The sequence below is a fragment of the Mytilus galloprovincialis genome, chromosome 6 (genome assembly GCF_965363235.1).
Source record: "Mytilus galloprovincialis chromosome 6, xbMytGall1.hap1.1, whole genome shotgun sequence".
Lineage (NCBI taxonomy): Eukaryota > Metazoa > Mollusca > Bivalvia > Mytilida > Mytilidae > Mytilus > Mytilus galloprovincialis.
Genome location: NC_134843.1, coordinates 96,334,353 through 96,406,441, shown reverse-complemented (window position 1 = coordinate 96,406,441; position 72,089 = coordinate 96,334,353). Strand labels below are relative to the sequence as shown.

Sequence of the window (72,089 nt, the reverse complement as noted above, 5' to 3'; positions counted from 1 at the left end):
ACATTTTGTTCCTCTTGTAATCAACTTTTCAATAAGGTAGAAGGTTTATCTATAATCAGGAGCTAAAGGGTCGCCGCAGTCCATTCCATTATTCAAAATATCCATTTCATTATTCAATATTGGCTATTTCTTCATTTTCACGCGTATTTTGGCATTTAGGTCTTTTAATATTCGTTCCGGAACATATTGACTACATACATTTTGTTCCTCTTGTAATAAGCTTTCGAATGAGATATAAAGTTTATCTATAATTAGGGGCTAAAGGGTCGCAGCAGTCCATTCCATTATTCAAAATATCCATTTCATTATTCAAAATTGGCTATTTCTTAATTTTCACGCGTATTTCGATATTTAAGTCCTTCGTTACTCCTCTAATATGCGTTGCGGAACATGTTGACTATATACATTTTGTTCCTCTTGTAATAAGCTTTCGAATGAGGTATAAAGTTTATCTATAATTAGGGGCTAAAGGGTCGCACCAGTCCATTCCATTATTCAAAATATCCATTTCATTATTCAAAATTGGCTATTTCTTAATTTTCACGCGTATTTCGATATTTAAGTCCTTCTTTACTCCTCTAATATGCGTTGCGGAACATGTTGACTATATACATTTTGTTCCTCTTGTAATAAGCTTTCGAATGAGGTATAAAGTTTATCTATAATTAAGGGTTAAAGGGTCGCAGCAGTCCATTCCATTATTCAAAATATCCATTTCATTATTCAAAATTGGCTATTTCTTAGTTTTCACGCGTATTTTGGCATTTAGGTCTTTTAATATTCGTTGGAGAACATATTGACTACATACATTTTGTTCCTCTTGTAATCAGCTTTCAAATGAGGTATAAGGTTTATCTATAATTAGGAGCTAAAGGGTTGCCGCAGGCCATTCCATTATTCAAAATATCCATTTCATTATTCAAAATTGGCTATTTCTTCATTTTCACGCGTATTTTGGCATTTAGGTCTTCTAATATTCGTTGCGGAACATATTGACTATATACATTTTGTTCCTCTTGTAATCAGCTTTCGAATGAGGCATAAGGTTTATCTATAATTAGGGACTAAAGGGTCGCTGCAGTCCATTCCATTATTCAAAATATCCATTTCATTATTCAAAATTGGCTATTTCTTCATTTTCACGCGTATTTTGGCATTTAGGTCTTCTAATATTCGTTGCGGAACATATTGACAATATACATTTTGTTCCTCTTGTAATAAGCTTTCGAATGAGGTATACGGTTTATATATAATTAGGGGCTAAAGGGTCGCAGCAGTCCATTCCATTATTCAAAATATCCATTTCATTATTCAAAATTGGCTATTTCTTAATTTTCACGCGTATTTTGGCATTTAGGTCTTCTAATATTCGTTGCGGAACATATTGACTATATACATTTTGTTCCTCTTGTAATCAGCTTTCGAATGAGGTATAAGGTTTATATATAATTAGGGGCTAAAGGGTCGCAGCAGTCCATTCCATTATTCAAAATATCCATTTCATTATTCAAAATTGGCTATTTCTCAATGTTCACGCGTAATTCGATATTTAAGTCATTCGTTACTCCTCTAATATGCGTTGCGGAACATATTGACTATATAACTTTTGTTCTTCGCTTAATAAGCTTTCGATCGATGCATAATATATATCTGTAATAAGAGGCTGAAGGGTCCTTCCAGTCCATTCCATTATTCAAAATATCCATTTCATTATTCAAAATTGGCTATTTCTCAATGTTCAGACGTATTTCGATATTTAAGTCATTCGTTACTCCTCTAATATGCGTTGCGGAACATATTGACTATATAACTTTTGTTCTTCTCTTAACAAGCTTTCGATCGATGTATAATATATATCTGTAATAAGAGGCTGAAGGGTCCTGCCAGTCCATTCCATTATTCAAAATATCCATTTCATTATTCAAAATTGGCTAACATGTTTAACCCCGCCATATTATTTATGTATGTGTCTGTCCCAAGTCAGGAGCCTGTAATTTAGTGGTTGTAGTTTGTTTATGTTGTTTATGTGCTAGATATTTGTTTGTCGTTCATTTTTTACATAAATAAGGCCGTTAGCTTTCTTGTTTGAATTGTTTTACATTGTCTTATTGTGGCCTTTTATATAGCTGACTATATGCGTTATGGGCTTTGCTCATTGTTGAAGGCCGTACGGTGACCTATAGTTGTTAATGTCTGTGTCATTTTGGTCTTTTGTGGGTAGTTGTTTCATTGGCAATCATACCACATCTTCTTTTTTATATTTCCTTACTTTTACGCATGTTGTGGCATTAAGGTCCTCCGTAAACTCTCTTATGGTCATTGTGAATCAAAATATAGCTTTAGTGTCAACAGTCAATTTTTTTTATATTAATTTCACTATTCACCGCTTCAATTCGAATAATGAAACATAAACTATTTCATTATTCATTATTCATTTTTTAATATTGAATAATGAATAGTGAACTATTTCATTATTCATTATTGAATAATGAATAATGAACTATGAATAATGGACGTACTTCAGCGCGGTCTAACATTCTCCTTTTCAGTTCGGATTGGAAAAGAAGAATGACTTGTTCCTGTCTATTTCGAAAGTCAGATGTCATATATATGTCATATTTAGGTTGTACTTATAAGGTGAAATCGGTGTTTTCAAAGGGTTGCATTTGTTTCAAACAAAATCTATCATGTACAGATTTATGCCCATGTCAGGCAAATGACATATGTCAAAATGTAAATACTCGTCTGGTTGCAGTTAAAAAATTGATGACGACGAAGATGACGATACATATATGATTTATTTTTCTGTTTGTGCCTAATGAATCAATGTTAGCTATCGAATGAAAATTTAGCAGTCCATAATATTTTCTAAACAATAAATAAAACATATACTCAATTTTGAAATCGTGGGAATATAGTAATAATCTATCTAGTGAGGACAAAAAACCCCAAAAATCCCTGCCATATGGTCTCTGACCTTGGCCTTGACGTGGTTGGTGGGCTTAAACTACAGGAGACCATAGAACGAAATAGATAATACTAGCTTCGATCATAATTTTCTATTTGCATTTGTTCTTTTTTTCCGTGTTTTTGCCATGCTGTTATCTGCTTGTCTTCATTTTATAAGTTTTTAATGTCCCTTTGGTTTCTCACGCCTTTTTTGTTTGCAATTGTTTGTAAAATAAATCGTTGCTGTACACAACCCTCTCCCTTATTATATTTTTTTGAATACTTGTAAACATTATAGCCAATTGCTGCTCATGTCCTCATCTGTATATGTAGGATGGGGTGTTTTGTCTGTTTCTAATAGAATAAGACGTTTTGTTTTTTTAATCTTTAACCCCCTTTTTTCTCCGTTTGCAGTAATTTTTACTTCTACACGGAGTTTTAGTTTATACTCAACCAAGTTTGACGTTAATGTTGCACAAATTTCGAAACAAATCATTTATATATACTATTGCACACCCAATAACAGAAATTTGATATTTACCTAGAAATTGACGAACACCTTACTATCAAAAGACGTGAAAAGCACATTTTGTTTTCGACAAATTATTAAAGTTAAGATCTAAAAAACATCTTAAGATCTTACTTAAAATTAATTGAATACAAAAATTTCAAATTTAGAAATTGAAATAGGTCAAGGTGACTGTTATTTAACAGCTGTTTGAAAATTTAAAATTTGCACCCTTTTTGCAAAGAAAGTCGATTAAAAGTCATTTTTAGCGATAGAAATATAAAATAAGTTCTAAATGTAAATACAAGAGACATTTTTCTATAAATTAGTTGTTTTTCTTTTGCTCCAAACGCATATAGGTAGGAGAAAACAGCTAGTATCTATTTTATTTGTATAAAAGAGACCCTGATTTAAAAAAAAACGTGGCCACGGCAGACAACGACGACAACGGTATTTCGATGAGGCTTGTTCTCCTCTTTCCAATGATATAAAATAAAGCCGTGTGTTATTCCGTTAAGGCAAATCGATATTATTCGTTGATTGGGCACCCTACTATATAGGGAGACACAAATATAATACTCAAAAGGTGAGAATTTTTCTTGTGCATGATAATCAAGAAAGAGGCACTCAATTTTCCTGTTTTGACTTCTCGTGTGTGTGCTGTGTTTTACACTTTATAAAATGTTATGGATTTGTTTATGTGGACCGTTTTGAAAATCTCCATACGATGTGTTTATAAATTTGTTTGTGACATTTGTTTTTCCAGAAATCAATGCCGGATTCATTGTTCTTAATTTCTATCAATCTTTTCCGTAGAATTTTCTATGTCAGAGGCGAATTTAGGGGGGCGGCAGCGGGACTGGGCCCCCCTTTTCTGGGAAAAATTTGGTTGGTTATATAGGGAATCACTGAAGCATGACGGAAGCGGGCCCCCTCTTAGGCAGTCACTGGGCCCCCTCTTATGAACATTTCTGGATCCGCCACTGTATGTAATGACTACAGATGTTTTAGAAATAGTGTTCCCCACTATATTGCTAAGGTTATTTTCTCTATGGTCAGCCAGAACTATTAGTAGTGTAAAAAGGCCGATTCTGCGGCATTCCTATTTTTAAGGGTAAATTGTGGCTAAAATGTAAAATCGTAAAATTGAAATGTAAACGTACGATGTTCCAATTGATGATTAAGTAAATATAAGAATTATGGCTTTTGAAAACAAAAGTTTTGCAGAGGATTTTTATCAGTGAAGACATCTTCCAGGAAAAGGTACCAGAATCAAGAAGCTCTTAAATGGAAGGACTTGCCCACAGAGATTATTTATAAGATCTTGGAGGTGGTGGAAGTTGATGGTAAGTTTGGTAAGAGTAGAATTCTTACTTTGAAAGACAGGCAAGGAGAAACCACCAGAGTCTGGGCTTGCCCTACGCTTAACAAAGAGAAGGATCCATTGGTAGGAGCATTTGTTCGGAGCACGGGATTTAAGCGGAGCAAGAAGACAAAACAGCAGTATCTCTCCTACGATCTGGTGAGGAAGTACAAAAAAAAATAACCAAGGGCTAGGGGGGTAGGAAAGCAAAAAAAAATAATTTCCAACCTGGCAAAAGAGCTGGGTTGGAAATTTGTTATTTCTTTTTTTTTTTTTGTTACTTAACGCCTTGAACGGAGCGGAGCGCAGCGTAGTGGAGTGGTGAGGCGTTTTTACGGCGCATGCGCAGTGAATTAAAAAACTATTCAATTTTTTTCAATTTAAAAACTTGGATTTTTTTTTATATATAACTTAGGATGTATGTTCCTTAAGGTCCTCACTAAAAGGGATTGAAGGCTTTCGTAACTGATCCTTCTCATCATAATAATTTTTCAAACAAAGTATACGGGAATGGGAGAATCTGAGAGAATCTGGGATTTATAGGTTTTTGCTAAACGCACGGTATTTTGATGCTTTTTTTTTTTTACAACTTGTTGTGAGATCAAGAAGAAAACTAAGGTAGCAGTGCCGCTCAAGCAGGCTAGTGAACCTAAGGGGATGGATGCCACAACACCGACGCCGGTTAAGGCTGAACCCATGGTGCAAGTGGTTAACAACAGACTTCCAACGGAACAAGCACCCAAGGCGACGGAGACGACCTTATCCAACCGATTATAAATTTTCAAGGCATGTTCATACCTCAAGATATCTGCAGAAAGCACCTTCTCCATGTATTCTATGCGATCAGTGTCCAATTCATCAGTCATTTATTTATACCTACAGAAGCATACCTAGCAGGGGAATGTTCTTGAATGGACTGTTAGCTCCCAAAATCAAGCCAGATCCCTGCTGTTGGAATTGCTGACCAAATTTCAAGCAGAGCCCATTACCCTGAGAAATCTTTACGGTTGATGGTTTGAGGTAGAGACCACGGCCACTAGGCCCAACTGTACATACACACCCAACACGTTTCAAGTACAACCCCGAATCAACAGCCTTGGAGCACTTCCCAAACCACTCAAGGCCCCCATACTTAGAGCTGGCAGAATGGTCTTAGTCAACATGGGAAGAGCTCTTGTAGCTAGACCAGCCAGCATGGGTAGAAAACCACCCACCTTTTGCATATTCTCCTTCATTTGGGCTTTACTTAACTCCAAAATTATACCACCAGAACATTTTTGCAGGAGCTTAGCAATCGTTTGAATCTGTCGGTTGGTGAGCATCATCTTGTGTTCACCTCTCAGATTTGCATTGGACAAGCGAATGGAGACTGGACAACCTTTTTTGGCTGCCTGCTGTAGTTTGTCAGCTTGACCTTTCGTCAAGTTTAAACCAAATTCTTGATAAGTCATTTATTTATATCTCGCGAAGATGAATCGTATGGTGAGATGTTCTCCTCGAATGTCAATGGGACGACCATCTTGATCGGTGAGATTGGTTTGCATGCGATTGATGGTTTTTAAGGTCACGGGCAAGTACACCAGGTTTTTTGGGGTTTGAATAATTTTAATGCCTGGATCGACACCAGGAAAGAAACTGTAGATGGTGGATTGCTGGGTACCATTCACATAGCTTCCATGAATAATGTCGCTGTTCACTAGGATGCTGTTGATGGTAATGATGTTTACGATGTGCTCACCTTCTGCATAACCGTTCGTAGCTCTCTGGTAAGTGTAGACCTGGCGCTTAAATCCCAATACTGTGCTTAGACTGTTATCAACATTGAGGTCTACTTGATAGTGTCTGGTTAGTGTCAGTGTTGCTCTCAGTGTTGCGCGGTTGGCTGTTTGTGTTTGCTGATCTGCATCTGTCGCTGAATCTCCTCGCTGATATTATTGCTACCGTACGATCCGGTGCTCAGTGCAATGGGAAACCAATTGGCGCCGTCGTCGGGGGAGTACCTGAAGGAAATATTGCCTGCATGAATGTTGGGGATGTAGCAGTTTGTCTCCAGATTCGTTGTTGAGTTGAGCACCAGCTTGAGGTTCGTATTCATGAACCTGATACTCTTGGAGATTTTCGTCGAAATTCAGTCCTTCGGTGATTGCGAAGATATCAGACATTGTCTATTTATTTATAACGCTGCACGAAATCGTGAATGGAGGGCAATGCCACTCCCTGAGATTAGATTGTTCAGTCGAGTCTGCTGCCCAGGGGTCCTCTTTGGTTTACTGGATGTGATTTTCTTTTTGCGGGTAATTCTCCGGGCGACATGGTCTACAGCTTTAGTAGCACCTTTTTCCATTCCCTTCATAGCTGCATTGGTGGCGGCGTTCATGGCCTTACTCCCCAATGTCTTTGCTGCAGAGGATGTGAACATGCGTCCGGCTAAATTGGTGATGGTGTTAAAGAGTCCTCGTCCTCCGACTGCATATTTTCGGCGATAACCATGTTTGACTATCAATGACATTGTATATTTATTTAAAGGATACGACGATGCAGCTTTTTGTACTCCTCACTGTTGATGTGACTTAATTTTCTCATAGCATCAAGGATGGCAACAATCTCATTATTTCCAGCTTTGTAAGCGGCGGCGCAAAGATCCAGACGATCAAAAAGAGAATTAAAGTCTTTTGGGAGGAACACTGTGCTTAATAGTTCACTGCCATACTTGTTCTGTCGATAGATGTGTGATACAATCTTTTTCCAATTGTAGCTTCGACTGGCCTTAGGAGTCCGTGACAGAACAGAGTTACCTTGGTACATAGCCCCGGATGCTTGAAGGATTTCACCATAAGTCTCCAAGTCTTCGGGTTCGAACGATTCTGGACGCTTTTTCACGATGAGTTCCCATAGTCCAGGAGCACCTTTGTAGCGCACTCCATCGACCAAGATGTCGTTCCCATCAAAAGTAACAGGTGAAGTGCCGATCATGATGGTGTCGTCTTCTACCCGCAGTCCAAATGTGTGGTCGGCTTGAGAGGTCATACTAAGCTGGAGATATTGTTGTGCTCGCGGGCCGAGTGTGGTATGTGTGGCTTGTTCAATAGGGAGTGGTTCAGCAAGCTCAGTGGATGGAGGTAGGGCTGGCAGTGGCGCAGGCAGCTCTTCAATCTTTTCAACGGAGTGATTTTAGAAGCTGCCTCCTTTTGAGCCTCAACTACGGGCTTTAACACCTTAGAGAGGTTTTTAGTCAATCCGATCTTATCAAGCCGATGCTGTAGGTTGCTGGCCTGAATGCTCCTCTTGGGTTCTTGTAATTTTTTCGGATCAGTGATCTTGATAAACGTCATTTATTTATAGCACAGAACGCCCTCCAACGCCCCACAGCGTTTTTTCAAACGCCCCATAGCGTTTTTTCCAACGCCCCATAGCGTTTTTTCCAACGCTCCATAGCGTTTTTTCCAACGCCCTAGAACGTCCCATAGCGTTTGATAGCGTTTGAACGAACGCCCCTAAGTGTTAGGTAAAATGCTCCCAAGCAACGTAGGGAAACCCCAAACGCTTTTCCCAAATGCGAGTGGTATCGTCCAAACAATCCGAGGAGCAGAAAGGTTCATTGAATAGTATACATCTTTGAAGAAGTCATAACCCTCACTCCTGATTTTTACACCCGACCAGAGTTTTACGAATTTGGGCATGTATATATCTACTTTGACACCACACTGGTAACATGTGACAAATTCAGGCATATCTTCTTTGCAAAGGTGTCAACATATCATCACATCCCGGGCGATCCTTCTTAGATTCGAGGTTCAAGTGTCTTTTGCATTTGTTTTCACCTGGTTTGCATGGGTGTGTGCACTGATGGCCTTGAACTGTCTTAACACTACATTGTGGCTGTTTCGGTTTCTGGCGGGAATTATAATTGTAATTCCTTCCTATAAACTCTTCATGGTCGATGGAGCATTTGTCCCTTTCAATACCACAGCCAATGGAACTAGTGGGGATATACACCACCCATTTGTGCTTACATGGACACTTACACTCTCCAAATTCACCCATATGCCGGCGGATGCAGGGTAGACAAATATCACTTTTTTCTATCACTCTCCTGCCATTGTATTTTTTATCGCTACATCCCTTGTCATACGTGTCAGTGTACTGACTAAAATAGTGATCTGCAGAACATCCATCACATCTATCCATCCAGCGTTGGAGATAGGGTGGATAGCCACCTCTGAAGTGCAGTTGCAGGAGGTATTCCTTTTCATTCTTGATGTCAACCAACCTGCCTTTCTCCAGTTCGATTTCAAGCATTAAGAATGCATACCTAAAATCCATCGTTTATATTACACTACATAGAACTCATCTAATTTGCATCGATACTTTCCATTCGCCTTGGTGCTCGTGAGATCAATGGTCACACACCCATGAGGCTCAGACCAGCAGTGGTTACACAGAGCATCAAACTGTTCCTTGGTAATATCGCCGCAGTGATCCCAACGAATATGATCAAGGTTCTTAACATCCTGCTGGAAGAGACATATAAAGTTGGCATTTTCTCGGATCGGTTGGCGGGGCAGCTTGAAGTAATTTTGACACAGGTAGAAACAGTCCACATTGTTGTGACGACCTCGCACATAGTAATCTTCACATTTGTTCTGTTTACTCATCATCAAATCGTCGAACACTATGAGATTTTTGCGGGCAGGATCGAGCTCGCGGGGGTCTGGCACATTATTTCCCTGCTCACAGAAAAAATTGTCGATTCCACTCGGATGTGATGGTGGTTTTAAGGACTCAACCACATCAAGTAGTGAGTATGAGTAATTCTTTTTGATAGAGAGCAATTCCCGAATATCTTCCTTTGAAAATCCCTTCCCAAGTGCTTGCTGCAGCAGCTGGTAGATGGGTTGATGGAGTGACTTTCCAAATACATATAGGCGATCGAAATCTAACCACCTATCCTTCAGAAGGAGATTATTCATCAGCGTTGTCTTGCCACAGTCCGACTTTCCAATGATCAAACCCCTGATCGACCGCTGTGGGAGGAGACTGTGATTGTGCCTGCTCATGGTAGGCTCATTGTAGGAAATGTCTTCAACGTCCATTTATTTAAATTAAATGGCAATGCACTGTTTAAAATGTAGAACCAAAACGGAGACGAATAACCGAGCCGTGATCACAAGCAACAATGCACAACGGCGAAAGGTAGGTACGTGTGCAGTCTGTGGTTCGAGAAAATCTGAGTTCATCAAGACCACAGGCGCTGGAGTCATAAACAAACTGATCAACAATCTTCCAGTCGAAATGCACCTGTCAGGTCACAATTTCACTGGTCCTGGTACCAAACTTAGCAAGCGACTCCATGCATGCTGATGGTACCCCAAAAGCCTGGTCGAAACTGATCAACCGAGTCGACCAAGCAGCCTATCACCATGATCTCTGCTATGCTAAGCACCAGGACACAGCTGCTTGAAATTCCATCTGCGACAAGACTATGCTAACTTCCCTCAATGCCATCCACAACACCACCCCGGCCCACGTGAAATCATGGATCGCAGCATCGTTAAACCTATCATTGGCAGCAAAGCTCGATTTGGACTAGGTGTTGGAAAAAAAAGTTCGTTGGTCGGACCAATTAGCAGAAGAATTACACAAACACGTCCGACGTAAATTCCAAAAGCGTCGAGTGGTGGCGTGGATGAGACTTGGGCAGCTGATTTGGTGGATATGAGTGCCTTCTCTCGTGATAACAAAGGGAATAAATTCATCTTGAGTATCATTGATGTGTTTTCAAAGTATGGCTGGTTGATTCCACTGAAGAATAAGAAAGGAATGACGGTGCGGGTAGTCTTCCAAACAGTGTTCAAGTCACGTATACCTAAAAACTCTGGACAGACAAAGGTCCTGAATTCTGCAACAAGGAGGTGAAGGAGCTCCTCCAAAAGCATGGCATGTCGCTTGTCATCCTTGGCAGAGAGTGCTATTTTGTTGATTTCCTCGGTGTAGATCTGGTGAATGCGGCTGCGGATGATGTTCATCGGCTTACATATTTCCAGCTGAGTGTCTAGGCATTGTTTGTACTCATCAAAGGTGATGTTTTGTTTGATGAAAGACTTTGTTACTACTTTTGCTCTCTTGGTGGTAGTTTGGTCGTTCATCTTGTAGGAGTTTAACTTTGCCCGGAGACCTACAAACTCTGTCATCACTTTACCACCACACTCGTCCTTAAACATTCCAACCACCTTTTTGTTTACACCAGTGGGAATGCCTGAAGGATGTTCGGTAGGGTAGCTGGAGGTAACATTTTTTTCTTGGACGTGTGGTGTAATGTCCTTGTAAAAGTCCTCGGTTTATATCTCATAGGCCAAGCTGTCAGTGTCGATAAAGAGCAGCTGGGCGTTGTCACCGTACATCTTCCTGATGAAACCGTAGTGAAAGTCATACATCAGGGTCTTTGAGATGTCTAAAATGCAGGCTCCCAAATACACAGGCTTATCAAACTTAAGCTTGGTCTTTTTCATGTGGACGGCTGCTAAGTTGTTGGTAAAGACGACCCGACGATCGAAGTTGGGTTGCGCCACAAGCTTAAGTGCCTGCTTCTCACTATTGACCAGTCTGACGTCCACCCTCTTGCGGATGTTCTCCATGATCTTCCCGAAAACTGAGACATTCATAAGTTTGAAAAAGTCTTTCTCAGAATCGGTCTTAGCTTTGGTGCGAAGAGCGGTGTTAAGATCGATGTAGTGTTTGAGCCATTGGGATTGTCTAAACCTGATAATCCGACGTGTTTTGGTGAGTTTCATGCCCATCGTCAGGTACATTTTGAGATTTCCGTAGTGGAGAGTATACTTTTCACGCTTACCTAGGTGAGGCACTAGCTTTCGCACCTTATTTATCTTCAAATTCTCTGGATAGTCATTGTGAGCATCATGAAGCTTTTCGGGGTACTCCAGGTCACACTCCACCATGGCACCATATTCATGGTCATAGGGTACTCTAGGATCTACTCAATCTCCTCTGGCTCTACCCACTCAAAGTCTCCCTTAGGCAGAGATTGTACCATCGCCCATCCGTAGAGGTTGTTGGCGTCAAGATAGGTCAAATACTTAGTTGGCTGGGAGCTATCAAAATTGTTTCATGTAGGGATTTTTAGCCTTGCCATGTCGATGAGAGATCATGGCGACACCTCCTCTGGTTGCATTCTCAAACATCATCAGCATATCAGGGTCTGAGAGGAGTTCTAGTCTCACTCCTGTACATTTTAGCATTGCATCGTAGGATAGTCCTGGAGATGTGAAATAGTGTGCAGGGTCGAGTTTATAGGTAGCCATACATATATTCCTAAAGTCCTCAAAAATATCCTCCAATATGGCTACATCACTTTCCAGGTATAGATTGTGGTAGTCCCGCAAAGTCTTACACCTAAATTCCTTAAACACCTGCTGAGCATGTGCATAGTCCTCGTCGCTGATGTGTGTGCCATAGAGTTTTCTAAAAAATTCCTCATTGGGTGGTAGTTGTGTTTCTTCTTGGCAGGTCCATCAATTTAATCATAGGGATATACTCCCTTCCTAATCATCAGTTCATATCGATCGCCAAAGCACTTTTTATTGCCCCAAATTGTTCCTTTGTAAGATTCCCTACCAAGGTTTCCAGGGAGTTCGGTAGAAACCTGTATGAATCTATGAATCTCATCTCCAATGCTCCATCTACTTCTTTCGAAAAGCTGATGTATTTCTCATCGGTGTTAGGGATGCAATTTATCTTACCTTCTCCAAATCCTAATTCGCTCACAAAAAGATGGGCGTCGTATCCACTCAAGTTGTGGAAAACAATGGGTACATGTCTTGGAAGTTGGAAGTCCAAGTTGCACTGGTTGTGTGCTGCGCCGCGATACTTACCAGTGAGGTGATCGTGGTCGCGAACCTTGTCAACAGCTAATGTGACAGTTTGTGGTTGCTTCAAAAATCTCCTTATCAGCGTCTGTCATCTCTATAGGTTTGGTTTCCTTGTAAAGCTTAGCAATCTCCCTAACTTCCTGCTCCATGCACTGTACAAACTTTTTAGCTGCATCCTCTCCACAGTAAATGACTGAGTCTTTGTAATCACCGTGAGCATATTTCACCCTATAGCAAAAACCTGATGGTCGATGTTGTTGATATGCCTTTGTGTAGGCCTGTGATGGATTTGGCTGGCAAGTGTCAACCTTCTCCGTAAAACACTCAAAATCCGCATAAATGACAAATGGAACCCTCATCAACTTTTTGTGGTTATGAAAGGCTATGTGGGTTCCTTCCTATGGCATCTCGATCCTTACTACAGTTCATGACCATGCTCTGAGATTTGACAGCTCAAAAGTCGAGATAGGCTCTTAATCCAGCAATAGTGCTGATTGCTCTCATTGGTCAGGAACAAAAGATCCACATGCCTCGAACCTGTATTCTTAGATATTCTAAGGGGATATATTTGGAGGTCCTCTTCTTCATCTTCACCCTTTTTAACACCGTCAAAGCCAAAAACGTTAATGTTTAGGTCGGTGTTTTGCCTCTCGAATTTGTCAATGGTTTTTAGCGAGACTGGAAACTCAATGCCATCAAAATTGAACTCATAAGCCCACTTTTTGTACTGACCCACTCGTTTGGTACAGTTTTTGTCAACTTTCTCATGATGTACGGCTGAAAGAATGGCCCAGCGTAAGCATTCCTGATCAGTATTCTGCACATTGATAATAGCTTTCTTTTGAGCAAGCGGTTTTGGCAATGCTATGTAGGAACTGCCCTTGAGAGGTTTAAACTGGTTCAGGTGGATTTCTAGCTTTTCAATATGACTAAATGTCCATCCACTACCTTCACGCATGTATTTAGCCATATTTTCTTTGACCTTCTCGACCATAAATGCTATTTCCAACTCATGCTGATAATAGCTTTCTTTTGAGCAAGCGGTTTTGGCAATGCTATGTAGGAACTGCCCTTGAGAGGTTTAAACTGGTTCAGGTGGATTTCTAGCTTTTCAATATGACCAAATGTCCATCCACTACCTTCACGCATGTATTTAGCCATATTTTCTTTGACCTTCTCGACCATAAATGCTATTTCCAACTCCAGGTCTGTGGATTCGTTGATGGTGGTAAGGGTTAATCTAAAGTGGGGAATGACGTAGATATTTTCTCCGGTCGCTTGGGTTTGTTTTTACCATCTCCACCTGTAGTACTAATTGCACTGTTAGGGCCTTCTTTTTGGTGAGTGCATCCGAAATTGTGCTGGCGATAGTGCTTTGACTTACATCAAAAACGTTTCCATATCATGCTGTTTCAATGGTTCAATGGTGATTGTGTCAAATACGCCTTTCAATGCATCGTGTCGGTCAACAATTTTGATTTCCTCTTTAACGGGGGCATTTTCAATGTTCTTCTTCACCAGTTCGGTCAGGTCAGCTCTCCCTAGTCGGGAATACTTGGTAATCAGTGGCGGATTCAGAACTTTTCCCAAAGGGGGGGGGGGGGGGGCGCTGACTGACCTAAGAGGGGGCCCGCTCCAGTCATGCTTCAATGATTCCCTATATAATCAACCAAATTTTTCCCACGAAAAGGGGTGGGCGGGACCCCCAGGGACAACCCTGGATCCGCCTATGGTAATTCCCCGTCTTTTGGCAATGGTCTTCAGTTCCTTATTGGTTAAACCTCTTCGCGAGTAAATTTGTGGGCAGTATTGGTCTCAATTAACTTTACCAATTCCCCCTTGGGTTTCCTACTGTATCCCTTAAAACCCTCCTTCTTCACAATTTCTCGAGTTCTTTCATGGTGGTTTTCACCACAATATTCCCTACAACTGGGGTATCCTTCTGCTGGCGTGGTTCTTTACTGTGTCTCCAGCAAAGCCCATCTTTCCCTGGTTTACTCTTACAAAACTGACCCTTCTTTCTTTTTAGTGAAGCACCACAAGTTTCAAGTTATTCATTCTCTTTAAACGGATTCATATTTATATCAACACTATTGGATGCCATCTCTTTATTTATTTCAATTTCATCCATTTTACTTTTAGCAACACGGTCCTTTGCCTTTTCCTCAAAAACATTATCGTTGATAAAATCGTTGTCTGTAATTTTTGAACTTTTATGTTCCTCCATCTTTTGTACGGAAGTCATATTTTGTTTCTACCCTAGGATTACATCCCTTTAAGGTGTCTCTACCATTGTTTGCAAATGCCATATTTGTATTTAACCTTAGATTAATTAAAATGCTGGTCCATTTACATTGTAAAAAATCTAAAGTTGGATTTGTGCTAGATTTCCCCTTAAAAATGGAAAGTGCCGCAGAATCGGCCTTTTTACACTACTACTATTTGTCTGTGTATAATTCCCACTCTTTTCTGGCAATGTTTATAAAAAAGGTAAGTATGTTTTTCCCCTCGGTTCTGCTCCTACAAGAGGATAAGCAGTGGTATTTGACGATATGTACCGATATCTTATGTTCAAAATTATAGTAAATAAAAGACCGAACTCAAAGTTAAATAAACAGGTTTTTTTCGTGGAACACTATAATGCATTCATTAAAAATATTTTTAATTTATTTTTGTTAGATATCTAAATATTAATAGGTATAATGATTTCATATTTAAAGTTTCTTGTATTTCTATGACTCTAAATCATCTGTTTGCCCCTCAACTCCTAGCTCTATTCTATATTTACCAATGACTTATATTTTTATCCGTAAAATCTTATTAGTTAGTTTTGATTTCTCAGTACAATGATTTTAACATATTTAACAGTGCAGTTAATGGTAAGACTAAGAGAAGGATAAATTGTACTTTAAAAAAAATCATTCTTATTCAAACAAAAAAATCTGAAGCTAACATTATCGAGATGCTTGTTTTCTTGGATAAAACGTATTTGTTACGTTTTACAGATGACGACAGGTCGTAACTACAATCCAGTCCCCTTTCCGAATTACAATTATCACCAGAATAGTACTTACATTAGCAACTCGACGGGTGCAACATATGGAGCAGGATCTGTTTATCATTCTGGGGCACATGAGATCTCTCCAGGTTTTGGTGGGGTTCGTGTTGCTCAGTCTTTAGTTTTCTTGTGCTTTGTGTACAGTTGTTTGTCTGTTGGTCTTCATTTCTAGCCATGGTGTTTATTTTCAACCTATAAGTTTGAATGTCGCTTTGGTATGTTTCTCCTCTCTTTTATAGAAATTCTTTGATTTGAACTGTTATTTTGCCTTTAATATTAAACAATATGGCAATCCCTTACTAAGAATATGGTTTATATTCATTCTTCACAATTCAGACACTTCTGTTAAAATCTATAATTCCACTGGTTGAGATATTTTTTTATATTCTAATGATACATTTATTCCACATCTAGACGAAATATATCCTAAACGATCAATTAACTAACCATTTCATATCATAAAAAGGGTCTTTACGGACAAAAAAAAATCTATTCTGGAGCAAAAGAAAACACGTTCTTTACCAGAACAGGTGCCTGTTTGAAGATTCCATGTAGACGTAGATGTACCTTCGTTTTTATTTTGTTCTGTCTTTTGTGTTATTAAACGTAGAAGTAATCGAAAATTCACATCAGGGAACAATGGATAGAATTCAGTTATCTCAAAATCTACAAATCATGAAATAAATGCGGAGAAAAAAATCAGTAGACTAGTCAACGAGGCTTGTATCTTTGCAAGTTATAGTGCCATTGGATAGTATGACGTTCATTAACACTGAACTAGTATACATTTTGTTTAGGGGCCAGGTAAAGTACGCCTCCAGATGGGGAGTTTCTTGCTGCATTGAGGACCCATTGGTGGCCTTCGGCTGTTGTTTGTTCTTTTGTCGGGTTGTTGTCTCTTTGACATATTACCCATTTCAAGGCCATTCTCAATTTTATTTGTCTTTATACATAAGACCATTTATCTAAACTAAATCTCTCAGAATGGATATCCTTTAGTGTATACCATAATATTACATATTGACCTACCTCAGGAAGGTGATTGCCCTTTTGGTATCGGGGAAACTTAAAGCATCGACCATGAACTATGGAATTGAGGTAAAGGCTAAAAGATACCTGCCAAGGGAACATAAACTCTTTACAATCACTCCATACACCAAATAAAGTTGACCTTCTGCACACAAGAAAAACAGACAAAACATAGAAACCTAATTTTAACCACGGAGCCGCAAAAACGATGATTTAGGTCAGATGACACCTGCCAGTGGACAAAAGCACCTAACAGTCAACTATGCAGATCTATCGCATATAGTATCTGAGATATGGAATTAACCCCGAAACTTTGACCTTGTTCACTGATCCATGAAATGAGGTCGAGGTCAAGTGAAAAATATCTGACATGCTAGCATACTTGCCAATTTTCAAAATCCCCATGGAGGTTTTCCATGCAAGATGGCTGTCAGAGTCCTAAAAAACCTTCTAGGGGGCCTGCAAATACATTTTAATGTTGTTTTTTTGGCTTCTTCATACTTTTATAAGCCTTAAGTCATTGTAAAACTAATTGTTTTGTTTAAATTGTGGACAAAATTGCTCTTTCAAAATTTCAATTTGGGAGCCTCCATGGGGGAAAGCCCCCGCAAATAGTGACAGTTGGCAAGTATCATATGTGACAGACATGAGGACCTTGCAATGTACCCATATACCAACTATAGTTTTGCAATTACTCATAATAATAGAGAAATAATTATTATACAATAAATAAACCTTTACTATGAAGTAGTCACTGAACCATGAAAATGAAGTCAAGGACAATGAACATATGACAGACATAAATTTCATAACATAAGATATCTTTATACAAATTCTGAAGCATCCCGGTCTTCTACCTTCTAAAGTATTAAGCTTGTAAGAAGTAAGAAAACTAACCACTTTATTTATAACAAACATATTTTGGAACAAAAATTTGACGGGCATGAACCAACGACAATTACTGAGTTACAGTCTTCGGACTTAGGACACTCAAACATACATCATGTATGACATGAGACAATGTTGTACTACGGAAACATCATGCCATAAGAACAACCCGTAAAATCAGTTGAAAATGGATTGACCCAGCAGATTGATACGAAGCACAAACAACAAGAGAGAATTAATAATCGTGATTAAATAATGTGGAAGTTTGTTACATTGAGAATTTACTATAAATTTAAATAAACTTATTATTATCAATGCTCAATATAAATGAGGTTAAGGTCAGGTGAACCCTGTTAAACAACATATACACCTTACAATCATACAATACCAACAAAATATAGTTATATTATTGCTAATGGTCGAGTATTAAAAAAAAACATAAAATAAAGTCAAGGTTAAATGAACCATGCCATACCAAATTACACCATCCAATAATTCCATGAAAATAAAGTTGAGGTCAGATGAATCCAGCTAGACATACCGGTACGTTTACACCTTTCAATCATTACATTTCCAAATATGAAATTTCTATTTTTTATACTAAAGTTAAAATCTGGACGCTGACGACGCGATACCAATATACAACCTTTTTTTTTTTTTTATAAAATTTTTATTTGTGGCCCCCCCATTTCCTAAACTGTTGGTACCATCAGCCAAAAATTAATCCCAACCTTCCTTTTGTGTTAGTAGACCTTCTGGTAAAATTTAATATAGATCCATTAAAATAACATGCTTAAACTAAATTTATTGCCTAGAAACCAAATGTGTATTTAGACGACGATGGCGTGATAGCATTATACGAACACAAAGGAGAAGGTCCGGTAAGGACCGATTTTGGCCTCAAATTTCAGGTTCATCGGACGAAAGATGTTGACCACTTTTTAAACACTTAAGTGTCTATTTTATTCGAATCAATTAATTTATGTGAAAGATTTTAACTAATTTGGTCATTAAAAACGCTCCAATTTAAGCTCAAATATGAAAAATCTACCAAATATGCTGAAAAATGTCACTTTTAAGATGGTTTTTGTCAAAAATGAAAGTGGCCGCATCCGTGTTCATCCTCAACCTTTATATATGTTATGTATTATCATCAAATACAACTTACGTTTAAATATTTTGGATGAACACGAATGCGGCCACTTTCGTTTTACACGGAAACCGTCTAAAGTTTGACCAAAATGCTAGAATTGTGAAGATTTCAGTAATTTAGCATGACTTAATGGTGCTAGTACTCGATATATGTACTTTGTATTGTAAAAAACAGCCCATATTTATGTAGCAGAAGCATTCTACTGTCCAATAAAAAACTGCTATATTTTGGGGCCAAAAAGGGGTCTTACTGGACCTACTCCTTTTTTGTAGTCATATAAAAACCTCCTGCATGTGTTCTTATATTCTCCAGTGAAGCTTTTGTTTTATTGGTTTGTAATAACATGAGCAACATGATGGGTGCCACATGAGGAGCAGGGTCTGCTTACCCTTCTGGAGCACCTGAGATTGACATAAATTTTTGGTGGGGTTCGTATTGCATAGTCTGTAGTTTTCTATATTGTGTCATGTGTACTATTATTTGTCTGTTTGTCTTTATCATTTTTAGCCATGGCATTGTAAGTTTATTTTTTATCTATGAGTTTGACTGTCCCTCTCGTGTCTTTCGTCCACCAACCCCCCCTTTTTATTGATTGACAGGTGTCTGTCCATGTAGATTACAATCAATTGATTGTTATGCAAATTTGAATTCAAATTTTCTGAGAAGTTTAAACCCTGCTCACATAGGTGAAATTCCACTCAAAAGCTTAATTGACAAGGATTGTTAGGTTTCCACTTGTAGCCAAGCCTGGCTGTTTAATCAAAGTACTACAGCTACCTCAAAGAAAATTTGGCTACCATGACATTGCCAAGAGTTCTTAAACTAAAGTGACATTAAACACCAACATTCAATCATTCAAATTATCCTTAGTTCAATCAATCATTAAAATTATCCTTATATAATCAATTATTAAAATTGTTGTTTGATCAATCAATCAATCATTAAAATTGTCTATATATCAATCAATCAATCAATCATTAAAATTGTCTATATATCAATCAATCAATCAATCAATCAATCATTAAAATTGTCTATATATCAATCAATCAATCAATCAATTAAACTATCCTTAGATCTAAAGACTGTTTAAGGTTTGAGGTAAACCTATAAACTTTTTATCAGAAACAAAATATCAATCAATCTATCAAGATTTAATAATTTAACATAACATCAGATTATTTTCTGACATTTTATGTACATTGTCATAATTCTAGGAATTCTTTTTCAATTGCAGCTGCCATTTCATCATCCATAGAACCTATGGATGCATTATCATCAGAGTCCGTATCAGGTGCAAAGGCATCTACTGTCTTCTCAAAATGTTCAAGGTCATTCTCACTTTCAATGTCATGGGGTTCATCCTTTTCAGAGACAACAGGACTGTCACTTGATCCAGATCTATCTTTCTTTTTCCATCCTCTAGGTAAATCAGCGGAGAGACTATCTTGAGATGAAGAATCGTTTTCTCCACTACTAAGTACATGCAGCCTCATTCTAGAATCTCTCTCATCGTCATCTTCAGACGAGTTATTGTCAGGATCGTCATCCATAATTTCCTCAACTTCTTTATCCATACATGCAAGATCATCATCTGAAAATGCCAACAATGGATTATAAGTTTTTGAAAACATAGGGTTTTGATTTTCAGTCATTTCTGTATCCTTACTTCTGTGTTGAGATGTTGAAGCTTCAGTTGATTCTTGATTTTCACCAGTTTTTAGACGTTTCTCTAAATTTGATTTATCAGAAACGTCATCTGGGTCAGATTTCCTCTTTCTACTTTTTTCATACGACACATCAGGACTATCTCTTGATTCCTTAGATGTTTCTTTATCTAATGGGAAAAGTCTTTCATCCACATGTTCGTACCGTTCAGCACAACTCCACAACCAATTTGCATTGACTATTTTCACAGTTTTACATTTGAGAGCCATTCTGACTTTGTTTGTTCCCAGTTTTGCTGCCACTAGATGTGTAGTTGCCACACCTTTTTCAACTCCATCATTAGGAATGATATTTGTATGAATGTTTGCTCCCAATGCTTTGGCTACTAAATAAGCTCTGCTTTTTTCAGGAGGCATATTTGTTGGGAAAACCCCACTGAACACAATATTTACTCCATTGAGAACTTTTATTTTGATGTAACTTATAATGTTTTTGAGATCAGGTACTTCTTCTGTGTTTTTCTTTGACTTTAATTGATCATTAAATTCAAAGAATGTTTTGTGAATTCTGGTCAGTATTTCCTCTAGATATAACAAATAGTCATCCTCATCATCCCATTCAATTTCCACATCTTCTTCCTTTAAATTGTCCACACTTTCATTGTTAGTTTTTGAATCATCTGTATTAGCGCTTTCAGATTTATCTGTATCCATTGATTTCACTGAAGAATTTTTATCATCCATTTGTGTTTTTTCCGGATTTTCAATTCCTTTTTCAATGCCAGATTTTTTATTGTCTATTTCCATGTCCGAATTTGGTGCCTTGAAATCTTGAACTTTAGGATTTGTTTCAATTTCTTTAACAACAGACAAAGATTCTCCTTCTTCACACTTTTCCTTGTTTTCTGTTTGCTTTATATCATTACTGATCTTAGGTTCAGAATTGTCAATTTCAGTTTTTCCTTGTTTGTTTTCTAGATTTTTATTGTTGTTTTCATTGTAACTTCCTGATTTCTTATTTACATCTTTTTGATTAGTTTCTGATGTTTCAGATGGAATGGTTTTATTTTTATCTTTATTTGCACTATCAACGACCTTATTATCCTCCTTAACACATGACTTTTCAATTTCTTCATCCTTTTTTGTTTGTAAATTATCTCCCTTTTTCACTGAATCATCAATCTCAATCTCATCTTCTTTTTCCATGGACTTTGACCTGGAAACTCTTCTGACCCTATGATGAACTGGTTCCTGGTCATGTTCAGTTTTTGTCAGTCCAGGTGGTGCATTTATATCTGCAGTTCCTTGAAAGAATCTGTATGGTTTGACATGGATTAAATTTGGAGCAAAATTCCAAACATCTTCTCTATCATCTATTATAGCAACCATCTTATCACCACATGGAAATAAAGCTCTGTAATGAAATTAAAATTAAAACATTAAAATATAACTACCAACAAAATATGTCCATATGACACTATGGAAACAAAGCTCTGTAATGAAATCAACATTAAACATTAAAATATAACTTACAACAAAATATGCCCATATGATACTATATCTTGCTTGCAGTATCAGATTTCCAAGTTAAGCAAAATGTAGTTTAGTGCGTGTTTGTCTTTGATTTATATGTCTGTCATATTTGTTTTTTTCGTAAATTGTTTTGTTATAAATAAGGCCATAAGTTTTCTCAAATGGTTTGTTTCCTATTTTCATGTCAGAGTTTATGACCCACTACGGAATGAATTTTCTCATTGTTGAAAGCTGTGCTCTTGTCAATAACTGCTTTCATCCACTTCATTTGAACTTTGCTGGATAGTTGTCTCATTGGCAATTATAAAGCATCGCTTCATTTTAAATAGATATAAAAGTCCTCTTTATTTGCTTTTTTTTTTGTCATGTTTGTGCAGTTATCTTGTTATGCATTGATTCACCTTTCTTTTCCAATATTACCCCAATACTAAAAGAGATTATTTATTTTACAAAATACTTATTGAAACTTTTTTTTGACATATTTGATCATAGAAACTTTCTCGAAAATTGTGTATTTACCCAAACAACTACTGGTATATGCACCCCAACTGTTTACCTTATTGAAACATACTTGTACCCAAACAACAATGCACCACAATTTATTACCTAAATGAAGCAAATTTGTACCAAATTGGTACCAAAAAAACCAAAATGCACCGCAACATTACTGAAACAAATATGTACTCAAACAAAAAATGCTCTACAACATACCTAAATAAACAAATTTTCCAAGTTATACAGGGGCATAACCCTGGAACGGTAAGTGAACCACTGCCCAACTTCCACCCTGGAAGTTTTTGTTAAAAGCATTGTCTGTCATATGAAAATGGGACAAAAGAAAGGACAAAAAGGGGTAACATAACCCCTTTGCCTAGCATCAGATACATATAAATAAAAAGAGTAAAGGTATATGACTAAGGATTAATAACACAATGAGTTATTTCATTCAAGAGAAACTTACTTCAAATTAGCAGTTTTAGAATTAGGATTAAAGCATTCATCTCTGGATAGTATTCTGTGAGAGAAGTACTTTTCTTCTGGGTCCAGAAATCTGGCTATGGTGTGCGCATACATTCTTACACCAAAAGTACATATGTGTAACTCATACATCTTAGAAACGGTTTCCAAAAAGTGTTGAGTGCCTGGCCTTATTCTTGTATGATACCACATCTTTCCATAACCATGCCGTAATTGATAATGAAATACTCCCTGAAAGTAAAGCCATGTATATATATATCAATGCTATCAAATATTAAATCAATTTTAAGACACATATATGTCCGATAAAAGTTTTTAAGCTTAACATGTTTAAATGGCAGAAAATGATTATGTCTGTTGATGACCTTGCAATTGGCCAATTACTAAGTTTTAGATAGTAGCAGCTACAGGACCACAATTACTGAGTTTTAGATAGTAGCAGCTACAGGCCCACAATTACTGAGTTTTAGATAGTAGCAGCTACAGGCCCACAATTACTGTGTTTTAGATAGTAGCAGCTACAGGCCCACAATTACTGAGTTTTAGATAGTAGCAGCTACAGGCCCACAATTACTGAGTTTTAGATAGTAGCAGCTACAGGCCCACAATTACTGAGTTTAAGATAGTAGCAGCTACAGGCCCACAATTACTGAGTTTTAGATAGTAGCAGCTACAGGCCCACAATTACTGTGTTTTAGATAGTGGCAGCTACATGCCCCCTTTTGGCTTTTAGGGCTGAACCATTTTTTATAATATAAAGGTTAACAGATTTACAATTGTAATCACTGTTATATATTATATACAAGTAAGTTTGTTCTAACTGGTTCATAAGTTTCAAAAGAAACTATTCTCATATTTTTTTATTTTTTTTTATTATTGACGACATATTTTTCTTAACACATACAGAATTACTCATGCAAGTTTATTTAACATGCAATAATTGTTTTACCTTAAGATTTGCTGGAATGTTGTCATTAGTTGTATGTATCAAGGTTTGATCAAGGTCAACCAAAAGAACCAGTTTCTTTGTTTTTAACAATCTGTTTTCGTCTTCTCTACCAATTTCTTTTGCTTGCTGGAAATGAATTAAATTAAAAAAATTAAAACATGTCACTGTGTTGCAATAAATAAGAAACTTCATTTAGTTGTTTGTAAAATGACAATCTAGAACCTGATAAATTCATGAATATTTAATGTAGATTTTTTAATTTTGACACATCAGATAACTATGATGCATTTTGGTTCTGATTAGTCTAGTAAGATTTGTAGAATATATTTTTGAAAAAGTTCCCATCTGGCAGACCACTGGTGTCAAGTGATAAATATTGTAACCTTGCTAACAAATATATGAATAGCTAAAAAATAGTTAATAGCCATAATCTTGCCGGCGAAATGACGTTTTAAGTCGTCAAAGAATTTTGAAAATCGCTAAAACTCACCGGCTGACTGACTTAATGGCAAAGTCAAATCGCTATCAAAATCAGTAAAAGGGAGACAACTTGAATTCTACAAGTCTCACAGGTAAACAAAAATGGCAGATGACAAGGGTCCCACTAATAAGCGCCAGAGTGAAAAAAAAGTGCCCAGTGAGGGGGGGAGATGGAGAGAAAGAAGCGCCCGGAGAAAATAAATAGAAATTGTATTGGCATGAGACAACTTTGTGTTGATAAAAAATTTTGTACATTGATTTTTTTTTAATGTTAGACCAAGTATTTTGCAAATTCAGATAATAGACATTTGTAATAAAGCACAAAAACAAGTATGAATGTTTCAATTTAAACAATAACATATGAATACTATTTCGAAAGACAGGTAATAATGGATCACAGTTTAACCTGAAGATTTATAAAATTTTAGACATCAAAAGACATGTTTTTCAAAATTGATATCAAAATAAACCAGATGTTCCGCAGTGCGCAGCTTTATTCGACTGCAGAGGTCAAACCCTGAACATATAGGGCAAGTATGGACACAACATTTAAGCTTGATACAGCTCTGAATTTGGATTGTGATTTAGGAGATAACTGTATTGTATTTTAAGCTCCGACGGCATCAATTGGGGATTTGATGGTTGCAAATTAAGTTTACTGGCGAAGCGTTAGCGGAGACAGTAATTGGGTATTTGCGACCATCAAATCCCAAATTGATGCCGTCGGAGCTTAAAATACAATATTGTTATCTCCATTCTAATGAAACTGACAGAAAACAACGTTAAAACATGTATTTAAAATTTGTCATATGCCGTCTGTGCTTGCACGTACGTCCCATAGCATCAATTGTCAATTGATGCCATGTAAGAAAGTGACGTTATCCAATCAAAATAAACGTTACAAACGTTGTTCCATTAAAATAAATAGTTGACACAACATAGGTTTATGACACAGAATGAATGTGGTCTAAGAACTTAAACTTAAAAACTTAAAAATTTTAAATTGGACATTTATCTATTATGGTCCAATATCCAAAATCTACATACATGGTTAGAATCAGCATATCATAGAACCCCAAGAATTCAATTTTTGATAAAATCAAATAACGTTCAATTTTAGACCCTTAAGACCTCAATGTGGACCAATATGATAACTGGGCCCAAATATTAAGAATCTAAATACATGGTTAGATTCAGCATATTGAAGAACCCCATATATTCAATTTTTGTTGAAATCAAACAAAGTTTAATTTTTGACCCTTTGGACCATAATGTAGACCAATCTGAAAACGGGACAATATTGTGCAATTGAATATTTCTTGCTATTGCGCAAAACTGTGCAATTGAAAAGTTCTTGCTATTGCGCAATATTGTGCAATTAGATATTTCTTGCTATTGCACAATCCTGTGCAATTGAAGATTTCTTGCTATTGCACAATACTGTGCAATTGAAGATTTCTTGCTATTGCGCAATACTGTGCAATTGAAAATTTCTTGCTATTGCACAATACTGTGCAATTGAAGATTTCTTGCTATTGCACAATACTGTGCAATTGAAATTTTTTTAGCTATTGCACAATACTTAATATAATAATTTTGGACCCCTATTTGGACCAACTTGAAAACTGGGCCCATAATCAAAAATCTAAGTACATGTTTTGATTCAGCATATTAAACAAGAGGCTCTCAAGAGCCTGAATCGCTCACCTGAATTTTTTTGGTTTAATCTCTCATCAATGATTATTTTGGCTTTTCAATTTATTTAAATGTTCTTTGAATTGTCCTATTTTCTTCAAAAGCAAAAAAAAATAATTTTCTCCTATGTTCTATTTTAGCCATAGGAGCTATGTTTCTTGACATACAAGGAAATGAAATATAAAATTTATACTAGATACTCTGAAACTCTGAAACTCATTTAGCCTAAGTTTGGCTGAAATTGATACAGCAGTTTCAAAAGAGAAGATTTTTTAAAGTAAGTCAACATGATGAACAAATTGTGAAAAAAGTCTTTAAAGGGCAATAACTCCTAAAGAGGTCAATTGACAATTTTGACGGATCAAAAATCAAAGCACACACATTGTGCAGGATAATCTAAGGAACAATCATGCTAAGTTTTAAACAAATCCATTCAGTAGTTTCAGAGGAGAAGATTTTTTAAAGTTAGCAAATATGATGAACAAATTGTGAAAAATTGTCATTAAAGGACAATAACCCCTTAAGGGGTCAATTGACAATTTTGGTCATATTAACTTATTTGTAGATCTTACTTTGCTGATCTTTTTTGCTGTTTACAGTTTATCTTTATCTATAATAATATTCAAGATAATGACCAAAAACTGCAAAATTTCCTTAAAATTACCAATTAAGTGGCAGCAACCCAACAATGGTTTGTTTGATTCATCTGACAATTTCAGGGCTGATAGATCTTGACCTAATGAACATGTTTACCCCTTGTCAGATTTGCTCTAAATGCTTTCGTTTTTGAGATATAAGCCAAAAACTGCATTTGACCCCTATGTTCTATTTTAAGTAACGGCGGCCATGTTTTTTGACGGATCAAAAATCGAAGCGCACATTTTGTGCAGGATATACTAAGGAACAATCATGTTAAGTTTCATTCAAATCCATTCAGTAGTTTCAGAGGAGAAGATGTTTGAAAAATTGTTAACGACGACGACGACGTCGGACGCCAAGTGATGAGAAAAGCTCACATGGCCTTTTAGGCCAGGTGAGCTAAAAACCACAAGAATTCAATTTTTGTTAAAATCAAGCTAAGTTTAATTCTGGACCCTTTTGATCTTAATGTAGACCAATTTGAAAACAGGATAAAAAAAAAAACAATAATTCATTTTTTGATGACATCAAACAAACTTTAATTTTGGACCCTTTTGGCCCCTAATTCATGGGGACCAAAACTCCCAAAATCAATCAAACCTTCCTTTTGTGGTCATAAACCTTGTGTTAAAATTTCATAGATTTCTATTAACTTATACTAAAGTTATTGTGCAAAAACCAAGAAAAATGCTTATTTGGGTCCTGTTTTTGGCACCTAATTCCTAAACTGTTGGGACTTAAACTCCCAAAATCAATCCCAACCTTCCTTTTGTGGTAATAGACCTATGTTAAAATTTCATAGATTTCTGTTTACTTATACTAAAGTTATTGTGAGAAAACCAAGAAAAATGCTTATTTGGGCCCTTCTTGGCTTCTTATTCCTAAACTGTTGGGACCAAAACACCCAAAATCAATCCCAACCTTCCTATTATGGTCATAAACCTTGTGTTTAAATTTCAAAGATTTCTATTCACTTTTACTAAAGTTAGAGTGCGAAAACCAAATGTCTTCGGAAGATGACGACACCAACGTGATACCAATATACGACCAGAAGATTTTCAATTTTTGCGGTTGTATAAAAATGCCAAAACAACTTACACATTATTTAAGAACGATAAAGGTGATACCAACATGTATATCAGCATCAGCAAATTACACAATTATACCATGCATGTTAAAAGCAGGTGTTTGGTATAAAATAAATAACATTAACATTGATTCATCGATAAGCAGCTGCGGTTTTGTTTTGTTTTTATTTATCACAGGCGATCAATTTTACTATTCAATAAGTTAAGGGTGGGAATGAACGGAAGATGTTTTATTTTCTTTGATTAAAAATTAAAAAGCTAGAAAGACATTTCATGAATAAATTTATTGCAAACGTACAACACATGGCCAGCTTGTGATCAGCAGTGGGTTTTCACGACCAATTTGTTAATATGAAGGAGATATCTTTATTAAAAATGATAAAATTAGCTCTTTACCGATTAATTAAAAAGTCATTGATAAATATTTTCATTTATATACAGGTTTTTAATCTTTCACATGATTCTCAACTTACAGCTGCCATGATGTCCTGGACAGTCAATATTTTACAAAATTATGACATGTGATGATGAACATTAAATTGACCAGTCATTAAAAAGTCATCACATAAACTGGGATTCAAATTTTTCTGGACTTTATAACAAAAAATTGAAGCAGATGCACATGGGATTAATGCACGATTTATATATCACTAGGCAAGCAACAATCTTAATAATAATTTCAAGTTGACAGCACAAAAGGTTGAATGAATAAATAACAACTACATTGTCTAAACCTTTTTATTAAGAGTTTTCAAATCATCCATTTTATACAATATCATAATAATAAACTAGAGGCTCTCAAGAGCCTGTGTCGCTCACCTTGGTCTATGTGCATATTAAACAATGGACACAAATAAATTCATGACAAAATTGTGTGTTGGTGATCATGATGTGTTTGTAGATCTTACTTTACTGGACATTCTTCTTGCTACAATTATCTTTATCTATAATGAACTTTGCCCAGTAATTACAGTGGAAAATATATTCTAAAAATTTACAAAAATTTATGAAAATTGTTAAAAAATTATTATAAAGGGCAATAACTCCTTAAGGGGTAAACTGACAATTTTGGTCATGTTTGACTTATTTGTAGATCTTACTTTGCTGAACATTATTGCTGTTTACAGTTTATCTCTATCTATTATAATATTCAAGATAATAACCAAAAACTGCAAAATTTCCTTAAAATTATTAATTCTGGGGCAGCAACCCAACAACAGGTTGTCTGTTTTGTCTGAAAATTTCAGGGCAGATAGATCTTGACCTGATGAACAATTTTACCCTGTCAGATTTGCTCTAAATGCTTTGGTTTCAGAGATATAATCCAAAATCTACATTTTGCCCCTATGTACTATTTTTAGCCATGGCTGCCCTCTTGGTTGGTTGGCAGGGTCAAGCCACACATTTTTAAAACGAGATACCCTTATGATGATTTTGGCCAAGTTTGGTTAAATTTGGCTAGTAGTTTCAGAGGAGAATATTTTTTAAAAGAATACTAAAATTTTAGAAAAATGGTTAAAAATTGACTATAAAGGGCAATAACTCCTTAATGGGTCAACTGACAATTTTGGTCATTTAACTTATTAGTGGATCTTACTTTGCTGAACATTATTGCTGTTTACAGTTTATCTCTATCTATAATAATATTCAAGATGATAAGCAAAAACTGCAAAATTTCCTTAAAATTACTAATTCAGGGGCAACAACCCAACAACGGGTTGTCCAATTTGACTGAAAATTTCAAGGCAGATAGATAAGCCAAAAACTGCATTTTACCCCTATGTTCTATTTTTAGCCATGGCGGCCATCTTGGATGGTTGGTCGGGTCACCGGACACATTTTTTAAACTAGATACCCCAATGATGATTATGGCTTAAGTTTGGTTTAATTTGGCCCAGCAGTTTCAGAGGAGAAGATTTTTGTAAAAGTTAACGACGACGCCGGACGCCAAGTGATGAGAAAAGCTCACTTGGCCTTTTACGCCAGGTGAGCTAAAAAATAATCATCTAACCAAGACCTAGATTTTTAGGAACAAAGCAATTGCACTTCAGGAAAATTTAACTAATTGTAACATGAACACAAAAAAGATATTTTTAAATACCTCTTCACTGATGATCAGCTCTGGTATACTGTGAACCATGGCAACTGTGGCTGTTACTGGTTCCTTTCTTTCTCCTGCCATCCCTGCCTCTCTGTACAAAATAATTATACTGATACATGCATGTATAAGTATTAATATGGAAGTATTGTTTCACTTTTTGAAATCAGTTGTTTCTTTTGCATGCAAAAAACAAAAAAATTGATATTTACCTAAGAAGTCTACCTTTCGAGACTAATATATAAAAACAAAATTATTTATCTGGTTGCATTTTCCAAATTATCAGTTTGCTATTTTGGAACAAATAATATACCAAAAAATTGTAAGGGTTCCGCGGAACCAAGTGTCTCGCCTACTTTTGCTGTAAATCGCAAGCTCAACAAAAATGAGGAAAAAATCAATAAAAATATTCCTCTTGATACTATCTTTTGATTGTGAGAAGCTTCTGTCCAAGTTTGGTAAAAATCCAGAATAGTTTATGAATCTAATAAATGTTTTAAAAACTTTAACTGCAGACTGTATGTAATGTTAACTGGAAGAAAATCTTTAGTCCATTTAAAAGTAAAATACGGAAAAATGGATTTATTTTTTAACAAAATTTACTTATGGATACTATTGTTGAGAATAGTTCGAAGTTATAACGTTACGTTTCCCGTATTTACGTTCACATGTTTGTGACGTTTCTTAGACCTTGTATGGGCTTCGCCATTGTAAATATTATACGCAAAGTAAACACAACGCAAAGTACATATACGACTTATTTAGTTTATTCCACACATTTATGGTGCCGTGACCATTGGATAAGATGGACAGCAAGCCAAAAGCAGTCAGAGCTGGTCACAAAAGTGCAGTAAAGAGACTTTTACGGAAAACAGAAGATGATTCAAACTTGGACAATGAAGAAAGTGCTGAACTTTTAGAAACATTAATTCAAAAACAGAAAATTATTAGTGCATTGGACGAAGATATTATGAATTCTTTAAAGGAGGAGGACATCGAGGAAGAAATTCTAAATGCAGATGAGTACAAATTCTTTTTGAACACCAAAATACGACATTTACGGAAAACATTCGCAAACAAATTATGTACTGATAATGATATCCCACCGCATGATCACGCATTACCTTCTCACACTTTTGAAAACATTAATCAACACAGTTCTGTTCCGTACACAACACAAATGTATCCCGTTCAGCAACCTAACAACCAAAATCACCATTTGCCGAAACTTACACTACCCATGTTTAACGGAGAAATTCTGACTTGGCAAACATTTTGGGACTCTTTTGAATCTTCCATCCATTACAATGTAACACTCACAGACGTACAGAAATTTAGTTATTTAAAATCCCAACTTGTTAATGATGCTGCAAGAACTATTGACGGGTTACCGCTCACAAACTCAAATTACATGGAAGCTATTAAACTTTTAAAGGAGCGTTTCGGACAATCGCATAAGATTACAAATGCTTATATGCAAGCTTTGATCGAACTTAGAGCACCACAAAACAACCTACTCAGCCTACGTGTTTATTACGACAAGTTAGAGGCATATATAAGAGGTCTTGAATCGTTAGGCCGCTCCGGAGAATCGTATGGTGCATTACTTATTCCGATAATACTGAACAAGCTTCCGTCAGAAATACGACAACACTTAGCTCGTGAAAACGGTTCCGATAATTGGGAATTGATTGATTTGAGACGTGGAATTTTGAAAGAAATCACTATAATTGAAGCTGGACAACGTTCGTCGTCGTTTATGGATTCAATGCAGCCTACCGCAATGACCGCATCGTTTTTGACATGCGTTAATAGAAAATGTGAACCGAGTAAAGTAGTTACATTCGATAACCGTGAGAGACAAACACAAAATATTCGACAAAAACCTTGCATATTCTGCCAGAATTTACATGACCCTGCAAAATGCCCAAATGTTACAGATAACGTCACACGCCTATCAATCGTCAAAGAAAAGAAGTTATGTTTTAACTGCTTAGGATCACACCGTTCCGTAGATTGTAAATCGAAATTTCGCTGCCGCCAGTGCCATAAAAAGCACCACACAAGTCTCTGCCATGAAAATACATGTACTAATGATAAGCAAACGTCAGTAAATGCCGTAGTTGATGATAGCGAAAATACATTGATCGCCGCAAGTTTTCATTCGTCTGAAGAAAAATCCCGTTCGAACGTGCTTCTAAAAACAGCCGTTGCACCAGTTGGGGGAAATCGATATGTTGATACGCACATTTTGTTTGATGAAGGAGCACAGCGCTCTTTTGTTACCGAGGACTTAGCGTCGAAAATAGATTTAGAAATACTAGGAACAGAAACCATACATTTATCGGCATTTGAAAGTACCGACAGCAAAGTCCGTCATTTGTCAAGAGCACGCGTATACGTAGAGTCGATAAATAGAACGAAAATTCCAGTTGAGGTTCTAGTAGTACCGAACATCGCCAGCCCGTTAAGCAATTACATCGGTAATGGTATACGAGAATTCAAGTACCTGAAAGGATTACGTTTAGCTCATCCGTTTACAGAAGACAACTCTTCTTTTGAAATATCCTTGCTCATCGGAGCTGATTTCTATTGGGATTTCGTAGAGGATACAATATTAAGAGAAAATGGTCCAACCGCCGTAAAATCCAAACTTGGTTATTTGTTGTCTGGTCCAATTCCGACGTCTTATCGTCAACAGAGTAATGTAGGTATGTACAACATATTGACATCGCACAAACCAGAGGAGTTGAATTTAGAAAGATTTTGGGAATTAGAGTCGTTAGGAGTAGATAGCAATACCACAGATGTTGAAACGGTAGACTATATGGAAACAAATCAAAAGTCAGCAATTGAATTCCGAGAAAACAAGTGCATAGCAAAGTTGTCATGGAAACCAGATCACGAACCCTTGCCTACAAACTTCTTCGTTACGAAACGAAAAACTGAAAACGTCATTCGAAAATTAAGTCAAGATCCCGAAATGCTTAAGGTATATGGACAGATAATCAAGAATCAAGAACGCCGAGGATTTATTGAGAAGGTTAAGGATCCCGATATTAGTAAAGGTATTGTACATTATATCCCGCATCACCCCGTCAAGAAGAAATAAACGAAGTAACACTATCTGATGAATATGTGGAAGAACCAAACAACGAAGAAATACCGACAAGAATATTGACCTTGCGGAAGGCATCAATTCGTGCAAAGGAAAGAATAAAATCATGGACTCGTTAAAGTTTAATTCAAATTCCTATTTTTGTGTTTTGAAGAGACAGTAATTCCTGCAAGTGTAAAAATTTCTTTTTTTCTTTATTGATGAACATTTAAAGTAATATTCTATTGTTTTGTACATAAATACACTTTGCGGGCCCCAGTATGTTGAGAATAGTTCGAAGTTATAACGTTACGTTTCCCGTATTTACGTTCACATGTTTGTGACGTTTCTTAGACCTTGTATGGGCTTCGCCATTGTAAATATTATACGCAAAGTAAACACAACGCAAAGTACATATACGACTTATTTAGTTTATTCCACACAACTATCTTATGATCATAAATAAGCTTCTGTCCAAGTTTGGTACAAACCCAGGATAGTTTAAGAAAGTTATTAAAATTTTAAAAACTGTAACCACAGAGTGAATGTAATGTTTCCACGCAGAAAAACTAAGTCTATTTAAAGTAAAATACGGAAAAAATGGATTTATTTTTTTACAAAATTTACTTTTGGATACTATCTTATGATCATAAACAAGCTTCTGTCCAAGTTTGGTAGAAATCCAGTATAGTTTAAGAAAGTTATTAAAATTTCAAAAACTTTTAACCATAGAGTTAATATATGTGGACGCCGCCGCTGATGGAATGTAGGATCGCTTAGTCTCGCTTTTTCGACTAAAGTCGAAGGCTCGACAAAAATGTAAGAACAGATTGAAATTCCTTTCTAGTTCAGCTTCATAATTAGTTACCAAAGTAATTTACAACATCAAATTGCAGATGCTATACCTTGGTTTTCCCTCAACACTTTTTAAGCAAATTATTTCATAAGGACATCAAAAGAAAACATGGAATTTAAATTACAACGAAAGTTAGAGAACGGAAACCATTTCTTGACAAATGTAAATAAGGGCAGATAGAAATTTGTTATTTGATACCTTGTACTTACTCTCTGAGGTCAGCTCCACATTCTGCACACATATCTTTCATTACTGTAGGATGTCTGCATGGTTCAATCGTCACTAGAACTGACCTTTATTATAGCAAAAAAGAAAAAAAGAATTAATAATAACATTGATTATAAATGATGTTTGAAGTCACTATTTGTACATTTGTACGTGGGGAGAGTTCCAAATTTTTGTTGTGAAGATGAGTGATTCTGAAGGGGCCAAATCAGAAAATCAATCCAGACAAAATCCTGAGAGGGATTATGTATTTATAAAAGTCTTAATATTGGTCCCTTTTTTATGGTTCAAGTTGACCATAGCACAAGTTGTCTTATTGTGAAGTTTACAGTGGTATGAGTTAACTTTCAGTTTCTTTAAAACAAACATGCAGCCATACAACTCACCCCATTGGCAAATTGCAAAAAAAAAACACATTTAACCCTTACCATGATGTGCCAGTCATATGATGGGCGTATCCAAACCACCGTTATTTGGTCTCAATGACGTTTTAGAAGTCAGCTTTATGATACATATTTCGAAAGTTATGCATGTTCCATCAACCTGAGGCTATCTATAGTCATGTTTCGCCTGTATAAATTGCATTTTAAGCACAAATACAGACTAGAAAAATTGAAATCAGATGAAATTTGATTTTCTCGAGGAGTAGGCTTCACAGGAAGTTCAGAGGCCTAAAACTTGCAAAAATAGTGCAAACCCGCAGGCATAAGACTTTTGATCTGACGATGATCGTAATTATTATTGTCATTGAACTACGCATATAGGAAAAGACTACTTCTGGTTTCAGGTCCATTTGAAGTAAAAAATTGAAAAAAATCGTGAAATTCCATATTCTTTAGAATGCTGAACCAAGATCATATTCACTCCCACACTCCCACCTAACAACTGGTCGAGTCAATTTGTAAACTGGGGTCCACTCTATATGCAGGCTACAGCTGGTATCTATACCACAAGCATTCCTTGGTCTTCAGGGTCAAGATAAAGGTAGAAAAATTGTCAAAATTTACGCTTTTTGCACCTGATGACCAAAGATGGTGAAAAAGTTGGGCAATTAGGTGTGGGCGATTTTCCAGTAGGGCACTTTGTAATGGTTTCTGTATATTCGTTCATAGCCTTCCTCTGTTCGGATGAACTTTAAATGACAAATAAACACAAAAATTGATTAATATTCAACTTCCTGTGAGGTACTCTATAAAAAATTTTTTTAGCTTAAGAAAGCAACAAGATTCTAACAGGAAAATGACTTTTATTTTTATTCATTACTAGGTACTCCTGAGTGATACTCAACTGTAATCATTAGATTTTATCAATTTATAAGTGGGTTGGTAAACAAGAGTGAAGCAATGACAGGAGTAAATTGAACAATTTTTGATAGGTGGGGGAGTTGACAGGAGTAAATTAAACACATGTAAACCTTTCGCTAATCCCAGTTGACCTCAGAATCTGTCCCAGTAGAAATATTGATGTCATACAACACTCACTTTTACATTTGCGTCAGATATTTTGTATTATGATGCCAAAATTTTAGAATCCGGGTCCGTTCACCCTGACTCATGTTCGCCCTAGTACCTGTTCGCCTAGGGTCCATTCGCCCTGATACCCGTTTGCCTAGGGTCCATTCGCCCTGATTTTTTTTCCTTTCTAATTGTTGTCTAGTCGCAATATTTATAGTATTTGAACAAAATATGTAAAAGATTGTTGAAAAATTGACAGAATATTTATATTACTGCGATCAATTTATCATTTTCCCTTTGATTTGCAGAGTACAATAGTGGAATACAATGTATTTATCTTTATTGATATTTGTTAACAAAATAATTGTATTTAGTCAATCACGAAAGTATGCTTAGTTTGGGGCCCTTTATAGCTTGTTGTTCGGTGTGAGCCAAGGCTCTGTGTTGAAGGCTGTACATTGACTTATAATGGTTTACTTTTTTAAATTGTTATTTGGATGGAGAGTTGTCTCATTGGCACTCACACCACATCTTCCTATATCTAATTAGAGTATAAATAAATGAACTTAATTGTAAATCCGTTTCATAATTAACAGTTCGTACATCATTGTTTTTATTAATTTCAAGCTGAATATTTTATTAAAACGAAACGATTTTTTATTAATAATCCATCAAAAGACAAGTATCACAATAATCAGTGATCCGAATTTTGTTGTCATTGAACAATTAATGATCCTAAAGAAGGTATAAACTTTTAAATACTTCAAGGTTTCCATAAATTTCAAGAATATACATGATATATACATGCATACCATAGAAATATCTGAACAAGTTTATTCAACTTCAATGCCCTGAATATTAATATTTTAATATGGGGACGAAGTCCCCAATAACAGTAGAAAATTCAATAAAAAAAAAAATTCAGGGAAAATTTCCCGAATTTTTCATTGTACTAATGAACTCAAAATCGTTCAATTTTTTTTATGTCATGTTTTGAGATTTTTGAAATCCCGGACATGCGCAGAAATGTACAATGTACTTTCTTTTTCCGGTCTCGTTTGTATGAAACTTTGAGTAAAATATATATTTATCAGTCTAGTATAAAATAGGAAGGAACGCGCAATACCAATTTCATTTTTAATAATTCCTTGATATGAAAAAACGTTACCTGATGATAGCGTTTCTTTGCTTACATTGCATATGAAGTCATAATCTAAATAACGTCACAACTAAAATCCCTAACAATAGAACCAAAATCGGAAACGTTACGATATTTCCGTTTCTTTTATCAACATGTTTGAATAGGAAAAAAATTAATACAGACTTCGTCCCCATTCACAGGTAATGCCTGCCTCATATTAGTAGGGCAAACGGACTCTATGGGCGAACAAACTCAGAGCAAACAGACCTAGGACGAACATGTTATTAGGCGTTGGAAGGCGTCACAGATTTTTTTAAAAATAGCCTTGCAAGACGTCATAAAATCAAAGAGCTGATAGCTCTGAAGTGGAAGAAGGTGAATAAAAGGTAACTTGAATTACCATAAAAGCAGCCCCACTTACCCAGGCTGCTTTGTTCCATTATCGTTAAAATGTATTTTTTTTCTTCAAACAAGAAAAGGTCATAAGTACATGGATTTCCCATCCGTACAATCATTTTCTATGTTCAGTTGACTATGAAAATTAGGTAAAATCTTTAATTTGGCAGTAATTAAGAAGATCATATCAAGAGGAACACATGTGTACTAAGTTTCAAGTTGATTGGATTTCAACTTCATCAAAAACTACCTCGACCATAAACTTTATAACCAGAAGCAGGACGGACGGACAGACTAGAAAACATATTGCCCATAAATGGAGCATAAAAATAGTAAGACTTGTTACATACCTGCCAACTTTTGAAAGTTCCCATATGGGTTTTTACTGCACAACAATTTTAAAGGTTACAATTTTTAGCGACGTATTTTGCAAGATCTGGATTGTCTAGAAAAAGTGTCATATTTGTATGATGAACTTACATGCCTTTTCCTTAAGTCTGTTTGCATGATTCTAGCTATATATTAAATCGGTAGAAAAAATATACATGAAGCTAGCAGACCAGGGTTTATTTTCCAGATTAAAATATTAGATGCTTGTTGAAATTTCCAATTTTGAATTATGCACAAAGATGGACCTTTAACAGGTTGGGAACAACACTCCAAATGAGGGTAACCTAACTGGAAGATCATCACAACCCACTGTAAAAAATGAACACAAAATAGAATTTTTCACTAAAATGCTGAAAATAGGCTTTAAAGTATAAAAATGCATTGCAAAAAACAAATATTTCATTAAATAAATTTAAGTAGAATATTCCTATGATATTCCTTTTCATATTGGATACAAATTTTATTCAGTCTACTGCAGACACTTTGTAGTCAAAGTGTTTCAACTGAGGTACTACACAGGCGTCAAAAGGCGTCATTATGGAGTAAAGGGGGTGGCGTCAAAAAGCGTCATTATGGAGGAAAGGGTTAAGTACTGAATGGTCAAAACATCATGTTTTTTTATCGACATAAATTTTGTCATAAATGTAACCAAATGATGTAGAAATTGTGTTTTTTCTTCAAATTTCAATCAAATTGTAATGTTTATAGTTCCATTATTGCCTCTCTATTTGAATAAAATAAAATAATAAGAAGAATCTGTTTCTTGTTTTGTTTTGTTTTGTTTTTGACAAATGATTGTTCACTGCTAGCAAATGAATCATTATATTTATATATCTTATCTGTATATATTTTTGTTCATGTCTTCATCCCCTTATCATTTGTAAATGTATAGACAAATAAGAAAGAAATAAGCTCCACATGCATATTTGCAACATCGTAAATTAATTAGAAAAACATTCTGTTGTAAACAAAATTATAATATAAACTTCAATTTAATCCTTGAAAGGAGGTCTAGATTGCTAAAATAATTTATAAATTTTAATTTTTTTATTTGTCCAAAATCATTTAAATTCATTTAATCAACATCCTTTTATGATTATTTGATTAAAATATTAATCATTTATAGTCTTTTTACAATTTACATTTTTAAAAGCAAAATAACTGAAAACAGGATAAAACAAAGGGAAGTAACAAAAAAGTATTTCAATATTCCCAATACACATCGTTTTGATAACACAACGGCAGTTAGCCGGAGGTAAACATCGTTGATTACCAGTATGTTTGACACCCAAGCTGTCAAGTGAAGCCATATAATTATACATCTTCTTTGATGTTCAGGTAAAATTTAACACAGGTGTCAATTACACCCGTACAGTAGTAAGAAATGATCAAATATGGCGTCTGAAAAATTTCATACACGGGAGTTTTTTCTCCTAAACGGGAGGTTCACATGTATGTTACGAAGGGCATCTAATTCACATGACAAAGGAAAACCATGAATAAAGACAACACTTTATATATCCTTTTTATTTATATAAAAACAAAATCTTCTTGTCTGCAGGATTGCAAATTCGTAACTTCAAGGGCGAACTTGTAAACAGGGCGAGTTGTCCCGATACCAAATTCACGCATGCGTAATACAAATATCTACAGTTAAAACATCCTGTTACAAGTAAACAAATAACGTTCATGTGGATGAGATGAAATCTAATAATTTACATAAATAAAAGGGTCATATTTACGATAGTGATTGTTTTACAATCATAATTTACAAATTAAATGATTCAGATGCCTAATCATGTGTAAAAATCGGTGTCAGGAATCTAAGTTGTTTTGAAATTGTAATACACGAAATGAATGCGGCATACGGAGACTCAATGCCAATGGTCAGCCCCTTAAGTCTTCAGAAGACTTGACGTCTTCTTCCACTAAAAAGACATCATTATTTGGACTAAAGTGGGGCGAGTTGGCAGTAGATTTAAATGGATTCAATTCTTATTCATCAGTGGTAGTTGGTTAATTAGTGTTTAGACGATTTTTTCATAAGTGGGGCGATTTGTCTTGCTTCCGTATTTTTCACTATTTCAGTATTTGTTTACCCTGGCGGTTTTCTGTCACCTTCCTGACCCATAATTTCACAGATAGTGCCAACTTCATTGGCTTTTATCTTCAGACCTTTTGCATCATCAGTTTCATAAATGCACAGTATGGCTCCTTGATTGACTTTGTGTCCTGGTTTTACTTTCCATTTTGTGATTCGAATATTTTTATTTGGAGCGCGAACTGACTTCATGGCCGCTTCCATATTGACACCTCGCAGCAAATTTAAGTGCAAAACTTAAAAAAGATAGAGTGTATTCAACAAATATAGGAAAGATTTAAATAAAATTTCATTTTGAAAACAAAATGTATCATTTTAGATACCAAGAGGATATTTAAGTAGGGTATAACGTAAATTTAACCAATCAGAAGTTACTGACACTTATTCTGCCCATGGCGCTTTTTTCGAACGACCAACCGAAGGAATGTCAACAGAATTTATTGATAGATCTTGTATGAGTTTTTAACGTAATCAAAATTGATTTCTAACACACACTAAGTTCATTTAAAACATGTAAAACAAACAGAGCCAGGACTGTAACCAAAAGCCCTTAGACAGAAAATATCCAGGTGTAATGATAAGTCGTTATCCTAAGGCTATTTTTTTCTTATTTTTTCTGTACACTTAGCTTTCATTTTTTATTACCATGCATTGTCAAGCTTGGTAACTCATAATTATTTGTCAGTAACTAAATGTACGATGCTGTCCCATACTGAACCTTCTGACCTTGTTTGTTTACATTTAAATTTCAATGGCGTCAAAATCACGTGATGTCAATTCGTTGTACCCAATCAAATTGCTCTACTGTCAATTAGGGGATTTTCCAGTCTACGGCAATTACGCTATTTCTTTGTGGGATATTGCTTCAAAATAGTTTGCAATAATTTTGGGTTTTATTCAACAGAAAAACTCTTTTTTTGCCATCCCTTTTGACATCAGTGGAATTCTGTATGAATATTTATCTACAGTCATGATGGTCAGAATATCGATCTCTTTAAAATGAATAAAAAGAAAATTCTATGAAAAATAAATGTAAATTATTTTTCATTAACCTACTCTATATTCCTGTACAAAATTATGGCATGGGCATCGTTTTTTCAATTAGTTTTCCTTTCATTTTGGTTGGGCTTTTTTCGCGGGAAAATCGCGAAAGACGTAAGGAGCATGTCATTTTAAAATTCCTAAAAATACGATTTGCTTGACCTGTATTGCCTGCCACAAGATTGATGACGCTGAATGGAATGTACACAAAGCAATGGAGGCCGGAAGTGGGATTTTGTGAAGTTCTAGAATGTTTTTAGACATTCGGAAGTCGGGATTGAAACGGGCATTAGAAATTTGGCATTTTTTAGCAATAATTGAGAACAACAATGAAAACTTACCTTCAGAAATGTTTTTTTATTCAAAAGTTTAGAAAAAACGTATTCTACATTGTTTTTCTACGCCGGAAGTAGCGTAGTGACGTCAATGCGGAGTTTCCCCGTGTGTTAAGTTCAAACACAAATACCTAACGAACCGACAAGATGAACGATTTTAGACTACGGTAGGATATACTTTTTGTTCATTTTTTTTTTATAAAAAGGGGGAGTTGTTTTGATACGAAATTAAATACTTGGGGTCATACTGAACAGAGTCTCCTGTATATTCCTCAGATACACACCATCAGCTTCATATGGTTCGATATGAGGAACTGTTGCATGCACAGAATATGTGATTATGATGGCATAAATATATTTGTACTTCATAACAAATTTTAAAAATGGTGTTATTATGATAAGAGGCAGGCATTACCTGTGAATGGGGACGAAGTCTGTATGAATTATTTTTTTTTGTAACTGAAATATTTGTTAAACAAAAGAAACGGAAATAACATAAGGTTTCCGATTTTGAGTCTGTTGTTAGGGATTTTACTTATAGCATTATTTAAGTTATGACGTCATGTTCAATGAGGGGGGATAGGGAGGGTCCTGATCCCGAAATCCCAGACTTAAAAAAACGAATTCCGATTTTAAATAAAGTAAATCCCGATGTCCCGAAATCCGAAAAAAACTATTCCCAGATCCCGAAAGGGTCAATCCCGAAATCCCGAGCTTAAAAACACCCGATCCCGGAGTCCCGATAAAGGTCCTATCCCCCCTCTTCAATGACAATGTATTAAAAATAAAGAAACCCAATGCATCAGGTAACGTTAATTCATATCATAGGCAAAGATTTCAGGGCCATAACTAGCCTCTTTTAATAGTGAGGCCAAATATATTTGCTGAGCGTAGCAAGGTCAAATTTTTTTTGGCATGGGGTCTGAAGCCAGAATCTTGTGTATGAAATTCAGTGTTTCTCATAAAAAATATAAAAATTATTAAGCTGGGCTTAATATATTGATATTAGTATATAATAATCTCAGAGTTAAGCAACTTTAATCAATAGTTTAAAACAATCCATAAAAAATATAGGGATTTATATACACCAATCAATTAGATGTAACCAAAAGTCTCTTAATGCATGTGGAATGCGTAATTTCCCCCTTTGGGATCAATATTCTTCTGTCAGCTGTTCCATCCGTGTGTCCGTAGTAATTATTGTAAAAGTACGGATTTCGGTCATAGCTGGTCCGGTTGAGATTCGTAGTTTAGAAATCGGTCAATGGCGGAGGAATGAAAGAAAATTTACAAAAATAAACGATGTTTGACAAGTTATTTGGAAAGGAATATGACGTTTTTAATGCAATAAATGGATTAACATTTACCGGAGGCAAACTTTATCACGTTTAAATGAAGTAACAAACTTATTTTGCTACCGAAATTTAGGTTGATGAACGTTTTCGAGTAACAAGCACCGGAACTTGCGGAAATGCACGAAGTGATAAAAAGTTGTATTTTTATCAAATAACCTGCTACATACTGCAAAGACAATGCTTCAACCTCTTTTCTAAAGATAATGAATCGTTTGTGTCTGAATTTCTTTAATTATCAATAAAAAATTGATGTTTCATCAACTTGGTAAAAATTGAAAATGTCCGATGACGAAAGCGACTGAAAGCGAGTATCGTCAAGAACAGGGAGACTTGTTTTCGCTTTTGGGGGTTGGGGAAAGCGATGTGACGGTCGGAAAGGCGACTTCTTCGCCCAAGTCGCCTGGTAGCGTGAGCCCTGCCTTTTATACTATAATAAAATCTAGACATTGTAGCGCACCATGCGAATGAGCACTTCTCTTTAAAATCTGAAGTAGTGTGAGCCCTGGCTAGACTACTCAAAGTCTCCTGACAACAAGACCGGAAGAAGGAAGTATATTTCTGCGTTCTGCACAAATGTGGGAATTAAAAAACATGATGAAAAAAAATTTGAATAAGCTGCTTTTTTTTTTAATTGGTTAAGCTCTAGATCTCAAATAAGACTTTAAAATTGGCATTTGCTGCTTCTCTGCAGTGTATGTCTCTGTCAATTATGGCTAAATTATGCGAATTATAGTCATGAAAAATACCAATCAACATAATTGTTTTATATAGCATTTATCATCTGTAAACTAAATGTTTAAATATTTGTTACGTCAAAGGCACATTTTTTTACTATCCACCTCATATATTGTAATAAAATTTATAAACATATATAATACAATTCATATTGTGTTACGAAAATATACAGTTTCACAATAAACTTTTAAATCTACAGGCCCCAGAGCTCAAATTTTGGAACATTTTGGTTAGATACTGGTGTTTTGTATATCATATGATCTTTACAGGCCAGGAAGCAATTTTACAAGCCTGGGTTGCTGGGCCTGTGGTTCAGCGTGAAGACTGACTCTAGATAAAAACTGATGAGGAAAGTAACAACTGGCCACAGGAAGCTTGATTTTTTTCCTAGCCTAGGTGGTTGCATAGTCTAGCGTGCCAGACATTGTGCAAGGCGATTTAGTGCCTCAATGTCTTGGTAGCATGAGTTTGAATTCAATCCAGGGAAGAACAAAAAATTGCCTCCAAAAAATTTAAAGATCTAATATTGTTGGGCTGTTATTTAGACAAATTATATATACAGAATTTGTTTTCTGGTGATCCGATGGATAAATCTGTTGTAGAGTTGTCACTGGTTTAGATGTTCTTATAATACTTATTTCTGTGACTGCAGCCTACATGTACATTAATTTGTAAGATTCTCCACAATAGATAATTCAGCTGATCTGTAATATTCCATCCTCATGCCTAATATATCATGAAATATAGAAACTGTTGATTGATCAATGATGTTAGATAATTATACTGTAGATTATCTTTTATCATCTGAACAAGATTGTTTTTCTCCTTTGAGCTGGTACGGCAAAACGAGAAAAGCAATTGAGTTGAGATGACCAATGATAATCTGTTTATCGCTATATAACCTATGAAGATGTTGTCAATTTCATTAGCAACTCCACATGCCTCCTTAGTTTCTAGCGATAATTGTCCATCTCAAGCGAGTAGCATGATTATCAGATATGCAAAATTATCATCTAAAAAGATCAAAGGAAAAATGCACAAAATAGTGATAAATTCCTGCAATTACTTAAGCTTAAAAAACTTGTGTTCAAATAACTGAATTGTTTCAGCCTTCGATTTCAGCAAAAGAAGGTGACACACTGGGTTCCCTGGAACCCTTAAGCAGGGTTTCCCTCGGATCTATTATTTTTTTCTCCACCTCTTTAGCCATTGTTAGCCAAAACAATATATTTTTCGCCACTTTAATATTTTTTTTCGCCAAGTAACATAAATATATTTTTCTTTTAAAATTTTCCTTTTTTTACCCCTTCCACCCTAAATTAGATGATGTTGCCTCATTGTTGCCTATGAATATTTTTTCAAATTTATCTTAGAGTCTACATTGTAATGAATAAACCTTAAACATTTACTTTTAAAACGAAGAACTTTTTTATAACTTAAAATGGGGAACATTCATTACATTTTGAACAAATTTTCTAAAAGAGGGGGCCACTTACTTTAGATAATAAAGAAGATATAAGTCCTGGAATATAACAAAATTCTTGGACATGTTTTGACAATATAATATAAAAAAGATGTACAGTTCTTTGGGAAAGTTTCTTCAAAAGAAAAATATGTGCCCTTTTGTACTAAGACGTGTTTTTTACAACAAAACAAAAGCTTTTATCACTTGAAACTGATCCCTCATCTATATCAAACACAAAGAAAAACGTTTTTAATCAGAGATTTTTCTTGCTTTTGGACATCTTTCGTCATAACAACAGTTTTTCTTTTCTGGACTATCAATAAAAAGAGAGGCGACGTCAAAAATTTGATTCGAACACGTGCGTCCCAAAGTGGTTAATAAATTCTTTGTGTGACATATGAAGGACACCATTTAACCATATCATTTTGTTAAACAATACAATCAACACCTTTATTAGTTAGTCCTTTGTTGTGGATTGCTATAATATGCAATCAGCTGATTATTGATTTTCTGTCAAAATCTTAACGAGTTCAAGGTGAATTCCGAGTATTGTCTGATCAGATAAAGACCGAGAAACCCGAAAAAAAGTAAGCAAACAAGATGAAAGAAAATATATTGTTATACATACTTCTTTCGCCAAAATCTTTCGCAAATGATGAATTTTAATTGCCACATTTATTATTTTTTCGCAAATGCCGCCAGCGGAAACCCTGCTTAAGAATTTTTAATCCCTCCTACCCAACAAAAACATTTACAAGTAATTAATATTGAGATCAATTGACAATTTGGAATTTTCTTGTGTAATAGATAATAAGAAAAAAAAAATGAGAACGCATGACAACTGATGAATCCGATATCCTCGTCTTTCCAGTGGACGGGTCTATTGCGTTTTGACATGAATTGTAAAGCTTATTTACGTAGGATGTGTTTGCACTGTTTATTTATTAAAAGTTTTTCACTTTTCATACTTGAAGATTATTATTCACCAAGTTTACTGAAATTGATTAAAAGCAACATGGATCTGTTTTTTCTTGTTCGTGAAATGACGGACCTAACTCCTATTTGTTGATGGACATAACCCTCCCCCTTTTTTAAAATTGTATGACGATGGCATGCATTTGATGTTTATAACAGCTGAGAAATAATATAATTATATTTCATGGAACTAGAATTTTAGAAATGATGACAAAATAGCATATCAAACATATTGTTAGTAAGGTGAAATATATTTTTTCACATATTTTTTCTTTCTTTTTCCGACCAACTGACCCTACTTTATCTTTTGAATAATCTGTAAACTAACAAATTAGGCCTAAATACATGAAATGAATGAGAATGTATTTAATGTGTTTTATAGGTAATGTTCCAGGAGTAGAAGATAATGAGAGGTCAGGATGAAGTGGACAATTGTACTCCTTCTTTGTCTAGTAGGAAGCAGTTATTCTCCAACACAGCCTCTAGAAGAAGCTCAAGAAGATTCACTCCATATGGCCGAACTCCTAAAAGTAGACAGTTAAAAGGTATAAATAGTTTAATACCAGCCATTTTCTCAGCTTTCTTTTCAGGGATATGATTGATATAAACTAATATGAATATGATTTGATTATCCACTGTCTACATATTCAATTGATGATGACTGAAATAGAAATGATCAATATGAATAGTATAATAGATATATAAGAAGATGAGGTATTAGTGCCAATGAGACAACTCTCCATCCAAGTCACAATTTATATTTTCAATGATAACTGATCCCAAAATTGAAACAAATTGAAAAGATACAATACAATACAATATTTTTATTGTCAATCAATTGCAAGGACGCCCCAAGAGAGCAGTATAATTACAAATAATTTATTACAATGATTATTATTAATTCTTAATGATATATAATGACAAAATATAGAATAGAGAAAATAAACACAAAAGAAAAATTAAAACCCCATATATAAATGTATGCTTTGTAAATTTTAGTGCATATAAGGTGACATGCAGCATATGTTTTTCATATCAATATATTATAATCCATCTTTGGGGTTTCTGAGACACTAATATTTTGGGCAAATGATTTCAGCTCTTTTGAAAAGTATTTCCCTTGCCCTAAGACAGAATAGACAAGTTCATGTTGAACCCTTAAGTTTATTATAAAATTTATTATTCTCGAATAATTTAATTTTGGATGTAACCCGTCTTCTGATTGGCTGACGTTATTTTGTTATGAGTTCGTAGACATAATTTAGTCATGTGACCGTGACCGTGATGTCATAAACGTTTTTTCATGGTTTTCTACGGTTAAGGTGGCTCCTGGGTACAAAATTTCAGCAAAAAATTAAACCTTTATGTTTTCATTACAAGTTTTATTTATTACACTATTAGTTATTACTTTATGATATGGTACAAAAATCAACCCAAAAAATTGATTCGGTTTGGCCCCAGATGACTTTTAAAATGTTTATATCATTGAAAAAGCTCCAAATTATCTCCCTTTGGTGCAAAAATGACATTTTTTGGCATTAAATTTGAAATATCTTTTTAACTCATCGGTGACCTATATTTTTTATTATTGTTTTCAAATAAGCTGTACATAAACTAAATAAATGTAAAATTTAAGCGATTTCTGTAATTAGGTTATTTTTTTATTTCGATATTACATCTATTTCTCCTATTAGTTCAACAGAAAAAAAGGACATAAACAAAAATGTATGCTTCTTCCAGAGGCAGATTGTGAGCTTAAATGAACGGTGACCCCATCTTTTTGTTTCATTTTTCTTTTAAGTATATGATAAAGTTCATTTATGAAAAAATATAGTGAAATCCTATATTAGAAAAAAAATTTGATTTATACCCAGGAGCCCCCTTAAAATGGAATTTAGAATTAAATTATAAGAAATAACTGTAATATTTTTTCTGTCTATTCGAAATAACATAAACAATGTGGTGCACACTGTTAAGTAACCCGCTACACGCGTTATTCAGTGTGCACCACATTTTTTATGTTATTTCTTCATAGACAGAAAAAAAATTACAGTCATTCCTTAAGTATTTTTGCAGAAAATATTTTCAGAGTTTATATAAAACATATATATTCACTTTATTGTAGGTAAAAATCATGAAATACTTTCAAATGGAACAGCTGAAAAAAGCAGGCCAAGGGACAGAAGATCAGCTGTTGAAACTGATGAGGAACATGAAAGTAATCTTAAAGGTACAGAATATCATTGTGTACAACATCAAATATGAAACAGAACTTTTTTGTAAGGATATTGCATAAGTTATTTGCAGCAATTTAAAGTGCCTCATAGGTCAAGTGTTCAAGAAGTTGTTGACTTTTCCTCCATAGGTCATTTCAGCTTTTCCCTCAGTAGAAAAAAGAGACTTTTTATGGTCTTCTGTAAAAAGAAGAGGCACTTATCCTGTTGGTATTATAAAAGTTTGACTGTACAATATTAAAGATGAGGTGTTGTCCCTGTATTCAATAAGTTATGTCCAGGGTTGGCAAAGTATTACCCGCCCGGGAAAACCCAGGCGGGAATTCCCGGGTTTTCCCGGGCTGGGCAATACTCCCAGAAAGTGGTATTACTGGGTAATACTGGGCAATAAGACTTTTTAAGCTTATTTTAACACAAAATAGGAAAGTCTTGTTGTAGTTTCATAGTATTATAGCTAAATATATACATTTTATACAGATAACCATTGAGAGTCATGTTTCTAGAAGATTGAAAATTCAATTTCATTCTTTTCTCCACTACTATGTAGGCAGGATACAAAATTAGGATTATTAATACCTGGTTAATTTCCATGTGTTGTTTCAACTATCCAAACTTTAAAAAAAAATGCATTTTATAGCAGTGTTTATGTGAATTATTAATTAAATATCATATTGCTAAATAAACACCCTACAGGGTCAAGTCATTAACCCTTATAGAAATGAAAAGGCTGAATATTGTTATATAAACATATCAATGTCCTAATCTGAATAATTACTTATTAATTAGTGATGTACATATAAATTATGCAAAAGTATTTTTTCTTACATTTTCTTGTTAATTCTTAATGTAAGATATATACATTTGAAAAATGAATTCTTTGAATTTATGTTAACAGTTTGACCAATCTAGACGAGAGGGTGATTTAATAGACTTTTGAGAAGAGAATTATTCCATTAATATTTGTGTAATGTGTGCCTACATGTTTACTTGTCTCATAGTTGCAAGAATAGTACTTTTTCAAATGTATATATATACACTTTTATTATCACTCTCAAACAAGTCAACTAATTTATAAATCAAAATGTGTTTATAAATAACTTAAATGCATTGCAATTGAGTTTGATCACTGAATTCTCTTTAAAATTCAGGCCAGTATTTTATATTACCCAGTATTGCCCAGTATTACCCATTAAAACCCAGTAAAACCCGGGTTTTTGCCAACCCTGGTTATGTCCACCAATTACACTGCTCATTATAGCTGATGATGCAGTATGGGCTTTGCTTGATGTTCAAGCCTGTATGGTGACCTATAGTTGTTAATTTCTGTGTTATTTGGTCTTTTAGAGAGTTGTCTCATTGGCAATCATACCATATCTTTTTATATATTTATATATATATTATGTTTTTAATATATGTAAATATTCTGCTATTATACATGTCCTTATTTATTTATAGGTTTAACAAATAAGTCATGGAAGTTATTTAAGATGACGCCCCTGTATAAATTCAACACAGAATCATCTCAACTGAAGAAGTACAGTAGTCAATTATCAGCACATATAGAAGCGGTAATATTATATTTTAGTATTGATATAGTCTGATATTTTTTGCTATGGCTAATATCTGTTATCTATGAAATAAAGTTGCCAATAATGAGCAGAAAAAAGATGTGTGGCAGACATCAACCAATGATAGCCACTGTTTTACAGGATCTGTCTAGAGACAAGCACATACAAATATGGTGGGATTGAATATGTGTACCAGTGCTTTAACCTCTCCTAACATAAGTAGGTGAAGGAGGGGGAAGCACAACTTGATAAGAACATAATATGTTAAAAGTGTTTGACTCATCAGATTGGTCCTTAGCTAAAAAAAAAATTACAAATGACCTAAGAATACCCAGTTTCTGAAAGCCTATCTGCTACAAAAAAAGCAGCCTATCCAAAATGTCTCCAAATTATTTTGCCTGTTGGCCATTTGTGTTGTTTCCACACATCTAATTCATTTTAAGTGCCTGCCAAACATATCTTCATACACTCATAAAACTTTTGGGAATCAAATTAAATTTTGTGTGAATTATTTGTAACTTTTAATTGTTTTTTTTGCAGGAAAGACAGAAAGGTTTATTTATAGATAATGCCACATCCAGTAAAGCTTACATTAGTACTTATAAAGGACTTCGTGTCTCAGCAGGTTAGTCATGCGATACTTATCATAGATGAGTTGATACCACTTGACATTGAATGAATGAATCTTTATTGCAAAAGCATAGACATGCTATGGTAAAATGAACAACATACATTACATATATTAATATAAAACATGAATAGACAGCAGAGAACAATAACAACATTAACAAATTACATATTTTATCAGTCTTAAAAGCAAAACAATGTTAAATTTTAACCAGTTAACTGATTAGGAAAAGATATCTTTTATGTAAAATGTTTAGTCTTTTGAATTTATTAATTTTTGTGGACACTTTATTCTGTCACTTTGACATATTCTGGATACCCAATCTAAAAATGAGTTTCAAATAAATACATTTGCCTGTACATCTCTTATTAATAATTATATTTTTAGCTGACAAAGAAGCTGTCCAGATTTTGATCAAAGGACGAAATCGTGGAGGTATTTATATATATATATATATTTATAGGCATATATTATTTAAAAAAAGCATCAAGGGAAAAAGATTTCTCTCTTGTAAGTTGACAAGGAGAAATGATTAGACATACCATGACAAGGAAATCTTGGACTGAAGCAATTTTGCATTAAATGTCCTTAATGTTCCAGAAAAAAATCCAGTGCTGCTCCCAAAGCAAGTTAAAAAATCTTTAAGGGCATAACAAAATAGAGGTAGTTTTTTGTGTCGCAAAATCTTTTTACAAGCTCACTTCATATCCATATATAATTTTAACTCATTTCTATTAATTAAAGGGGGTGAGGATACAAAAAAGCTATAGTGTTTGGTGCAATTTATTTTTTCATTATTAAAAAAATGCCAGTTTTAATATGAATGAAATATTTGTTACTGGATAATTAGCAAACAGCTACGATGGTCTTATGTTAATGTTTTATTTCTTTGCATTCAATTTGAAAAGTTTGTTCTGAAAAATATCAACAGATTTTATTGTATATATTTTTTGTTTAATGAATGCATATATAAGATGAAGTTGTTTCCTCTGTTTCAGGTTTTGGTGATGAAACTGTTCTGTTAACATGTTTATTGTGTAGTGTTGAAATGGAACATAATCCTGTCGAGCCTAAGTTACGGGACAAGTTTGCATATTATCCTTTGCTAATGGTAAAAGGCCTTGTATCTCTAACTGATGGACTGATTACTTGGATGCAGGTAATTCAAACAGCCTAATTATCTCCCCTTGTTCATGCAGTTTTGAGCAAACATATATACATTGTAGTGTGTAAAAGATAGTATGTTATAAATCTTAGATAACTATCTTATGTTGAAATTGGTGATAAAGTCAGAGCCTGTTAAATTTTTGTTGAGCCTGCGACTTCAGTCGCAGAAAGCTTGACATAGGGATAGTGATCCGGCGGCGTCATTAGCTAACTTCTTTAAAAAAGCTTTATATTTTTGGAAGGTGGAAGACCTGGATGCTTCATACTTTTTATATAGATGCCTCATGTTGAGAACTTTCCGGCAGTCACATGTCCAATGTCCATATCTCAGATACTGTATGCAATAGGTCTTCGATATTTGGTGTATGGAATGATTGTAAGGTGTACATGGCCAATTGGCAGGTGTCATCTGACCTTGACCTCATTTTCATGGTTCAGTGATTATAGTTAAGATTTTGTGTTTTGGTTTATTTTTCTAATACTATATTTGGTGTATAGAACTATTTCATGATCTATAGGTCAGTCGTACAGGTTTTATTTGACCTTGACCCCATTTTTACGGTTCATTGCTAAGTGTTAAGTATTTGTGTTTTGGTCTGTTTTTCTTAATTTATAAGCAATAGGTCAACTATATTTGTTGTAAGAAAGAATTATTAGCTGTACAAGTCTGTCTGGCATGGTTAATCTGACCTTGACCTCATTTACATGGTTCATTGGTCAATGTTTAGTTTTCTTTTTAAAGGGGCACTAGCTACAAGATATATGAAAAACCTAATATATCATTTTTGTTTGGCTCAATCAGTAATGAAATACAAATAGTTAAATAATAATTTCTTTTTAGTAGCCAATAAGGTTCAATTTTGTCAAATTAGCCAAAAAACATTGATTATGACTTATTCACTTGCAAGTGAATAATTCGACCTCATTGAATCCGTATTCATGTGAACTTTATTTTAATGCCTTAGCTTGAGATGGATAACACATGAATTGTATGTGTAAAGTTATTTAAAGGAAGAGAATGTCAACATTGAAAGTGAAACAAATGTAAATTATTTGATTGACTGATTCGATCCACAAATAAACATTCTAATACAAGTAAAAACGATGATAAACATTTATTTTTATGCCCCACCTACGATAGTAGAGGGGCATTATGTTTTCTGGTCTGTCCGTCCGTTCGTTCAGGTTAAAGTTTTTGGTCAAGGTAGTTTTTGATAAAGTTGAAGTCCAATCAACTTCAAACTTAGTACACATGTTCCCTATGATATGATCTTTCTAATTTAATTGCCAAATTAGAGTTTTGACCCCAATTTCACGGTCTACTGAACATAGAAAATGATAATGCGAGTGGGGCATCCGTGTACTATGGACACATTCTTGTTTATCTGTAATATGAAATTCAATAGACCTAGAATAATTCAACATCACTGTTTGCTTAATCTATTTATATCTATGTTCATGTATACATAGCTTATATGGTCATCGGATGACTATAGAGGTCAACTCGATAAATAATTAGATGGCGTCTAGACTCAAATACACACAAAACGAAACTACATATTTTCATGCCTGTGCCTTGTTTATTGTTTTATTTAGACTTTTAATAGTTTGGATAAATGTTTTACACTGTTATAAATCAAATATGGGTATTTAATTAGAATCGGTGAACATGAATTTGACAGCTAGTGCCCCTTTAATGTTAAGTTTATGTGACAGTATTAATAAAGCTTTATATTTAGGACCATCAACATAATATCAATGATAAGTAAAGAAGACAGGACATTTCAGCATGTGCACTTTTGTTATGAATAGGTGAGTTTCTTCAATACTGTAGGTAATAGGTCTATCACATTTTTCACAGTAAAGGCTTTTTTTTTTATTTTTCTAGTATGATTTTTTTTCAAATATTTCTTCTTTCAGAGTCATTTTGACTGTGTTATCACACCCATGATATTTTCTGCTCATGATCTTGCCTGGATGGTTGCCATGTGGAGTGGCACAACTACTGAACCAGGTATGAAGAGATAGATATTAAAATAAAGCATGCAGTTTAAATTATGAATTACTTCCCTTTGGTCATGTATTTGCATTGGTTTTCATTTTCTACTTTGACCAGCACAAGGAATAATCTTATTGATGAAAGTAACAGTTGAAATAAAATGTGTGTTTACACTGTGAAGATATGAAACTTACCTTGTGTATACATTTGGACAATTATTTAATAACCATTAAAATAAATATATGAATTTCATTGAAACCTAATATTGAATAGATTTGTAAAGCATACTATTGTTAGAAGAAGAAACACTTGACCTGCAAGTATCTGTTTAGGTACATTTCTACTATCTGTTCCAATAGTTTGTCAAACAATGAAGTTTTGACAAACCTTTGGAATGAGTTTGGATCCCAACAAGTTCTTCAAAACAGAAAGTACATCAGATGTGTTTGATCTGTGGAAAAGGAAATAGTATTTCAATTAGATTGACAATTAAGTTGCATTAGAACATCAGTAACTATTTGCAGTGTTTAAAGTTTGTACCTCAGTAAATAACTGTCAAGTATTGAATAAGGGACACATGTAACACATATATTGACATTGCTCAACATCACTTTCATTACAGTTTTATCTTTATTTTTCAGTTCATAAAAGTAAACCTGTTGAACTGTTGTACAAAACTCCTTCAGATTGTAAAGGGATTGATAAAATAACATTTACAATAGAGTCTACTGATGTTAAAGACTTATGGGATAGGTATGAAGTAATCTAGTTAGTCTAAATTACCTTTATGAAACATTCTTTGATTATAAAAAAGAAGATGTGGTATGATTGCCAATGAGACAACTCTTCATAAGAGACCAAATGACACAGATATTAATAACTATAGGTTTAAATTTCTTTCTCCCAAGTTTATCAATTGATATATAGAAATTGCAAATCCTTCTGAATTGCCTAATTCTTTTAAATACTGGAGATTCATTGCTTTATGATTGCTTTTTAGCTCACCTGGCCGAAAGGCCAAGTGAGCTTTTCTCATCACTTGGCGTCCGTCGTCGTCCGTCGTCCTGAGTTAACTTTTACAAAAATCTTCTCCTCTGAAACTCCTGTGCCAAATTTAACCAAACTTGGCCACAATCATCATTGGGGTATTTAGTTTAAAAAATGTGTCCGGTGACCGGGCAACCAACCAAGATGGCCGCCAGGGCTAAAAATAGAACATAGGGGTAAAATGCAGTTTTTGGCTTATAACTCAAAAACCAAAGCATTTAGAGCAAATCTGACAAGGAATAAAATTGTTCATCAGGTCAAGATCTATCTGCCCTGAAATTTTCAGATGAATCGGACATTTCGTTGTTGGGTTGCTGCCCCTGAAATGGTAATTTTAAGGCAATTTTGCTGTTTTTGGTTATTATCTTGAATATTATTATAGATAGAGATAAACTGTAAACAGCAATAATGTTCATCAAAGTAAGATCTACAAATAAGTTAACATAACCAAAATGGTCAGTTGACCACTTTAGGAGTTATTGCCCTTTATAGTCAATTTTTAACCATTTTTCGTAAATCTTAGTAATCTTTTAGAAAAATCTTCTCCTCTGAAACTACTGGGCCAAATTTAACCAAACTTGGCCATAATCATCATTGGGGTATTTAGATTAAAAAACGTGTCCGGTGACCCGCCCAACCAACCAAGATGGCTGCCATAGCTAAAAATAGAACATAGTGGTAAAATGCAGTTTTTGGCTTATAACTCAAAAACCAAAGCATTTAGAGCAAATCTGACAAGGAATAAAATTGTTCATCAGGTCAAGATCTATCTGCCCTGAAATTTTCAGATGAATCGGACATTTCGTTGTTGGGTTGCTGCCCCTGAAATGGTAATTTTAAGGAAATTTTGCTGTTTTTGGTTATTATCTTGAATATTATTATAGATAGAGATAAACTGTAAACAGCAATAATGTTCAGCAAAGTAAGATCTACAAATAAGTCAACATGACCAAAATGGTCAGTTGACCACTTTAGGAGTTATTGCCCTTTATAGTCAATTTTTAACCATTTTTCGTAAATCTTAGTAATCTTTTAGAAAAATCTTCTCCTCTGAAACTACTGGGCCAAATTTAACCAAACTTAGCCATAATCATCATTGGGGTATCTAGTTAAAAAAATGTGTCCGGTAACTCGGCCAACAAACCAAGATGGCCGCCATGGCTATAATAGAACATGGGGGTAAAATGCAGTTTTTGGCTTATAACTCAAAAACCAAAGCATTAAGAGCAAATCTGACAGGAAGTAAAATTGTTGATTAGGTCACGATCTATCTGCCCTGGAATTTTCAGATGAATCGGATAATCGGTTGTTAGGTTGCTGCCCCTGAATTGGTAATTTTGAGGAAATTTTGCTGTTTTTTTGTTATTATCTTGAATATTATTATAGATAGAGATAAACTGTAAACAGCAATATTTGTACAGCAAAGTAAGAACTAAAAATAAGTCAGTATGACCAAAATAGTCAATTGACCCCCTAAGGAGTTATTGCTCTTCATAGTCAATTTTTAACAATTTTCTTAAAATTTGAAGATTTTCAATAACATTTTCCATAGAAAGTACTGTTATAGATAGAGATAATTGTAAGCAGCAAGAATATTTAGTAAAGTAAGATCTACAAACACATCACCATCACCAAAACACAATTTTGTCATGAATCCATCTGTGTCCATTGTTTAATATTCACATAGACCAAGGTGAGCGACACAGGCTCTTTAGAGCCTCTAGTTTGACAGGACCATCATAAATTTTGAGATAAATTATTGCAATTTCAGAATTTTCAGAAACAGCTTCATACAGCTACTTGCATCAAATATGAGAATGGAATTTCTTATTATTGAAATACTCATCCCGTTGCATTATTTGCATACTTTCTGAATCTACACATGCTCTACATGAGCTAGTTAATATAATTTTGTTTTTACTTGTAGAATCCATGATGATAAAGGATCAGAATTTAGCAGTGAGGAGGTGACCATGTTTATTAACAGCCTAGAATCTCATTTTCACTCTTTATTCCGAGTGAAACTGTCTGTAAGTACTTTTACATGAAAGTGACCATATTTGGAATCTCATTTGCAATTCTGGTCTTGTATTTAAAAAAAATAATTGTAAAATGTATCCTAACTTGGTCAGAAAATATTGGGTGAATTTATTATAGCGATTTTGTCATTTTAGAATAAAATGTAGTTTTAATTTTTGCGATTTTGTTCAATTCATATAAAAAAATTCAAAATGCGAGTTTAAATTATTGCAATTATAACCCTGTTTGATTTATGCAATAATTTCTGAATTTACTGTAAAAATTAAGTTGTTTAATTGTCTTTCCAGGCTTTACAGTTATACAGTGTAGGAACCTCATTATCCTATATCGGTGATGTTGGAAGATTAAAAGTAAGTTATCTGTGACTAGAGAATATATTAAAAGCTGCCAACTTCTCAAATCTATGACTCTCTTTGCTTCAACAGATTGTTCACACTTATTCCTATAAAAGCTGAGTCTGAATACTTTAAACCATTTAAAAGTAACATTCTACAGTTACACTGCCCTTGAAGATAAAAAGTGCTAGGTGAATTAATTCAGAGGTTCTGTAGTCAAGATTGTCACTCTTTTCAAGTGAATTCCCTTTAATGGTTGCCCTGTTTGTCTAGGAATACATCAAAGGTTAAACTTAGTATGCAAGATAAAATCCATTTCAGAACTTCAATGTTCTTCAACCAAATCACATTCAGTTTATGAATATTTGTGTCATTTATAATATTTGTGTTGTCCTGACATATCTTAATTTTAAAATGAAAAAGTAAAAGTAAAACAGTTATTTTCTTTATGCGGTATGTAATAAGTGCTTTTCTTTTTCAGATATTTTCTGCTGACCATGTTTTATGGATATTGAGATATCTAACAGTTTTATCCTTAGAACATTTTACACAGTCTTGCAGTTAATACTTAAATAACTTAAGTTTTAACATAATTATTTTATTGAATACTTTTGTGGTTGTTGTAGAAATAACATATTGGTGGCCAGAAAAAAATGGACATGGTTAACTAATATGTATAGAATAGGATTTTATAGAACTTACATAAATTGTATTAGTTTTCACGCAAAGTGCTTTTGACACCAATAGCCATATTTTAAAAAATATTCCTTACATACATAACGAAACAGTTACAGATAAACATCAATGTACTGCTCTGTCGTGTTTGCTACCATTATGATAAAGCTGATGATAGCGTATGAGGTTTTTACATAACCATAAACAAATATCATTGTTTGATAAAAGTCATGTAAGATTTAACACCAAAATCTTGATAGTATTTATCTCATAGGAAACCATGTAAGGTTGTAAAAAACAAGACATCAATTGTAACAGAATTCTTTAACCAAGATCCAGTCATCCTTAAAATCAAGTACTGTAAATTCACAAATTATTGCATGCATTTATTATTGCAATTCTGACATTTTAGACTTAAATGTGATTTTAATTTTAATGATTTTAAGAAAAATCCTGTTTATTTCATATAAAATATTTCAAAATGCGAGTTTAAATTATTGCGTTTACAACTCCGTTGCATTTTTCGCAATAATTAAAACTTGCAATAATTTGTAAATTTACAGTAAATATCTACCATTGCTGATGTACAAATTAGTGTTTGAGGTAAGACTCATTTAGGAAATTAAATTAAGAGATATGTAAAAGAAAAACATGGAGAAGAAAATAAAAATGAAAGCATAAGCTTAACACTAATTAATAATAGAAATAGATAATAGAAAATGTTCTAACTGTAGGTCTTGATTTTTATAAAGCGAAGAATAAGCACCTTACAATGATTGAATTCTACACATTTTACATGGTCATAGTAATGCTAGTAAAACTTTTATAAAATGAGGTTAACATTAAGGTTGTAATTTGAATTTAACTTTGTTTTTAAGATGCACATATTAAATTTAAATATATAACTTAAGACTTTTTAATGATCATGAAATTGTAATATTATTATGTAATTGTTGCTTATGGTTTTTTTTAATTGACACCATTACATTGGTAAATTTTTATATTCAGTTGTGATAAGTTCAAAATAATTATTCAATTTAATGTTGATAATAATCCAGTTTTGGAGATATTCAAAATGATGGAAACACTATACAATAGAGCAGTTGTAGAATACCTGCTAAATATTGTCTCTGACATTGGTATTCAGAAGTTTACTGCCTTCAGGCCTAAAGTATTTTATACATCTGTGATATTTTTCAAAGAATTTGTGCTAATTCTTTCCAAACAAATCTTCAATGTACTTGAAAGCAATTGTAAAGAAGCCATCAGTATATGAAAAAAAAAAGGCAATGTAGTTTCTTACTTTCAATTAAATGTAATTGAAATAATGCTCAATTACACATTACTTTAAATTACTTTTAACTATGAAATTAATTACATGTAATTACAATTACTTTTTTGAATACCCCTGTTATGGTAAAGAAACAACATCTTCAGGGGCATTAGGTTTATTACCAAATAGATTTTTTTTTTTGCAAAATGTCCAGCATCAAAATAATTCAAATATTTCAGATATATTCAGGACTTGTTTCCTATCATTATGGTTCATTGACTTTAAAACTTTTTCATATTTTACAAGTTATTTTGAGCTTATGATTAGCCAATGGCATTTGGTATACAGTTATTAGCATTGGCAAACTTTTCCATAGAGGTTATTGGGTCCTGGACATTCAGTCATGGTTCAATGACGGAATGTTTTTAATAGTATACATTTTAATAAATTGCCATTTTAGTTTGAATATTTGCATTTAACTATCAAAACTAATAACTAAAAGACATATATCTCTGTGTCAACAGTTTATTAATGATATTTCATGTTTTTGTTTAAACATGTGAACTGGTGCTACCGTTTTATGAATGTAAATTGTATGTATTCATGTACTATATATCAGAATGAATTTATTTGAAAGAGGAAATGTATGATAAATGATAACTACTGGCAAAGACTATCAAAATAAGGAGGAAAAAACACATCTGAAGATGATAATGTATGTTTTGAAACAAACAATGCACTTTGGCGCAAATTATGGGTCATCATTGAACATGAGTTATCCAATGCAAGTCGACTCTCATTATAACGAATCTTTTAGAATCAGTAAATCAAGCGAAAAATTATAGATAAAAGGATAAAATATGTATACTAGTACTTAATACTGTTGAGGGTCCAAACACTCTGTTTGGGTTATTTAGAATTTCCACTTAAAATGCGTTTGAGATAAGAGAGTCAAGTATATATATACCAAATTTTGAACTCCCTAAAACAACTTTTGAGAATGTGTGATATAACAAATATATTATTTAAAGTTAGTTTTGCACGTCTATATTAGAAATGTTCTCTATCAGTGTGGTATAAATAGAGTGGCATCAATCTACAAACATTAATTCTGTTTCTTTTAAAATGATTTTGTAACATTATAGTTCCAGAGCCCTGCGACTGACATTTTTTATGAATGACTGACATATTTTAATTTTATCAATATTTAGTTACTGCTTTCTTGATAGTGACTGTAAAGATAAAGAAAAACACCATGATTGAGCAACCTTAAAAAAAGAAAAAAGTAAATAAACTACATATGTTCCATACACAATGTGACATTAAAGATAAATCAGACAGTCGGATATTTGTTCTATTTTATCTCTATATTGATAAAATGGGAGTGTTATTTTATGCATTTGTTATTGAAATGACAACAATTCTGTGATAAAACCTTTTAAATGTTATATCGTTTACATCCTATTTTATGACTACTTGTAGAATGTGTAATCATCCTAATTAATGAACACTCTTTAAACTTTAGAGTAGATAACTTTTTGTTTTATGTATTTCACAATATTACATGGTCTTATTTGTGTACCTCTTCCTGTTTTAGTGATACTAGTGATTAGTATACTTATTTTATTGTGGTATATTAACAGTTTATTCTTAATATTTGTCACTAGATACTATTCACTCTTTTAAATAATTCTACAAATAGTCACTGTGAACATTTTACAGTTAAAACTTAAGACTTAGTTTTTAATGGAATTTAAAGAAATGATTAATTTTGATTATAATTCAGTGTGTTTAATGTTTGTTAAATAAAATGCTAGCCTAGCATTAATCAGTTACACATAAAGCTGCAGTCCACAATTTGAATGAGCGAACAGAAATTGAAATTAATTTAAAAAAGAAACCGAACACTATTGTTATCAATATTGCTGGAATGCAAAATGTTAATAAGATTAGTTGGTTTTTAATAATTTCAAATGTGAAATGTTAGTAATTAAGTTGACAAGTGGATTGTAGTAATGGTGGACAACAAAATCTTATTGTTATATTTCATGATGATTTTTTTTAACAATCTTTCTATCTAGATGTATATTGTAAATATGTATATATAAAGCTAAGAATTATGTATATTTCATATATGCTTATACATATATGTACATGTAACATGGCAGTAAGATGCATTAAATAATTGTGGTATACATGAAATGTCTTGTTTTTAATTAAGAAATAATTCATGGAAGCCATAGATTATTGGAAATTTACACATGGCCTGGGCCGTGATATTTGAATTTTATCCTGAGCGAGGGATAAAATATTCGAATATCATGGCCCAGGCCATGTGTAAATTTCCCATAATCTATGGCTTCCATGAATTATCTCGATTCTAATAGGACAAATACGATCATTAAAAAAACTGAAGCGAGGGTGGGTATGCTGTGTGTGTGGCTGTTCTTTTTTACTCCCTGTTAGATAAAGCTCGAACATTCTAATAAATCCGTAGCTTGCATGGATTATTTCGTGAACAACCGCCGAAAAAAAATTTGTTTTATTCTCAAAACCAACAATTGCCATTTTGATTTACATGTTTTTCTCATAAGCTACCGTTAAATCCAAAGTTGACATTTCGTAACTAAGAAGCCGCCATGTTGACTTGCTGAAATCAGTAAATATGTGAATAATGCAATAGAATAGAAAATCAAACAAAACCTACCTTGAGAATCAATTTTAATACAATAGTAAACGACATTTAAATGGTTCACGTAACAGAAAACTTTCAACTCTAGCATTTTCATTTGTATGACGTCATGTTTTAAAATGACGTTAATAGCGCCAAATACATGAATAAACTTTCGCGAAATTTTATTTTATTTTTATTTTGTTGGTTTCTCCGAGCTCTTGTGTGCATTACTTCTTTTTATTATGCATCCGAATAAGAATAAAATTGATTTTATCTTTTTTAATTGCAATTTTTAAAACAATAAAATCGGCAAAGGGTTTGCAAATAGGTTTCAATAATGTGGATTTACGTGGGAAGTATATTGTAACAGCCATTATTATGTACATCTCGGAGTCTGCGCTAAGTATAGATATATCAAGAATTTTATCACAGTGTTGCGTTTACAAAGCGAAAGAAGCACATCATATTAGAATTCTTGTTTTCACCATGACAACTATAAAACTTGCTTCTGCTATGAAGGGATAAATTTTTGTCAGTTAGTCCATGTTTCTTCTTTATAGATTGTGTTTAACTCACAGTTCAGCATTCTAAGCTATTTGGTGGAGAAAGCTTTCGTTATTAATGTTATCAGATGCACAATGAGTGGTCAGATGGGGGTTTACCTAGGATAGACTTTTATTAAAGCCTTCTTACATACAAATTATTTAGTGGCTTTGAAGTTTGAACAAGCTTTTTTACTGTGAGCAAGTGTGCCTAGAAAACTTCCTAAATTAATAAACTCTTAAATATGTTTTTCTAAATTTGATTCAAATATTTGACCTAAGAAACAACAGCAAGATAATTCTAGCAGTCAATAGGAAGACGAGATTATGTTTGGAGGAAGGAATTACACAGGGGAAAAATATTGGATCATCATAGGTTTGTTCTATGTTACTTTGAAATTTGAACCAAGATTGAAGAATGAAGATTGGATCTTTTTTCCTTGTTTTAGACACATAAACTACATAGGTGTCCTTATAAATAATGTTATATTGCTGGGTCTTCCTAGTGCTCCACAAAACCTCTGCCTTAATAATTACATGCAACATCAATTTTACCAGCAATCAAAGCAGGGCTTCAAAGTTATTGTGAAACTACTTATTCAAGAGGTGGCATGAATCATATTGAATACCTAAAAAAAAATCCAAATTCTTTTTTTTGTTAGAGTTCATATATCATAATCTTTCAGTCAGTTTAGTTGAAGTCTGGAGCTGGCATGTCAGTTAACTGCTAGTAGTCTGTTGTTATTTATGTATTATTGTCATTTTGTTTATTTTCTTTGGTTACATCTTCTGACATCAGACTCGGATTTCTCTTGAACTGAATTTTAATGTGCGTATTGTTATGCGTTTACTTTACTACATTGGTTAGAGGTATAGGGGGAGGGTTGAGATCTCACAAACATGTTTAACCCCGCCGCATTTTTGCGCCTGTCCCAAGTCAGGAGCCTCTGGCCTTTGTTAGTCTTGTATTATTTTAATTTTAGTTTCTTGTGTACAATTTGGAAATTAGTATGGCGTTCATTATCACTGGACTAGTATATATTTGTTTAGGGGCCAGCTGAAGGACGCCTCCGGGTGCGGGAATTTCTCGCTACATTGAAGACCTGTTGGTGACCCTCTGCTGTTGTTTTTTATTTGGGCGGGTTGTTGTCTCTTTGACACATTCCCCATTTCCATTCTCAATTTTATATAATCTAAGACACTTTCATCTTACATAAGTATGAAAACAATTGATTTCTCTGCACTTTGCAAAAGTATTCACCATTCCAAACTAAAGAGTTGGTCCTGCTTTGTTTCATAAAAAAAAAAAGTCCAACTTGGATACTAGCATGTTGTACATCATACTTTGTAAAAATCACTCTATTTCAAACAAAAAAATATCTGTAACTGACACTAACAAGGTGAAAATATTTGTTACGATTGGAAAATGTGTTTTTCAATAAACCATTGGAACTTGAGATATTAAAGGATACAACAGATGCAGCTTAGTTTACCTCATATCTAATCTTGACTTAAATCTAGAAATTGACAATAAGGGTCGGTTAAAGCAAAACTTTATGACAAAAGAGATGATTTTAGCTTCCCAATTGTGTACTTCCATTTCTATGTAGCAACATGCCAGCAGCATACAGCATAATATATATCAGCTATATCTATGGCAAGCCGTTTTACTATTTATCCTAACTTCAAGATATCTTATAAACTTTATAAGATATCTCATTTAGTATATAAGATATCTTATATACTTTATAAGATATCTTATATAATTTTCTTTAAAAGGTATCTTATAAACTATATAAGATATCTGATAAAGTATATAAGATATCTTATAAAGTATATAAGATATCTCATGAACTATAGGAGATATCTTATAAAGTATATAAGATATCTTATATAAAAAATATTTATAGGATATCTTATATAATCCAGTTTTTATAAGATATCTTATAAACTTTATAAGATATCTTATGTACTTTATAAGATATCTAATAAACTTTATAAGATATCTCATATAGTTTATAAGATATCTTATAAAGTATATATAAGATATCTCATATAATTTTCTTTATAAGATATCTTCTAAAGTTTATAAGATATCTTATAAAGTATATAAGATATCTTATAAAAACTGGATTATATAAGATATCTTATATATTATATGAGATCAGGCCTGGGGCCATTACATTGCTATGTAATGCATTACATTACAATTACTTTGTGATTCTTCCATTACAATTACAATTACAATTACATTTTTTCTCACATGTAATGCATTACATTACAATTACTTTGCCTATGTAATGCATTACATTACACATTACTTTTTCAATATAAAAACTAAAAACATTTTAAAAAACAGATTTTTATAAGAAATTGATAAATAATACAGGGGTATATGAAGATATATAGAGTGTTAGTGACATAGACTTCAAATACTGGTTAATCAATATGTCCATTGAACTTTATTATCATAAGAGGTTCAAAAGTGATGTCATTAAGAGAACAGCGATCAGTTCTGTACACCTTTCTGGCAATACTAAAAAGCCTTTCTACAGCAGCTGATGTGTGTGAAATGGCTAAATACTTGATAGCTGTATTAGCCAAAGAAGAAAGGCACACTGAATTTGACTTCCATCATTCCAGTGCATTGATTAAATTTCTTCACATGGCTCAGACAAGTAGATGTCAACATCATGTACTGCACCATACCTGTGTCTATACTCTTTGATGGAGTAGTAGGAGGCATGAAACTGGAAAAGTCACTTTTAAGATTCTTAGGTGGTGGTAAAAAATAAATAAATTATCATATAATTTTGTTTCTTACATTGATCACTTAATCATTAAGACATCATTAAGGGATTTCAAAGGAATATAATAAATGTGTCATTAAAGGATTATCTATTGAAATGCTTAAGGGCTCTGTGAGGACAAACATAAGTTGAGAAGATTTGATTGCAATAAAAACATTTTGATATTAATTAGTTCAAATAACAACACAGACAGGACCCAAACCACAGTTTGGTTTAAAAATGTTGTTTGACATATTCAATCTTTCACTGAAATATATGTAAGGTGTGTATAGAATTATGAAAATTTCATCTTCATATTTTTTCCATTCATCTAATTAGTTTTGTTTGATAAATTTTTATAAGATTTTTCATTGAACACCAAAAACCAAAATATTCCTAATATCATTTTAAACAAATATCAGAAACCAAAATCAAGACTTGATAATTTTTACCATTTTATATTTATTACCTTAATGTGTGTTTTAAAGATTGATGTAATTTATTTAATACAGTAATTAAATGTGACAAAATTTTATTCCATACTTTCTTTTGTTTTTGTTAATATTTTATTTTTATTATACAATATTCTTCAATTTTATGTATTTTACCAATTTGTAATGAAAAGTAATGTACTGTAATGGAGGCATTACATCAATTTTTAACTAAAGTAATCATTACATTACATGTAATTGTAATGCAGAAAATGTGCATTACAAATTACTTTGCATTACATCCAAAAAATGTAATATTACAGTGCATTACAATTACAAATTACCATTACCCCAGGCCTGTATGAGATATCTCAAAGTTAGAATAAATAGTAAATAAAACCGCTTACCATATATATCTCCCAGTTGATTTGATATTACATGGCTTGTATTTCCCCTCATGAATTCCATGACAGGGCTTCTGCTTTCAAGGAATCTAGTAAACCAAGAGTTCTATGTAGTTACGTTGAAAACTTGAAATCATCCCTTTGCAAATTTTAGGGATGCAATCACAAGTTGGTTGACTGAGCACTATGAAATATATTCTGTTCTTAGATGATGCCGGATATGTTCCAATAGTTGTAACTATAAATCTGTCCCCTTTTCCCTGAATATGTACTGACTAAGACTGATAACAGGCAAGTGATTACCCTTTCTGAACACATAGATCACCTGCAAATTTAGGTATGTTTCGTTTCGCTCAGTCTTTACCTTCTATGTTGTGTTTTGTGTCATGTTGTTCATCTGTTTGTCTTTTTCTATTTTAGACATGGCATTGTCAGTTTATTTTTCGACTTAGGCAGCAACCATTTGATCTTGAGGAAACGATGATAGTCCGTCGGAAAGGGACAATAAATGGCTGACCCGTGTTAAGAGGGAGCCATATCTCTTGCACGTTAAAGACACTCTTGTAGATTTTGAAAAAGAGTAGGCTAATACCGCTACAAGGCAGCACTAGCACCCGCAAAGTGGAAAGGGATTAATATAAGTTGCAAAACTTGTTTCCCAATCAACTATAAATAAATATGTTTAAACTAAACCTGAGACTACTATAACACATGTTATAGTAGTCTCAGACTAAACTAACCATTTGATTTTCTGGGGGGGAGGGGGGGCTATGAAATTTGTTCCAAACAAACTTTTTTCCCTGCCCTCGAGCGAAAAACAATCTATTTTTTTGGCGACAAGTTAAAAACATTTTTTTTTCAATTTTAGCATTACATATATAGTGGCAGCTAAGGGTGAAATAAACAATTTTTTTCTCAGGGTCAATAACAAATTATTTTTTTCTCAATAAATTGGAAACAAACTTTTTTTCCAAAAGAATTGTTGAATTGTTGCTGCCTTATGAGTTCGAATGTTAATATTATAGGTGTCTTTCAGTCTGTCTTTCGCATCTTTTTACAGTATGCCAGTGCTTTGATTAAGATTACACCAAACATGAATCTCCCAAACTTTTTTTTAATGAATGAAAATATCTTCTCTCTTTATATGTCTTTTACCAAATAAACCAGACTGAACCCTGACAACTCATTTTACATTTATTGATTTTTCAGCTGTAGATCTACATTATTTTCCAATCACGTCAGAAGTCACTACACATTCCATGCGAATTTATAAATATACACACATGGTAATGTCAAGGTCAAGTATGTCAATTTTATAATACAGACTCACGCTTTTTTATGTAGCCGGTAAGTAACTGATAATTCGCGCTTTATATCGTAATAATAGGCGCTTTTGAAATATAAAACAGCAAATAATATGTTCATAATGGTTTTCCCACACCATTTTCCCCACAGTAAATTAGTGTGCAGTTTATTCTGTCTGGGACACAGACACTTTTTTCTATCAATGGGAAGGTCGATAATGAATTTTATAAATAGGAGTAGTCGACCTTCCCATTGATAAAACAAGACATACAAAAATTTCAGTTTGTACACTTTCCCAAAAATTTCTTATGTCACAAGTTCAGTTCAAGTTCAATATTTTACGGTCAACTAAAACGGCCCAACTAAAACCTGCCAGTACAAAATCTGCCCTAAATTATTACAACGATGACAATGGTTTGGAATGTTACTAACAGGTTGGGGGCAACCCATCAAATTTTTAAGAGGAGTACATTTCTTACAACTGATGAAAAAAGATTATTTTGTGAAAACCACTTATAAGGGCACATATACATGTATATTTATGTTATTTTCTTAAAGAACTATACATTCAGGGAGGGGGGATTCCGTGGGTTGAAAGTTCACTTGGAACTCAATTTATTTTTGGACGAGCATTGCATTAAAATGGGGACATATTGTTGGATCCCCCTCCCTTTTTAACCCCTTTTTTTAAATGGTTAGATCTGCCCCTGACATGTATCCTGAGACTACTTTAACACTTTAATTATAGTCTCTGCATGGGTGGGAAGGTACTTCCTACATACAAATTAATAGAATGTCATGGTGCTGGAAAATATTCTACTTTTCCACACACCACACAAACCCAACCAACATGAAGAAAAGGGTACCTTTTTTACCTTATCAATATATGTAAAGGTATACATTTTTAAGATCTAAATTATATGGAAAGGGTGGAGTATTAACAGAAACCCTGCAGTGGCGGATTTACCGGGGGCACAGGGGGCATGTGCCCCCCCCCCCCCCCAGTTCAGGTCACAAAAAAAAAATTAACATAATTTTATTGCTACTGAATCTTCTTAATATCTAGAGCGGAAATGAATCACAGCTTGATTTGACTTCTTATACTGGCCGTTAATTAATGCCAGCGTCCACATGCATTATTTATGACAACTTATCGATGGGTGTGTAAATGTTGACACCTTTGTGTGTTTTTAAATTCTCTTTGCAAGCTTAAATTATGGAAAATACATTTACATGTTGATTGGAATAGTACGAATTTTTATTGGTTTATAATACAATACAGATTAAAATTGATTACCAGGTGAAACTTCTGATCTGTGTTTTTAAAGAATAGGTACAAATTATATGTTTATGTCGATAATGTTGGTATACATCTATATTTAGGTTCTTAGTTTCTCTCCATTCCAAAATACAGTACTCACATTACCATTTTATTAAGAATTTATGTTTTTTCTCTCTTCAAAACGGTCTTTTTGTGAATTTATTCAGCAACAAATCAAATCATTTATTTTTTAATACCATACACGTTTGTTTTTTAAATGGAATGGAATGTCCTATTTACTTCCCTCTTATTTTCAAGGGAAATCGACAATTTGTCAAACCCCCTTTTTTTCACCGGTCTAGGAAAAACATGATGAATTGACATTTTCTTATAAAAAAAAATCATTAATAAAATGCTAAATTATTTTCCTAAGATCTATTTTGTAACTGAATCTGGGACTTAATCATTTCTTTAAATGCCCGAGCATTATATGTTATTCAGGTCTCAGACAGGGTATATACTGTGACATTCCCGGCTTAGAGTTTATATCCCCTGAGCCGAAGGCGAAGGGGATATAAGCCCTAAGCCGGGAATGTCACAGTATATACCCTTTCTGAGACCTGAATTACACATATATTACGGATTACCCCTGACTTAATGTTATTTTCCAGTGCAGGTATTTGTTGACAACACATATATATTGAAAAACCCAACCTGATATGTTTGGCATACGTGAAGGATTTTCTAATTTGCTGTGAACATAATTTTATCGTGTATGTAATAATTTATAATAACACTTTTAACATCAAATTAAAGTATTAAAAGTGTTAATTGCGTGATTTTGTATCAAAAATGTATTATTGACTGAAGCACGTCATTATTTTCCCTCTGTGAACCTCTGACAGTCTGATAGCTTCTGACTACGTCACATAGTAACCGGTGTTATGATGACGTTTTTGAAGTTCCAATTGGGGATAAAAACGTCGTATATACCCCGGCAGTTTCCTGAATATATACTGACATCTCTGTGTTGTTATCCAATCAGAAACCTCGACACATTTGTAATCCGTAATATACAGTTATATTTGTTTATTTTTATTGTTTCAATTGCCATGTACATGTATGAGGCTAAAAAAGGTCACCATTTGTAAGGATATGAAGGTGTTTTACAGATATTAGAATAATGTACAAAAAAGTAAGTCTGGAAGCAAGACCAAAAAAATAAAGAGGTGATGAAGAAAATATTGATTGATTGTATATTGTTTAACGTCCAGTTGCAAACATGGCAAATATATGATGCATGTTGAGGACAGATATAATAACAGATCAATTGGCAGGAAAAGAAAGTTTAAAGTGAAATAGTAAAAACAATAAAAAAAAATCTAGAAATATAGAGATATAGAAACGATGATCTGACCCTCCCCCCTTTTAAAAAACAACAACCAAAAAACAAAACACCCACACTCGCATATACCGTATATACATCTCTAAAAAATCTAAAATTTAGGTTTCATGGTGCCCCCCCAGACATCAAGGTTCTGGATCCGCCCCTGCCCTGGGTCACTCTTTGGCAATAAAGTATTGGAGTTATTGCCCTATGATGATTTTTACCTTTTTTTGGTGTTGTGCTTTATACGATTTATTTTATAATAGATAGATAGAAACTTAAATAAGCAAAATTGATAAGCAAGACAAGATCTACTGACAAGTCAAATTTTGTCTTAAAAGTTAGTAGACTGTCACTCTTTTTAGGAGTGATTGCCCTTAATTTAGGAATTTTTTTTTACCCTCTTTTGTGTTTGGAATCTAAAGAAGATAGATAGAAACTAAATAGACTTATTGATCTTCAATACATGATCAAATTTGTTGTCATGATTTTTAATCTTGCCTACTGAATGTTGGAGAGTGTCATTTGTTGAATATGTATATAGACTAATGTGAGGCCAGGGACACAGGCTATTCAGAGCCTCTAGTTTCTTTTCTACAACAACAAAATGACCCCTTGTCTGAGGGATTGTCCGTCATTTTAGGGATATCCCTCGTTAAAGGGATTGTTTCCAACCTGAATAATATTTTTGATGATCGAGAAAAATACTGTACAAACCTTCAGGACATTAATTATTAAGTTACTTCCCTACAGCGATATGATTTGTATATTTATAAACCATTATTTAATTACTATCTTAACAAGTTTAAGTCTTGCTCTGATCTTTCAATGGGGACAATGATGGGAGAAATGTTATATCTTTGATTATTCTGTGAACATATCAATCAAACCTTTTGGACATTAATTATTACAGATTTAGTACTTTAGGCCCCAGTCACGGCCCCAGTTGGTCAAAGTCCTAATCAATCTGTAGATATTTCTCAAGTTTGTCTGTTCCTGCTGACCAACAACCAACATGTTTATCAACAGATCAGGAATAGTCTACATGTGTAGTAGAAGAGTTTTCAATTTTGATTGATTGAATGAACTTCCCTGGTTGACATGGTGTCATTCTGGGGAAAAGTATCATATAAAATTGATTGATTGATTTTTTGTCACTCAATGTCCAGTGGCAAATATTTCATTTATGTTCAGATGTCAAATTTCAAGAAAAAGCACCTGTTTGAAGATCATGCATAGGCAATTCCATGAAAAATATAAATTTCAGAAATACCAATGAAAATTGGCTTCAAAGATTGTTAAGTTGAACTTCTATATAAATGTCATAAAGATTTTGAATCGATATAAACATGATCAAGCAGTACTATAGATTTTAATGATAAAAATTTAGAATAGGATGATACATAGAAGTCAATATCTGAAACATACTTTGTAATAACAATAACTCAGCATAACAACAAAACTTTTATGCAAAGGGAATTAAAGTCAGATTGTGTTTCTTTCTGAACATCTCTTCCAGACATGTTGCAAAAATATGCAAAAATATATTTTTTTGTTTCAAAATATTTGACCTACAAGTGTATCTATCAATAAACCAAAGAACCATCTTGAAATTTAATGATAAACTATTAGCAAAAGTAATTTTTGTTAAGTGCATTTAATATTTATACTTACACTTTCGAAATGAATTGATTGATTGTTGGTTGCTTAATGTCCAGTGGCAAATATTTCATTAATATTAAGGACTTACAAAATCAATGGGAGATAATTAATATGGAAGCTGATTTTTGCGTTTTTAATTTTTCAAGAAAATAAGCCCTGTAATATTTTAAAAGTATAAGTTAAAGCAAAACTCTCATTGTTATAACCAATATTATTTTGGTTAATTTTCCCTCATTATGGAAAATTCCAGTTTCCCTTATATAACCCATATAAGGTAACTGTGATTTCATTAATTTAAATGTATTTTAAGGAAAAAACAAAGTAATGACTCTCCTATTTCATTTTGAAATTTGAAAGTACATTGACCTAAAAGTCTTAAGAAAATGCTATCATCAAATATTTAGACCCCCTAGCAACCTTAACTGTTATTGTTCTAAACTTGATATAGGAAGATGTGGTATGAGTGTCAATGAGACAAATCTCCATCCAAGTAACAATTTATAAAAGTAAACCATTATAGGTCAAGGTAGGGCCTTCAAAACAGAGCTTTGGCTCACACTGAACAGCAAGCTATAAAGAGCCCCAAAAATTACTAGTGTTAACCCATTCAAACGGTCTAATCTATATAAACGAAAAATGAGAAACGCTTATGAACCATATATATAAAAAGAAGACAACCACTGAACATCAGACTGACTTAGGACAAGTGCAAACAATTCTCACTGTATTGAAGACACATTGGGGGCCTTCGGCTGTTGTCTGCTCTAATGTCGGGTTGTTGTCTCTGACACATTTCCATTTTCAATTTTACATAACACATTTTCACAGTTATAGTGCTTATATAGGAGCACATCACCTGGATCAGAAGTTTCCCAGTGAAATACTTTATTTTTAGAGCCTATAAAGTAATGACAAATATAATTAAAGCTCCCTGGAATAAACTTTTTTTTTTAAATTTCTTATATTTAGATTACTCACATTATTTAATTCAACTTGTTTAAAATTTAAAGATTTTTGTTTAAATTGGGAAGTAAATTGATTAAAATGAAAGAACCAAATAGTTATTTAGAGAGTACATGTATTAGTAAAATTTCTCAATAATTACCAATAAGTCATTCGCTAACATAACTATAAGCTATAGACA

At 33.9% G+C, this 72,089-nt stretch overlaps 3 protein-coding genes across 5 annotated transcripts in view; 2 read left to right on the top strand and 1 right to left on the bottom strand.

Moving 5' to 3' along the window:
- Window positions 1-19,969: 19,969 nt before the first annotated feature.
- On the bottom strand, window positions 19,970-39,885 carry LOC143080840 (RNA polymerase II subunit A C-terminal domain phosphatase-like). Of its 2 annotated transcripts, XM_076256906.1 has the most exons (6): window positions 39,617-39,885; window positions 34,121-34,204; window positions 29,962-30,052; window positions 23,959-24,084; window positions 22,993-23,240; window positions 19,970-21,912 (listed from the first exon to the last, which is right to left on the bottom strand). In XM_076256906.1, the coding sequence occupies exons 1-6, from the start codon at window positions 39,820-39,822 to the stop codon at window positions 20,037-20,039; spliced, it is 2,631 nt and encodes an 876-aa protein (XP_076113021.1). In that variant the 5' UTR covers window positions 39,823-39,885; the 3' UTR covers window positions 19,970-20,036. The 2 variants fall into 2 exon arrangements, with proteins under 2 accessions (XP_076113021.1, XP_076113022.1); XM_076256907.1 differs by lacking the exon at window positions 39,617-39,885 and having other exon boundaries at window positions 34,110-34,204.
- Window positions 39,803-60,692, top strand: LOC143080841 (centromere protein L-like). 2 transcript variants are annotated; one of them, XM_076256908.1, is made up of 12 exons: window positions 39,803-40,070; window positions 45,907-46,069; window positions 47,650-47,754; window positions 49,214-49,326; window positions 49,867-49,951; window positions 50,342-50,389; window positions 50,953-51,113; window positions 53,042-53,135; window positions 53,762-53,873; window positions 56,095-56,197; window positions 56,495-56,557; window positions 57,024-60,692. In XM_076256908.1, exons 2-12 carry the CDS (start codon window positions 45,931-45,933, stop codon window positions 57,105-57,107), a joined length of 1,107 nt encoding a protein of 368 aa, XP_076113023.1. In that variant the 5' UTR covers window positions 39,803-40,070; window positions 45,907-45,930; the 3' UTR covers window positions 57,108-60,692. The 2 variants fall into 2 exon arrangements, with proteins under 2 accessions (XP_076113023.1, XP_076113024.1); XM_076256909.1 differs by having other exon boundaries at window positions 40,002-40,085.
- A 5,894-nt stretch (window positions 60,693-66,586) lies between these two features.
- LOC143080839 (uncharacterized) overlaps window positions 66,587-72,089 on the top strand; it is a 16,717-nt gene continuing 11,214 nt past the window's right edge. Inside the window, exon 1 of the mRNA XM_076256903.1 lies at window positions 66,587-66,677. The gene's annotated coding sequence lies outside the window, so the exon portion shown is untranslated. The remainder of the gene's footprint in view (window positions 66,678-72,089) is intronic.

Bases quoted from the DNA above. Each gene is read 5' to 3' on its own strand.
- LOC143080840 (XM_076256906.1), bottom strand. From the start codon at position 39,822: ATGGAAGCGGCCATGAAGTCAGTTCGCGCTCCAAATAAAAATATTCGA. The intron at 34,205-39,616 runs GTAAACAAATAC...GCTATAATAAAG, and splicing joins GGTGACAGAAAACCGCCAGG to GTCAGTTCTAGTGACGATTG. The intron at 21,913-22,992 runs GTAAGTTTCTCT...ATTTCATTACAG, and splicing joins TCTAAAACTGCTAATTTGAA to AGCTTTATTTCCATGTGGTG.
- LOC143080841 (XM_076256908.1), top strand. From the start codon at position 45,931: ATGAGAGGTCAGGATGAAGTGGACAATTGTACTCCTTCTTTGTCTAGT. The intron at 53,136-53,761 runs GTATGAAGAGAT...TTTATTTTTCAG, and splicing joins TGGCACAACTACTGAACCAG to TTCATAAAAGTAAACCTGTT. The intron at 56,198-56,494 runs GTAAGTACTTTT...TTGTCTTTCCAG, and splicing joins TATTCCGAGTGAAACTGTCT to GCTTTACAGTTATACAGTGT.